The 72089-nt window shown below is 32.8% G+C and overlaps 2 protein-coding genes and 2 pseudogenes across 3 annotated transcripts; 2 read left to right on the forward strand and 2 right to left on the reverse strand.

Moving 5' to 3' along the window:
* The first annotated feature begins 28600 nt into the window (after window positions 1-28600).
* Window positions 28601-29862, forward strand: LOC125835562 (protein OBERON 3-like; annotated as a pseudogene).
* Window positions 29863-31847: 1985 nt separating this feature from the next.
* LOC125835563 (protein OBERON 3-like) lies at window positions 31848-33037 on the reverse strand (annotated as a pseudogene).
* Window positions 33038-41378: 8341 nt separating this feature from the next.
* LOC125835570 (uncharacterized) lies at window positions 41379-43967 on the reverse strand. Of its 2 annotated transcripts, XM_049514683.1 has the most exons (6): window positions 43678-43967; window positions 43300-43393; window positions 42081-42199; window positions 41768-41875; window positions 41528-41623; window positions 41379-41451 (listed from the first exon to the last, which is right to left on the reverse strand). In XM_049514683.1, the coding sequence occupies exons 1-6, from the start codon at window positions 43951-43953 to the stop codon at window positions 41395-41397; spliced, it is 750 nt and encodes a 249-aa protein (XP_049370640.1). In that variant the 5' UTR covers window positions 43954-43967; the 3' UTR covers window positions 41379-41394. The 2 variants fall into 2 exon arrangements, with proteins under 2 accessions (XP_049370640.1, XP_049370641.1); XM_049514684.1 differs by lacking the exon at window positions 41768-41875.
* Window positions 43968-45513: 1546 nt separating this feature from the next.
* LOC125835574 (DEAD-box ATP-dependent RNA helicase 17) lies at window positions 45514-52066 on the forward strand. Its single transcript, XM_049514689.1, has 10 exons — window positions 45514-45668; window positions 45776-45848; window positions 45955-46064; window positions 46454-46597; window positions 48567-48675; window positions 48761-49116; window positions 49227-49300; window positions 49428-49732; window positions 50471-50717; window positions 51480-52066. Exons 1-10 carry the CDS (start codon window positions 45539-45541, stop codon window positions 51723-51725), a joined length of 1794 nt encoding a protein of 597 aa, XP_049370646.1. The 5' UTR covers window positions 45514-45538; the 3' UTR covers window positions 51726-52066.
* The last annotated feature ends 20023 nt before the right edge of the window (window positions 52067-72089 follow it).

Below are 72089 nucleotides of genomic sequence, written 5' to 3' on the forward strand. Positions count from 1 at the left end.
TACAATAACAAAAACCCACAAAACTAACATAATCTAATAATACTAACTTAACACAAACAATAGCACCACACTACATCATCTTGGCAGCTACAAAACCAACAATAATAGCCCAAGAAATTGCAAGCAAACTTATCAATTGATGAACTTTCAACTCTAACTTCAAAATTTTATCATCCAAGCTAGATACTTTCTTTAGATTTGAACTCTCAATTTTATCCGGCAACTCCAAATTTGACATTTTTCCCTTCAAGGTAGAAACTTTCGTCAAATCAGAAATTTCATTTCCATTCATATCTTTTAACTCAGACATTTCGTCAGCAATCATATCCTTCAAGTAAGGATCTTCAATGCCACCCATATCCTCCACAATATTCTTCAAATGATTTCTTTCTTTCTGAAATGAATCTAATTCAACTTTTTGATTATGAATCATGGTTGACACATGACGTGGAAGTTTGTCATCAATCCAATTCCAATAACCACAAGAATTTGACCCAAGACGACGACATCGGTAGAATCGGCGTCCACCATTTTCAAGAGTTGTAGCAGTAAAATATCTTGCCATAAATCCGCACTTACATGTACGAGATTGAAGTTCTTCAGGGGAAGAAATCGAAGAAGAAGTTGACATTTATAACAAATTGAAGAAGAAGAATATTGATGTTCTAAACCCTCTGTAGATCGTGAAAAAATTGGAAGAAAATGAAGTGTTTATTTGGGTTTTAGGGTTCTCTTAATTAGATGGGTTTTTTTTGTATTGGGTAAGTAGGGGCGGGTTTGATAACATTTGGGGCGGGTTAAGTTAAAATGGGTGGGTAATGGATGGATTTAAAATTATATTAAATAATTAAATTACAACCAATGGTTGAGTGCCACGTAATTAAAAGTATTATTTAATTATTTTAAATTGTAATCTGTTAATGAAGGGGGTAAATTTGAACCCAAAGGTGGATGGAAAGGGTATTTGGGGGCCAATAGGTGGATGGGGGTAATTGTGTACCATTTCCAATACTTCGAGGGTATTTTAGGCCCTTTTCCGATTCTTGTAAATTATAAACTGTGGTATTCATGGTGTCGATTCCGCCAAATGACAAATAGTTTGCATTAGAAAAAAAGGCGGTTACGTGGTTTTCCACGACTGTCCTTCAGAAAAACACCTTTGAATTCTTTTGAAGTGATAAACGAATAGTTGGCTTGTAGTTATCCAACGTCGTTTATTATACTTCACCTCGTAGTTTGTCCAACTCGGATAACCAAATCTTGTCTCAAAACCAATTTTAGTCAACTAGCGTAGAGCGAAACCAAATCCCTTTAGTGCATTAAACTCAAATGACCCAACACCCAAGACGTGTTGGGCCCATTAGAGAGACTACCTTGAGTCCAAAACGGCCCTCGGCCTAAACGAACGTTCATACTTATGTGTTTAAATTTGAAGGTTGTGTACGTCGTTTGACACACCATTGTTCATTGGGGTTGGAAGTTTGACAGTTTATTTTAGTCGAAGAAGGAGCTATAATTGCTACTATTCCACCCAAAAGTGATGGACATCTGGAGATGGCGCGAAGAAATCAACAACGAATGACCTTCCATGGAGGCATAACCTAGGATTGTACCTCGTGCATGGAACTAATTATTTATATCCCATTTTTACTGTTATGTATCCCCATTCAGTTTATTTATAAAATTTGTATCGTTTGGGTTTTTAAGGGGCAATCGAATGTTTCAAATGATGTATACATCCCTTAAATTGTTAGGCCTACCCTTGGCATAAAAGGGTCACATATCTGTTTAGAACGCGCAATATATGTTTGTGTGCTACATGATTAACTGCTTGTGTGATTATGTTGCTTTATTTGAAGATTTCTAGTCTACTCTTTTTTGGAAATTTTCTAGAAACCCCTAAGCACAAATATCAAGTCACTGTCAAAACTGCGTCCAAATACTTTTCGAGTCTTTAGTTTCCCAACGAAATTCGAACTTCATTTTTCACATCTTACTTTCTCATTTCAGAAAAAAGGTTAACCCTTTATCTCAAATCAAAAAGGGATTCCTGAATTCTAGTTGTGAGATACGTATTAAAGGTTCGGTCCCATTTTTGAGAAATTCTATCTTTTTCAACTCTTACAAAGATATTAGAGTTACATCTCAATCAAAAATTAGAAGTACGACAATGAAAGATACAATCGACTTTGTCCTGACTCAAGTCAACATTTCTGATTCACTAAGCTCAAATTCAAATAGACAAATTCCTATCTATTGAGTCATTTCTCTATGAGTGTGAGCTAGTTTATCTTCAAATGAAGCAACTCTTATGTGTTTACAGTAATGGGTGTGATATTTTATATTATTTATCATCGACACGAACTAACACATTGTCTTTGAGTTGTTTTTCTTTGTAAGGTACTCAAAACTGATATGTGTTGAGAAAATGGTTGAACATCCATACTTCACAAGGTCCAAAGACCCCAAAGATTCCTTCTCCGACCAATGTTTGTCAAAAGGCAAAGAAAAAATGGTTGAAAATGTTGAGAATACTGATTTGAATGAATAAATTGTGAATAACCCCATCATTGCTGAACATAACAAGTTGATTGCACAATTGTTCCAACTGATTGCTGAAATGAGGGCTGAAATAGATAAGACCCGAGATTTGACGAATCTGGCTATTGCTACCAAAACTCTTACTCCAGATAACAGAAGGCCTTTACTCCATTTTCCTACTTCAGATCCAACATCCAAACTTTTTCCAAACAATTTATCCACCGCTACGAATCCAAAGCCTCATATGATTGACTTAACCACCCCTAACCTACATCATGCTAGCACCTCACACCAAAAGTTACCTACTCCTCAAAATCCAAATACCAATATTTTCTAGAATTTTCGTCCAGTCCATTAAACCCCTACTCAAATTGTCCAAAACTCACCTACTACTTAACCCATACCTCTAAAAACCGCATTTCATCTTCCAATGTCGCCATAATCATATCCTTCCTCTACTACACATTTTGAACTTGAGAAGACGGAGAATGTGTGGAAGGTCATGAAAGGAAAGGTTAAGCAAAGCATCAGAGAGAAAGTTTTGAACGCAATAAAGGACTTTCAATACACCACAGACATTGTGGGGCTGAATTATGAAGATTTGTGCATGTATCCACATTTGGAGCTTCCTTAAGTTAATAAAATGTACCAAAATTTGACACTTTTAGTGGAGTTGAAAATCCTTTGACTCATTTGAGGGCTTATTGTGATCAACTTATTGGAGTTGGGAAAGATAAGGCTTTGTTAATGCGACTCTTTAGTCGAAGTCTAAAATGAGAAGTTTTGGAATAATTTATCTCTAAAGAAATCAAGCAGTGGTTAAGCTGTAACGCTTTGGCTAAAGACTTCATCGAAAGGTTTGGTTACAATGTAGAATTCATCCCTGATCGATACTCTTTAGAGAGAATCAAACAGAATTCTACCGAAAGCTACCAAGAGTATGCCTACCGTTGGAGAAGAGAGGCTGCAAGGGTTAGGCCTCCCATGATCGAGAAAGAAATTATTGAAGTCTTTGTGCGCATTCAAGAGCCGGAGTACTACAATAGGATGTTACTCATTTTGGGAGGGAAGTTCAGTGAGATAGTCAAAATTGGTGAAGCTATTGAAGATGGTCTCCAGACTGGAAAAATCATCCGAATGACTTCCCAAGATGAATTCTCGGGACCATTGAGGAGCAAGAGGGAAGATGCTCCTCTATCTCATTTGAATCGAGCCAAAAATCAAAGAGGCATGCATGTCTCATTGTTCAAAAGTCTTTACCATCCAAAACCTACCCTTTAGCTCCACAAACCCATCCAACAAAATTACCAAGCTCCACCACCAAAATACCCAAATTACCAAGCTCCATTGCCAAATTATCCAAATGTTCAATCAAGTTAACAAGTCTCATTGTCAAATTACCAAAATGCCCTTCTTAGCTACCAAACACCACAATACTCAAATTTCCAAACATCAACACCAACTTGCCAAAACCCTCCAAATTATTGTCAAGTACCTCCGCAGTCGCGAAATAATTACAATCTTTCATGTAAGATGTTTTTGAAGAAACCTTGTCGAGTCTTTACTCCTTTGGTTGAAAGTCGAACTCGACGTTTTGAGAGGTTGAAAGCAACTTGTCTAATACAAACAATTGATCCAAAAAATGTGAATGTCAATTTCAAACTATACAGGTCTGATCTACATTGTGTTTACCATTCAGGAGGTGCTGGACATACCACTGACGATTACATTAACTTGAAGCATAAAATTCAGTACTTGATTAATCAAAGAATTGTCACTCTTCAAGCTATCACTTCCAATGCCAATGGTAATTCACTGTTGAATCATGGAGGATTCACTATTAGCATGATTAACCCAAAGTTTCAAGCACCTCCTCGCCAAAACTCCCAAAATTATCGTCAAATGCCTCTGCCTCAACACGGTCATTATGATCCTCCTCGTCCACACTTTGAGAACAAGCATGCTCGAAATTTTACTCCTCTCAATGAAAGTCAGATGAAGTTGTTTGAGCAATTGAGTGCGACATGTATTATTCATCTTGTAGGGCCTAAGCCTGTTGATACTAGCTCAAGATTTTACAGACCTGATCAAAGGTGTGCATATCGCTCCAATAGTGTTGGACATGATACTGAGGACTGTATCAATCTTAAGCACAAGATCCAGGACCTAATCAACCAAAAAGTGGTCAGGATCGTCACACCGAATGTCAACAGTAATCCTCTGCCGAACTATGGAAGCGCGACTATCAATATGATAGAGACGGAGGATGAGTGGTGCATGGTAAAAGTGATAGTTCCGGCTGGTCCTGACAACCTTGAGAAAGTTGTAGCTTCTCCAAGCATAATTGACAAACTCAATTTTACGATCGTGACACCCCATCAAGCTTTTGCTTTAGTGTCAAGAGAGGGTCAGAACAAGAAATGGATTAATCATTTTCCACCAAAGTCTTTGCCTCATTTATGCTAGTCCTTTCTGGTAGAAGAATATGCCAATGATGACAGTTTTGGAGAAGGAATTGGAGATATTTTTGAAGAAGGTGATGTTGCATCCAAGAAGATGATTAAGACACCAAGCATACGAGATGCCGAGCCAATAGAGCAAGTTCTTAATTGGACTTCCACTCCGCTCTTGATTCCTCGTTCATCTTGATAGACAAAGATGAATCTTATGCTATTTTAAAAATCGGAGGTAGTTCGAATGAGGCCCGGGACCTACCTTTTATGTTATTTTACCTAATTATGTTTTAATTTTCCTTGTAATGTTTTGAAAAGGCAAAATGGCTCATGATCATGGCCAAAGTTCGTATTTCCTTATTTTCAATGAAGGCTTCTTCTATTACAAAAATTTATTTTTCTTGCTTTAATTTTTCTATCTAACAGTGTTTGTTTTTGTTTCAATAATTTTTTTTAAAACTTGTCAATATCATGTCATATCACAAGTTGGATGAACAAAATGAGGTAGATGAAGATGAGTTTGAAGAGTATGATAAAGAGATCATGATATTCGAACGCCTTGTAAAAGATTTGAAACAGTTCGAGAATCAGAATAAGTCGAATCTGAATGAGAAGAAAACTGTAATTCTAGAAAAGGATGACTGTGTGAAGTAAGCCAGAATATAGGTCCATCTGAGAGAAGCTCAGAAAAGAAAACTCAACGGTTCACTTGAAAAATACATCGATGCATTTGTTTGACCATATGTCGTGGTTGAACATAGACATTCATCTCGAGTTGCCAATCGACTCTGATGCTATCAAGAGCTATTATATTTGAAGATTCAGAGTTTCTTTTATTTATTTCACTATAATCGTATCATTTGCTTGTAATCGTCCTATGTTTTATAGTTCAAAAATTATCTCTTGTTATGAACTACGTCTGACCTGAATTCTCAAGAATGAGATACGTAGGCGGCCTATGTCGGCTTCAGTCATCCCTTCATATTCTCAATATGTTCCTTTTGTACTTGAACTACGTTTGACCTTAATTCTCAAGAATGAGATACGTAGGCGGCCTGTGTCGGCCTCGATCATTTCCTTATCAAAATTTCCTATTTTTTGTTAATCCTTGAGTGGGGAACTACGTTTGACCTGATTCCTGCCTCAAAAGGATATGTAGGGGCCACAACGGCTCGATCATATCTCTCATAAGATTTCTATTTTTCTTTACAATAGAAACTGAGACAAAAATTTTGAGAGGGACTAAAAAATTCTCAAGAAGAGGATCTCTACAACAATTCAAGACTGAAGATACAGTAGGAATTGCAATTGGGATAGAATTTTTCAGATGGTCTAAAAAATTCTACAAATCATATATCAACAGTTTGAGATACCCCAAGATATCTAACTGGGACAAAAAAAAATTGAGGACGAGCTCAAAAATTCCTTCAAGCATCATTAGAAGTTTGTAGTAAATTTCAAATATTTCAAGCATATTAGAAGTTTTAAAGCTAACTTCAAATGATCTCTGACATCCTTAAAGTTCATAGTCAACTGCAACAATCTCCGACACATTTGGATTTCAGAGTTAACTGCAAAAAAATTTCAATTATAGTAGATTTCAGCAGGACCATGTCAGAGATTTTCAAAGCTTTAAGGATCATTTTGAAATCTCCAGAACAAGCTATCAGATACACCGAAGTTTCGAACCAAGGATGTTCATTTAACTTATGCATGACATGACATTCGACAATGACCTTTTCCAAGTTGATTTTTGAAAATCTTTTTTAGTCTTTTGATATGTCAAACATTTCGTATAATTTCATCTTATGTCTATCGAGAAGCAAGAGATCAGAGTGATTAGCCGAAGATAGCAAGACAAGAAGCAAGCGATTGAAGAACTCAACACATATCAATTTGTTTTAAAAACTAACAATTTTTCTGTGGATGCAGGTCTTTAAGTTTGTCTCAAGATCAGAATATTCCTCCATTCAATGAATATGGAGAAGTCAAAAGGGAGAGGAGTTCTCCAAAATTGACAACTTTTCTGTTGAAGCAGGAAAGTCATTGAAGCTCTTTAGAAGAAAAAAGAAACATTTCAGAATACAAGCAACAACACCTCGGTCAAATTCCCAGCAAAACATGAGTCACAATGAGTACAAATGTTCAAATATGAACAAGTGAAAACATCACTCTCAACATGTACAAGTGTCACGCCCCGAGCCTACACCCTGGGCGGGACCGGCACCCGGAGACCAGTTCTGGCCCCAAGCGAACCCTTGGCATGACTTTCTTAACTCAGCGGAAACCTAACTCAAAAGGATGGCTTAATGACATGCAACTTTACACAACAACTTAACTTATGAAAATCTGGCCACAAGGGCATCTCAAATCTCAAAATAGATATTTACATACATACATAGAAGAGAGACTCAAAACTAACTGACTAACTGTCTATGAAGCTTCTAATATACTGAGATGGATGTTGGGACAGGCCCCACAACATCCTAATAGAACAACACTAAGTACACAAAATAACTGAGTCCTCCGAAATGCAAGGAGGCTCACTACTGAATCTGGAGGGCTCAGCTGGATCAACGACGTGCAGGATGCTGATCCGGGGTACCTGTATATACATCATAATAAGATGCAGGCCAACTGGCATCAATACATGGAATGTACGAGTATGCGAGCTGGAAAGCTAAACCACGACTTAAGCTTGAAAGGAAAACAATAGAGAATACTTACCTTGACTTTGTTCGACTCATGAATAATCGAGCTCAAAAATAGAAAGCAATAAGGCACATGCAATATATATATTTAGCTTACAAAACAATGTAGACAACTTAGTTTGTTAAGGATAAAACGATAACAAACTCAACTTTACTTATATAAAAATAAGATAGCTTTTGTGGGAGGTTCTTTAACCGACAACCACCACTATGAGCCCTAGTGATGATACAACGTCTTACCTCACGTTGCCCGAGGACCATCCTATACCTTGCCGTGATATAGGACCTTACTTTTGCTTAGTGGATCCACTAGTCTAATCTTACATGATCATCTAAAAAGAATGATACGTCAAGTCCCATGTTGGCGCATGGTTCTTATGGAGAGTTAAGTTAGTATGAACTCGTGTCCCCAATTCGGTGCTCAATACTACTCCCAAAAATACTTTGGCTCATGCTTTTAAATTAACTTCTTTCTTTGATTGAGATAATTACTCAAAACTTAGCCCAAAGGCTCTTTTGGAAAACATGGTTCCTTCCTTACTTAAATGTAAAAACATTTATAAACTTTTTCGGGAATACTTAGTTCCCTAATAGCTTTTGAGAAAATGGACTCAACTTTAAACTCTTGACTTAACTTGAAATCCAACACTCTTACTCGACTTGAAACTTGAGACTCTTTTCTTGACTTGGAACTCAACACTCCTGCTTGATTTTTAAACTTGTAACGAAGTTAAAACGTTCAATAACGACTCTTGAAAAGCTTGGAGGACTTGCTTGAACTTACTTCTTAACACTCTTTGACTTGACTCTAACTTTACCTTAGCTTGATACTAACTCGCCTTGAATTGAATTATGAATCTAAGGTGTATGATCACACGTATTTAGATGAGTTCGGGATGTTTAGAAACACTTTGGGGTGTTGAAAACAACTAGGGAACGTAGGTATAACACCTAGGAACATGCATGAGAAAGCATGGAAAGAAAGAGGGAACATGTCGTCCTTGGCGCTCTACAAGGTGCGGAGCGCTAGCCCTTGCAGCTCAGAGGGCCAACTAAGGCGCTCTGCAGGGAGCGGCGCCCCAAGGGGTGAAGGTCAGAGCACTTCTTGGGGCGCTCTGCAAGGCGCGGCGCGCCACCCCTTTTCGCCGACAATTTTTGACTTTTCTCCCTCTTTACTCCAACTCTAAACCTTCTAAACTTCAAGGTTTCCAACCCCAAACATTTAGAATCATAAATCCCTCAATGTTCAACAGATTACAGCTCAAAAACCAACCGGAAACATGTCCCAAATCACAAGGGACTTCAACAACACAACTAATCCTCTTTCCCAATAATAAAATGAGTTGGGGGTGTGGGGGAAAGGATCAACCCACACTAAGAACTCACATGCCTTGATAGGGATCACCCCCGAAGAAAATCCACGATGATCTCGACGAATCTTGTTGATCTCCTCTTCTTCTCTTTCTTCTCTTCTTCTCTTCACTCAAGCCCTAGCTTCTCTCTTTTAAAATGGGATAAAATGATCCAAAGATCAGCCCTATACAATAATATAATCCCAAAAGAAATGGCTAAGGAAAAGACCAAAATGCCCTTAAAATTTCCGGACGGATTCCCTGCCAACAGCCCAACTTTCAATGGTCATAACTTGCTCATACGAACTCGAAATCGAGAAAACTCGGTGGCATTGGAAAGATCATTCCACAAGCTTCACAACCATAACTGGAACTATTCCTAAATCATTCTGAGCTAGGATTTATGACCGCTCAAAGTTGGCCAAAACTCACTTTTTCCTTACTTAGCCAAAATTTTCCAGATTTTCAAATTCTTTTTCAAAAAAATTAAAAAATTCCAATTCTAAGCCTCTTCTTAGTTATTTCAATTGCCGGATGTTCCAACAAGCATCTATAATGACATCAAATTACATTTTTCAGCATCAAGAACATTTGAGGAATATTCACAAATCGTGTAGATACCAGACGCAGTAATGTGAAACCCCTAAGAGGGACATTTCTATAATATTATCAAATGAGATAATATCACCCACGAGAGGGACATCATCTTCATTTTATCGATGGAGCATCAACATAATCCTACCAATGGATCTAAAGAATCATCATCCTATCAGTGTAGCATCAACGTCATCACCCATAGTGACATTAACATAATCCTACCAATGGATCATCAACGAAGAATCATCGTCCTATCAATGGAGTACCAACGTCATCACCCAGAGTGACATCAACATAATCCTACCAATGGATCATCAACGAAGAATCATCTTCTTATCAATGAAGCATCAACATAATCCTACCAATGGATCATCAACAAAGAATCATCGTCCTATTAATGGAGCATCAACATCAACCTACCTATATGGGGCAACATCATCCTAACATGTAGCAGCATTATCCTACCAATGGATCATTATAACCCTACCAATGGATCATCATCATCATCCTATCAATCAAGCATCGCCATCTACACCATATCAAGTCATCATCTTATTACAATTAATTTATAGAAAAGAACATGTGTTGACTATGGTAAAATATATCACTTCTCTATTTAAATTACAGTTTCTGCTAACAAGTTTATTTCATTCTTTGTAGAGAGCATCCAAGAGAATGAATTCTCAAATCAAACCACAAGTGCAGGCGACATCAGAAAAGATGTAGCACAACGTGGAATTTTTTATTAGCACGACCTGAGAAGTGAATATCATCGAGTCATCCACCTCGTTACAGTTGAACTATTATCGAGTCATCCTCCTCAATACAGTTGGATAATCATCGAGCCATCCACCTCGTTACAGTTGGATAATCATTGAGCCATCTAGATTATTGTAGAGATTACCATAGTTTGCCATGCAGAAAACAAGCAATGACATCTCCAAATCCTCAGCAAAATATGAGTTGTAATGGACATACTGTGTTCGAAAGCGGTATCCATTATCTTTTACTCTCAATAATTTTTTATTTTCTCATCTAGTTGAAAAAGACGTTTATGCTTATCCATTAAGATATACTTATTTGTTATATGAATGATATTTCTTTATGTTTTGACTCAAACCGCTAGCTAAAGCGGTACTATGTCTACTAATTATTTACTTTGAGTATGCAGAGATATACTGAACATACTTATATGACATCTTTCACATTAAGAGTAACTGAAAAACATCGTAAGAGATGCTATCACTTTTTCTAATTTACAGTTTCTACTAACAAATTTATTTAAGTCTTTGTCGACAGCATCCAAGAGGATGAATTCTCAGTCACAGGTGTGGACGACATCAACAAGGATGCAACACAATGTGGAACTTCTTCTTAGCAGTGAATTGGGACATAGTCGAAAGAGGAATGCCAAATTCTTAGGACGCGAGCAGAGGAACGACTTCCACCATAATCTAACCACACCCCTACTAGAAGGCATGTGGGTTTTATTCAGGTTTATCGGTTTCAGTATCGCATCCAAAAAAATTTGGGTTCACCGAAGGCATCTTTCAATCCAAATGACGATACATCAAGAGCTTTGGAAATTATGTCCGTGCAAGTTCTTAATTATAGGTGTGAAGCGCGCCACATTCATGGCTAAGAGGTTGCAAACCTATTTTTCATACTCGACTTATTTGTCACTCTTTCAGAACCAAGGGTTATCTAAAATAATATATTTCCTTTTCAACCGATCGAGTCGAACTACAAACAACTTAATTCCTTGAGTTGAGGGGTATGTAGGCGGTATTAGTGGTGAAAACTCGGCTGTATTCCAACATTCCCTTTTAAATCTTATTATCGAGCATTCTGGTCTTTTCATAATCCGATATCAGGATGACTTTTGAATTCTTTCATAATCGTGCGTCAAATCAAGTGTATCGAACTACAAGTGGTCTGAATTCTCATATAGCCTGAGATATGTAGGAAACCCAATACCGGGGTTTGGCCATAATTCCTAAAGTCCGTACCAAAAGCCATTTTTCTGAAAGATAAAGATGTGGTCGGTCAAAACTGGAATCGTCAATTTCATTTGCCTCGAATTTCTTTCATCGATCCAAGTCAAACGAGGGACAGTTGTTGGCACCCAATGTTGGACCTCCACAATATAGATTTATCATCGAGCTTCTTCAATTCTAAATGATTTAAAATAATTAGTTTTATAAAAAAAAAAATCAAAAATAGTTTGCAATTTATTTTAAATAGTATTGTCACTTTTTATAAAAAATAAAATAAAAATAATATAAATGTTTTATATAATTATGTGTATTTTATAAATATTGGAAAATCGTCTCAAAAAGATTTTAATTTTACTTAATTAGTTTGTTAATTGGTTTAATTAGTTAATACTTATATTTTTGAGTTATTAGTTTATAATTAAGTTAATTATTTTATTTCGTTAAGATTAAGAAACTCATTAATTAGTCTTATTTAAAATCTGGCCAAAGTTCTCCGATTTGTTTAAATTCTTAATTCAATTGGCTAAGTTTGCAATCTATTTGGTTATTTTTTCAAATTCAAATATAACCAATACTTTTACTCCTTACTGGACCAAAATTAACATCAAATTTGGGCCTTTTCTCAAATACCAATTACCATCAGCAAACCCGTTATCAGCCCAACAGCCTAAAGTTTCTCAATTTCAATTCCTCAAATACAATCAACAAACAGTATGCGACCCCACCCCTATACTCTTCATTCTTCTTCTTCCAACGAGAACCAGAGATGCGAAACCCAGCAGCAAGAGCCCAGAATCGAAGCGAAGCAGCCCAACAACATGACCTAAATTGCGAGCCAGCCCAGCGATGCGAGGATCACGTCGTTCTTCCCTCTCAATGTGTCCATCTTCGTACGAAAAATATTCTTGTTTGAGATAGGTGTTTGTATCTCAGTGCGTCCATCGTCCTTTGCTCAAAATCAACGATCCTCCATTCAAATCCGTTGAGAATTGTACTCATTCAAGCTGGCAACCTTATCTTTTAAGGAAAATTCAAATTTTAAATTTGAAAATTCTATCTGTTTCCCCCCTGAAATTTATCCCTAGTTTTTCCCTGTATAAACCCTCTCCTTCTTCATTGTTTGGGGTTAGAGAAAAATAGGGTTGTCACTCAGAAATTAAATACATTGTTATAGAGAAAATACAAATGTTTTTTAGGCTAAAATAGACCCAAAAATTGACAAGTAAGATAGAAGGTATTTAAGTTTCGGTTTCATTTTGAATTCGACGTTCTTGCTGTTTTCTCGTAGTCTCATTTTGGTGGTGGAATCTCCCTCGTAGCTATCTTGTTTCCATCTCGATTCGCTGCCCAGAAAAAGGTAATACCACCTCTCTTATTCACGTTCTATTTTAGATTCTAAATGCTATATGATGAGTCTGTTTCAGTTGAGTTTGCTTTGGCTTTGTTTCTGTTTCATTTTTTAAAATTATTTTATTTCAGTGCTTTTCATTGAGAGTTCTTCAGATTGAGTAGGTTTTTCAAATTATTTCCTTCACTATTCGAGTTTGTTTTATTGGAATATTGTTGACTTGTGTTTATTTACTTTACCTTGTTTTCAAGCATCAACATTTTTATTATTTGCTACTGTTTGTCAAGCGACTTGAATAGGTACATAATCGTAGATGATAATTGTCATTTGTTCGTTTTGAGTTTGGAAATCGGTTTTCTTTGAAGTATTTAGTTTCAGAATGTGATATTTACTTGTGGTTTTCTGGATTTAACTAGTTTTTGTTAGTTTTATTCTTTTGTTTCATCATGCTAGTCTGATAAGTCGTAAACTGCTATCCTGTCTTATCGCTTTTAAGATTCTGCCAGCTTTGATGTCTAGTTTTGAAGTATTTGGCATCAGTTGGGTCTGAAATATTTGGATAATTCAAACCTGTTAATGATCAAGAATAGCTACAATTTTAGTTTCCATTGATCTTTTCTTGTTTTGAGATTTCTTTTCACTGATCTTTTCATAGTTTCCATTATTGTTCACTTGTTTGGTTTTCTTTTCTTTAGTAAGTGATAGGTTCTTGTTATAGTGCTAAAATGTATGTGTGCTTAAGCACTTTGCTGGAACCTCTATGATTTGATTATGTGATAGCATTTAGGATTGTTTGTTATGCATTTATTATTAACAAGTTGCTTTAGCCTTTCTAGTTTATACATGATACATAGGTTTTCTTGTTGGGTCTTGTTTACTTAATTTTCCTTATAGAATAGTGTTTGCTACCAACCTTTGGAAATTGATTTATGATTAATTTGATCGATGTAAGGCTGAGCTTGCTAAATTATCTACTCCTTGTGATGGGTTCTACTGAAAAAAATGTGTTGTATTAATCTTATTTAAGTGTTTTTAATCAAAATTCTGATCTTAGATGCTTAATATTTTGAATATTTGTGTTTCCTAGAATAGGTTCCAAAAGGGATAAAGATAAGAAATCTTTTTTTTTTACTTTTGTCTTGAATATATTAAATTGATGGTTTGCTCCCTTTCCCGTGAGTCCTTGGTTTTAAGGGTGAGATTAGTTTTATCCATTCATTACATGATTTGATTTTATAATACGGACCTGCACTAATACTTACTCTTGTTTTTCTATGTGTGAAATCTGTCCGAGTTCGCATGACTCCCATCTCATCTCCTTGCATTTTCTCGTTGGGCTACGGAGGCCAAGTTTACCTTTATCGAGTCAACCCCCATTTCCGAGTTAAAGATGTTGATGAATAGGTTCTCGAAAGCTAAACAAGGCTGAAAATTGAAATTTGCAGGTGTTCGGAGCAAGTTAAAGGTCCCGATATGCATAATGTACAACGATATACATCAATCGTATACGTTGTTTATTGCATTGAAAATGGGCCAAAAGAGCCCTAAATTTTCAGCTTTGTAATTTGTTATTATTAGGCCTAAGCCCTTTTATTTGGAGTGTTACTATCCTGTTAGATTTTAGGACAAGTGAAATTAGGCCAAAGTCCCAAAACGAAATTAGGCCCAAGTACTGGTCCAGGCGGACAGATAACCAGACTTGGGTCCAAAACTCTCTTTCTCTTTATTTTATCTATTTTGTATTTGTTTAATTGTCTATTTGTTAGTCGATTTTAAGGTTGTCCTATTTCGATTTCCCCAAAAAAAGATAGTCGTTTCTAGATTTTCTAAAGACTAAATAATTATACTTATTTTACTACTTAAGTTACTTTGTAAAATATTTTATTTAAGTATATCCTTTATACTATCTCCCTTTCCCTTAAAAAATAATTCAAGTTTTAAGTTGTTTATTTTTAAGTTTTAAGATAGTTAGTTTTCTCAATTTTAGTCAAGTTGCTTATTTTCTTAAAATATTTAGCCAAATAGTTAATTACTGGATAACCGCATGTTAGCGGACATTTCGGGTGCTTTCAAACCCTTCCCAAAATTTTAATATGAACCTCGAACCCCCTTTAAATATTTTCATTAGATTTACTGTTTTAATCTTTTGAAAAAATAGTTTTCTTGATTTTTGTTTAAAAATTAAGTGGCGACTCTAAAACCTATCGTTGTTTTTTCTTTTAAAATAAAACAATCACTTGCTATGATATTTGAAAGGTACTATGAATTGGTGTTTGCATTTTAATAAATTTCCTACCCTTTTAAAAGATTTTTGTGATGCAAACTGGGTAACTGACAATGATGAAATTAGCTCTCCAGTGGCTATTTGTTTACTTTGGGTGCATGTGCTGTTTCGTGGAAGTCTTCCAACAGACTTGTATAGCATGTTCTACAATGGAATCATAATTCATTGCTCACGAGTTGGCAGGGCAAGAAGCTAAGTGGCTGAGAAATCTTTTGGCAGATGTGCCATTGTGGTGAAGACAAGCTTCAATTTTAATTGCCAAAAATAGCGTGTACAATGAAAAAAAGAGACATATTCGTATCAGACATAGTGCGGTTAAACAGTTGTTGAAACTGGGTGTTATTTCCCTGAAATATTTATGGTCCGAAAGAAATTTGGCGGATCCTATGACCAAGGGCTTGACAAGGAAAATAATCCTTGAAACGTCAGGGGGGATGGGGCTAAAGCCCATTGATTGAGGTAATGTGGTGGACCTGTTAGGCCTCAATATACACTACATTTTCTATCCCTATGGCGTGAGGCAGTGTTTTATAAGGTTGAACTTATTTTGCTCTTAATGATTCTATAGTCTTAAGGTGGTCTATTGATGGAATTACCTACGTGAGTGTAAATGTGTGGTCGCCTTTTATGAAAGACTTAGGTCATCTTTCTAGAGCACTCATAAGACCCAAGGTGCGTGTGCATGACCATAAAAGCATTTTTTTTGTATCACGGAGGTTCTTAAAATTTAAGGATATAGTATGTGTTATGAGGGTCTCAATTCATATCCATTCAGTTCAAGAGTACTTCACTTTGTGGATATTAAGTTGTTGTCTCATTTCACTATGTGTTAATTCAAATCGAAAGATATTGACACTTAAGTACATGTTCCTTCCTTTTGTCCAAATTTTGTTCTTGCTCTTTATCTTTGGATTAGCGGGGGATTGTGAAATTAATTACACCTTTATTCATTCTGTGTAATGCAAAGAAAAATATTTCCGTTCTTTGTAAAATACGTTACTAAGAGAATAATATTTCCGTTCCAAAACAAAATGGAGAGTTTTTGTATAATGTGGTATAATGGCCTTTAATGCCATAAACATTCACAATACGTTTTATAAATTTAACTCTTCACTTTGAAACTCCTGTTTGCAAATCCTATATAAGCATGGCCTTTTGTGAACAAGAAGAGAACACACCAACACAAACAAAAGGAAGAGAAAAACTTTTTCCTCTTTTTTTCTTATCTTATTCTTAGAATATTTTTTGGGCAATTGGTTTTTGGGAAACCTCTAAACTTTCAGCCACGAGTGCACATGTTTGAGAGTAACTATGGCACCTTGGGGAGTGACCGGCTACAACGATTTGCACCGGAGTCGAGCCGAAATCGCTTTCAAGGCAGTGGCTTGCCACGACACAATGTTTGTGAATAGTTATTTATTACTTTATAATTCCAATCTAATATCAATATTGTAGTATTTTTCTCAATACTTTTAACAAATATTTGTCAAACACAATTTGCTTATGAAAAACACTTTTCAAATGAATTAGCCAAACACAAATTACTTTTTTTAAAAGTTATCTTATATAAGTACTTCTGAAAATAAATAGTTATTAGCAGTAATACCAAACAAGCTCTTAATGGGTTACACGTAAGTTCAAGTCCGCTTTAGTGTGTTGTGTGTGTGTCAATTCAGAGATATAATCTATTTTTTCTATTTTAAATATATAATGTCAAATTGGTTGCAATACATTTCAATGATTTTTTTTACATGTACACAAACATTTAAAAATGAAAATAATAAAAAATAGTATTAAACAATATAATAAAATTCATAAAAGAATTATTATACTTATAATGTTAATGAACTTAAATAATACTCCTAATTTATAAATATCTAAAATAAAAGATAAAATATTATATATTACTATATATTATAAGTGTGAATGTTGAGGAGCCAAGGGTCAGCGAGTCAACTAATCAATTGGCCGGTTTTCCCTTCTTCTCAACTTCCTCTATTTATATTTCATATTTTATCCGTTTTAATTTATTTTTATTTTAATATTTTTTTATATGTTATGTATTTACAAAAATAGTATGAAAAATCAACATAAAATATTATAAATTTTGTTAATTCTCAAAATTAGTACTGCATAATTGGGACTGAGGGAGTAACATATATTATTTGAAAATTACATTAAGAGTACCATAAATCACAATAATTAACAACTTAAAATATTTGAAAAACATGTAAAAATGTGAATAACTCTCAAAATGTCACACGTGCCATATAAATTGGGACAAATGGAGTAACATAGATCATTTGAAAATTACATTAAGAGTACTATTAATGACAACTTAAAGTAGTTAAAAACATATTAAAAATTTGATCAACTCTCAAAATTTAACATGTGCAACATAAATTGGGATCGGCGAAATAACATATATTATTTAAAAATGATGTACTTAAGCTATATATATATATATATATATATATATATATATATATATATATATATATATATATATATATATTTATTTATTAACTCTCAAAATTTCTCAAGTACCACATAAATCACAAAAATTAATAACTTAAAATATTTTTAAAAATATATTAAAAATTAATTAACTCTCAAAATATCACATATGTGTCATGACCCAAAAATAGACGTGATGGCACTCGTCTCATCACACCAAGATAAGTCAGCCTAAAACTCAACCATTACAAATAAATGCGGAAATTTTTATAATAAACTCAAAAATACCCCCAAAATCTGGTTGTCACGTGTACAAGTCTCTAATGTGTTATAACAAAGTTGAAAGAAAATACAAGTTTCAAATGACATTGTTTCTGGAATAGAACAAGATCATAATTAAGGGGAAAGAATGTCCGCTGAAATGACAAGCAAGGGGTGAGTACCAAACCACACGGTACTCTGCAAGTAAACTTCTAAACACAAGCTAAGGGGATAAAATATGGGTACTCCTTACACACCAACCAAACCTCCACAACTACAACCTGCATAAAACCAGCCCAACCTAACAGTTCACCGTTACATAGCAGCCAACTCAACAACAATCACTTTAACAAATTACATATCCTCAACAACAAACTCAACATTCATCAATCACAACTTCCACAAAAAGGCACTCACAAATATCAGCAAGATACAAGATCAAGTTCATCAAATAGAGGTAATAAAATATCAAGTACTTTTCAACCAGAAATAAAACACATAATCATCAAAAATGAAGAATGACATGAGATGCAATGAATATGACACCATGAAATGATATGCCTCAAAATACCAAGTACTCTCTCAACCGTATATACATGATACTCATCGGAAATACATCGAGAGTTCATGACCCATGGGGGACTCGCGAGATCCATATATTGACACGGACGATCTCCACGTTTCTGTGCGGACGATCTCAACGCACTATCATAAAATCAAACAATCCCCAGCACGGACGATCTCCACGTGCCCAACTTATAATCATAATCAATTCCTCGCACGGACAATCTCCACGTGCCCAAATTATAATCATATTCAATCTCAACACGAACGATCTCCACGTGTTAGACCTTTACTCATACCCAATCTTATGTCAATGCATGTGCACAATATGATATCAATTGAAGGGGATAATGCAACATCTCAATAAATCAAATGTCGCAATGACATATAATCACCTCAATTATCACAATTATACGGTTCAGTAAAGAACACAATCACACATAATAAATCAAGTCAATAATATATCAGCTACTGCCCCATATGCTTTGGCATTCTCGGATTACAATCCTCATTCTATAGTAATAAACTTTCCCTTTAACACCAGTACTCGTACCATTCTCAACACATCACACACAAACAATTAATCACATTGTCTTTTATTACCCCTTTTCATCATTAGAATTGATCAAGGTGGACAAGTCAACCCATCACCAAGTCTCATTACCACCAAACACATATTACAAGGAAATACACGAATTTCATACACTTAACAAGGGTTTAGAAATCCACTTACCTCAAATAACCGAACAATCACTCCGAGACTTGAGCCTTCCCTTTTCACTAAGCTTCCAAATCAATTGAATCTATTCAAGTACATAATAACAATAAGATTTCGAAACTAACAACACCCATATTACCATAGGTTTAGCCTAGACCCAAAAACTCACCCCAAACCTCAAATCAAGTTCTTAAGTTTCAAGCCTAGGGTTAAGTCTAATTTCCTCCAAATATCATAAATCTAATGGTATTCATATTATACAATAGTACACCTATTATTCAATTACATTCACCCCATCTATAAAAATCGAGAACTAGATCATACCTATAAAAAATATCTCTACAATGAACTTAACCCATCAAATAGTAACAACTACGTAGAATTTACACCCATACACCTTTCCTGTAATCACTTTAGTTTGACCAAGGATTACCAATGATTAGTTGCACTCACCGTCCAACAATTACTCCAAAACTATTGATCATTGATGCCATATTGATATTCCACTGAAATAGGCATACTGCCAAAGGATGAATTAACATTAACTTCTCCAAAGCTAACTAATAACATATCACGTAATCACTATATAATTATTAACTAATCATTATTCAATCACTTATAACCCTACAAATTATTTTTTTTAAATCACGAACAACATATATGATTTGAATTCAACATTGAGGCTACACTTTATCCCTCCAATAATAATAAAAAAAAATACTACTATAACCCTCCGTTAATTAGGAATTAGCTAATCATCTACAACATATATCAATTTGAAAATGATTACCTCAAGGTATTGCTCCTATGCGACGACGCCAGAGTATTCCCCCCTTTTTTTTTTCAGCTTCTTGTTTTTAGTCACACGTTTAGGTCAGTTTTCTTCCACCTCTTTCTTTTCTTTTTTTAAATTAATTGTGTATTAAAAGTAATAATTCCTACTAATCTATTTAAATATTTCAGACTTGGCCCATTATTATTAATATTAAATAAATTACCCGCAATTTAATTAACTATAGTTAAATGACTATTCAAAATTATAAAAAGAAAGACATTTCGGGTCCGGGTCATTACAATATGTATGCCACAAATATTATTTGAAAAGTACAAAAAATATAATAGAAATAATTAACAACAAAAATATTTAAAAATTTAATTGAATCTTCTAATTTTATCTGTATAACATTAATTAAAATCACTAAACTAATATATATTGGTCCCGAACTTGCCCGGACTTTTGTATCTAATAATATAAGAAATGTCAAAAATAAAATACACATAAATATCATTCAAAGTTGAGGAGAGTTTGATTTTTAATCCAAAATTGAGGGATATAAAGTAATTCAAGTGAGAACAACTGCAACAATAAATCTGATGAAAAAATGTAAAGAATATAGGCAGTCAAGAAAAGGGTATTAATTTTCTTGAGAAATTTGTTGGGTATTTGGATACATAAGAATTAGGGCGTTATGTGGAAGCCTACAATTGCAAATCAAGATGGTGATAAATTAGGTGACAAAAACTTACAATAAAAATATAATATTATTATATAGTTTAGCCAACCAACATACATATGAAAAACTAATAAAAAAGAAAATGTTAAAACTTTTGAGAGAAAAATCTCCCATAAACAAAACTCTTAAATGTCTACATTGTGGATGCTCTTGTGTTCTTGGTATGAGAAGAGGAGTCTTCAGTTAATAGAGTTCCAAACTTTTCTTCTAAGGAAAGAATAACCAAATATGAAAGATAATTATATTTTCTTTTCAGGAAAAGTAAAAATATTTATGATAATATTGGAGACGTTTTCTCTTATGGTGACGAGGATCTTGAATTCAAGCTTGTCATATAGTGTGGACAGATAAATGATTGGCCAAGTAAAATGCATAATTCAAGTATATTTTGTTTCACTTAGAAAAATGATGTCTTTGGATTGATAGTCCATAAATCAAGGTATAATGTCAGTGCGATACAAATAAACTATTATGCGATAGTATAATCATAAGATATAAAGTATGGCTTGTGCCTTGGGGCATAAAGGTTTGTCGCAAAAATTATGACATTTATTGGAGACGTTTTCTCCTATGGTGGATGCAGTGAGATTTGTTTTGATCTGCAATATATAAAAACTTGAATGCATATAATGAATAATTATCATGTCTAACTAAACAATATTAAAGGTTATATAAAAAAACCTTGAAGCAATCAAGGCGTCTGAAACATATAAAAGTTTGAAAGAAACTTTTTCAATAAAGCTTCAAGAATTCTTATATGGATTGAAATAATCAAGGAAGAAAGGGTATAGAAAAAATAACCCTAATTGTCCTTGCATTTTTATGAAAATGCCAGTATCTGAATTTGTTGTCTATGCTGATAACTTGAACATTATTAGCACTCTTAAAGAGCTTTCAAAAGCTATTGAGTGTTTGAGAAGGGAATCTAAAATGAATAGATTCTGGAAAGACAAAATTTTGTCTTGACCTGCAGATTGAGAATTTGACAAATGAAATATTTGTTCATCAATCAACATACACAGAAAAGTTTTGATGCAATTTTATATGGATAAATCACATTTATTGAGTATCCCAATGATTATGAGATCGCTTGACATAAATAAAGATTCATTTTTATCTCAAGAGAAGGATAAATAGCTTCTTGATGATGAAACTCCATGTATCAGTCAATTGGAGGCACTAATGAACCTTGCTATATATGATCAAATATTTTGCAGTGAGTTTATTGACAAGATTGTGCTCCTCCCCAACAAGAAGACGTTGAAATGACATCAAGGACATTTATTTGAAGTTATTCTACAAGATAATCAACTGCAAATGAAAGTGTCCACAAGATGATTGTTGCTATGAACAAGTTGAATGAGCAATATACTTCAATAACGAGGTCTCGAATAAAGTGATTTTCAAGAATGTATTCGGCTAAACTCAAAGCCTCATCATATTCATGAAATCAGAAAATGATATATCAAGATGAGTTCAATCATACAACATCTCCGTGAATGTGATTTGATCACAAAGACACTGTCAATATTTGAGAAGTTGATATATAAGATTAGATATCATCACAAGAAATTAAGTGATGTTTTAATCAGGGGGAGAATAATACGCGTTGCACTCTTTTTTTCTTGATCGAGGTTTTGTCCCACTGGGTTTTCTTGGCAAGGTTTTTAATGAGGCATCAAATAATGCATATCAAAAGATACGTATACTCTATTTCCTCCACTATAATTTTTTTCCCACAGGGTTTTTCCTAGTAAGGTTTTAACGAGACACATTATGTATGGACATTCAAGGGGGAGTGTTATAAATTCATTGAATAGTGGATTGTCCATTTTGTTTATTCATGAACTACCAATTTCATGTATGTATATTTCCTAGATGATATGAACCCCCCTTTTTGGATGAAAATGTGGATAACAATGTATCTACTAGTTTGAGCATTGAACATGGTGAACTTTGGAGTGATATCTCAACCTATAAATAGAAATATCATTCACCATTGTATGACACACTTGAATAAGAAGAAAGTCATCTTCTTCATCTTCATATCTTTTCTTCTTCTCTTTGTATTATATTGTTCTGAGCTTATATTTTATAACATTATTGTACTTATAATGTTAATGAACTTAAATAATACTCCTAATTTATAAATATCTAAAATAAAATAAAATCTATATTACTATATATTATAAGTGTGAATGTTGAGGAGCTAAGGGTCAGCGGGTCAACTAATCAATTGACCCTTTTTCCCTTCTTCTCAACTTCCTCTATTTATATTTCATATTTTATCCGTTTTAATTTATTTTTATTTTAATATTTTTCTTTTTATATGTTATGTATTTACAAAAATTGTATGAAAAATAAACTTAAAATATTATAAATTTGTTTAATTCTCGAAATTAGTACTGCATAATTGGGACTGAGGGAGTAGCATATATTATTTGAAAATTACATTAAGAGTACCATAAATCACAATAATTAACAACTTAAAATATTTGAAAAATATATTAAAATGTGATTAACTCTCAAAATTTCACACGTGCCACATAAATTGGGACAAATGGAGTAACATATATCATTTGAAAATTACATTAAGAGTACTATTAATGATAACTTAAAGTATTTAAAACTTAAAAACATATTAAAAATTTGATTAACTCTCAAAATTTAACATGTGCCACATAAATTGGGATAGGGAAAATAACATATATTATTTAAAATTATGTACTTAAAAAATAAATAAATAAATATATATATATTAAAAAATTGATTAACTCTCAAAATTTCACATGTACCACATAAATCACAATAATTAATGACTTAAAATATTTTTAAAAATATATTAAAAATTAATTAACTCTCAAAATATCATATATGTATGCCACAAATATTATTTGAAAAGTACGAAAAATATAATAGAAATAATTAACAACAAAAATATTTAAAAATTTAATTGAATCTTCTAATTTTATCTGTATAACATTAATTAAAATCACTAAACTAATATATATTGGTCCCGAACTTGCCCGGACTTTTGTATCTAATAATATAAGAAATGTCAAAAATAAAATACACATAAATATCATTCAAAGTTGAGGAGAGTTTGATTTTTAATCCAAAATTGAGGGATATAAAGTAATTAAAGTGAAAACAACTGCAACAATAAATCTGATGAAAAAATGTAAAGAATATAGGCAGTCAAGAAAAGGGTATTAATTTTCTTGAGAAATTTGTTGGGTATTTGGATACATAAGAATTAGGGCGTTATGTGGAAGCCTACAATTGCAAATCAAGACGGTGATAAATTAGGTGACAAAAACTTATAATAAAAACATAATATTATTATATAGTTTAGCCAACCATCATACATATGAAAATCTAATAAAAAAAATGTTAAAATTGTTGAGAGAAAAATCTCCCATAAACAAAACTCTTAAATATCTATATTGTAGATGTTCTTGTATTCTTGGTATAAGAAGAGGAGTCTTCAGTTTATAGAGTTTAAAACTTTTTCTCTAAAGAAAGAATAACCAAATATGAAATATAATTATATTTTATTTTCAGGAAAAGTAAAATCATTTATGGTAATGCTTTGAGTTTCCTTCCAAGGAAGATTAAGACAGATTTGGATTGTCTTAAAAGTTGGTCAAACATACTTTTAAAGTAGTTTTTAACTTCTGGAAGTATTTGACAACTATAAAAATAATTTAAAATAAGCAAAAAATAACTTAAAATAAGTTATGAAGTGTTTGATAATGTTACAAATAAGTTAAAAAATTACTTAAAATAAGTCAAAAACCAAAAGTAGGTCTCTTCTTACTTTTTTATTTTTAATTTAAATGTTATTTAAGTTTGACTTTTATTTTTTACTTAAAATCTACTTTTTTTTAAGTCAATCCAAACGAGCTATAAAACTTGAATATGGTAAAAAAATCAGGGCAAAAATCCTAACAAAATCAACATAGAAATGGAAAAGATTGAGACTTTAGGCCATCTTTGTGAAAATTCCAAATTGGGTTTTCAAGAAAAGGATAATCTTGGGAAGGATTTGTTTAGAAAGTGAATATTTGTCTAAAAGAGAGGCTGAAAATGAGGTTTTCAAGAAAACAAAAATTGAACCTTGTCTGATGTTTCAAGTATTGCTCTTCTTTAACCTCTATGAATTAAGAAGAATTAGAGGTTGATTAATTTTCAAGTATTGCTCTCTTATTCTCAAACCCTCATTTTATGACATAAGCTCTTCAAGCGAATGAAAAGATACGAGGCTTTGTTGATCCATGTCCAATTGATGTTAACACTTTTTTCACTGCTAGCAAAATGATTGAAGATGAATGGTTAGTGAAACGATCGAAGAAAAAAGAGGTCGATTTTCTATGGATCAAAGAAGCAGAAAATGTTTATGAAAACTCTCCAAGCTGTACTGCTTGGAAGAGCTTAAGATCTTGGAGAATGTTCATTCCAAAAAGCTATGGGTATAACCTAATCTCTTAGTTGCTTATTTCTCAAGTAATTATGACAGTTACTTTGTTTTCTTGTTGCAACTTTTTATATAGTAAATGGTTGGTGAATGATTACAAGTCTTTGGAATACCTTCAAGTTATAATGTTTGATTTGATTTATTTTTTCCATATTAAACTTAATATTATTCAATTCAATGTTTGGTTTGATTTATTGTTTCCATATATATAAAACTTAACATTATTCAATGTTTGGTTTGATTTATTTTTTCCATATAAAACTTAACATTATTCAATACAATGTTGGTTCCCGTTTTCTTTTTCCGCATAACTAATACCAATATAAGGTACGCTGGAATCTATACATTATTTTACACGGGCTAGTGTATGGAATAAGAATGTGAGGATTAGTAATAACAAATAGCCCTTCATGACTAATCCGTGCGTTATCAATCCCTGCATAACTAGCTTCTAAACCAAGTGATCCTTTAAATAGTTGACTATTTGTGGCTTATTGTTATGAAATTTGTGTTGTCCTATTAAGAATGCCATGGATAGCCTTTGAAGTTTTGTGTCAAACCTGTCTTTGCAACTACTATTGCCATGAAGAAGGTGGTGATCCCAATTAGGGCATACCATGGAGCCACCTCAACTTTGTCTACGTTCGCGCCCTGGGGAATAAGATGGTCAAAAAGGACAATATATAGCCACTAGCAAACATAAAAAGGTCGTCATGGTAATAACAATTAGTGAAATGATAGAGCAGTTACATATATTGCTTATTAATTAAGAAGTAGATCTTTCAATGAAGCTTTCACTCATCAACTTTGAATTCTGAATCTAACTTTATACGTTGTAATAGAACTTATGGATGGGGAAGTAAACAACAATATTCCTTATTTCCTGTGCCCTAGTCTTGAAGGGTCGCTATCCATGTTCAAGCCGGTATTTAATAAATATGCATTAAGTAATTAAGTGAGAAGTGGTGAATTGACCTGGAGGCATAAAGTTTATTTCAAGTACTTAATAAAAACAGTTTTATAAGATAAAGTTGAAAAAAATACCCTTTATGTTTGTGATTGTCTTATATATATCATTTGTTTACATTTCAGCTTGTTAGAAACCCCATCAATATCATTTGTATCAAATATACCCCACCCACTAACCGTTTTCCACCATGGAAGAATTGGTGTAGGAGTATAGTTGGACCTTTTCATCAGTTGTTGGATATAATTTCTTCATGGGAGAATGATTCAAATTATTACTTGAGTAAATTTGAATCTTTGTTGTCGTACATAGCTACATCTCAAATTATCTGTCGTGTTTTTCTTTTACACGCCTCTTAAGGAAAACATTAATTAAGAAGTGATTTTGACTATTTTCCCCGCATTTATGTCTTATGATATAATCTCTCTTCATTAAATATTTTTTGGTGTTGATAGTCTTCAAGAAACCTATAGTCTCTGGGCAAGTTTATTAAATTGTTCATGGTGTTTGTACTTGTTAGAATGATTTATATCCTAGTTGCACTTTTCATATATTTTCTATTTTCCTACTTATATGCCTGTTGAATGTTTTTCATTCTCAAGAATTGCATTTCTTACAGCTTCCACTCGTTCTTGTTTCATTGACACAAGTATATCAATTATCTTACTAATTTTTTTGATCTTCTGTGATTATCAGGCAGCAATGGCTTGTCGACCTTTCTTCCTGTTAATTATCCTTCTATGATGTGAGCTCTTCAAGTGGACGAAAAGATACGAGGCCTGCTTATCATTTTCCAAATGATGTTAACGTTTCTTTCACACCTACCAAAATTGAAGATGAATGGTCCTGAAACCATCAAAGAAAGATGATGTAGATGTCCTGGAAAACATTGTGAGGATCAAAGAAGCAGAGGCACGAACGATTCAGAATCATGCAAATGATGCACTAGGATCGGTAGGGAGTTTGAGGCATCTGGCTAGGCCGAAGAGATAGACACTGGAGGAAGAATATTCTGAATGACCCTGCAAAATGTGCTTGCTGGAAACTGAGAAAAGGAGTTGGAAGAGCTCAAGAGGTTGGAGAATTTACATTGCGATTACAGCGAATAAAAATGCAATTGCATATGGAAATTTCAGGCTTGTTTAGTAGAAAGGAAGCAGCCAAACAGCTACTGGTATAACCTAATCTCTTCTTTGACTATTTCTCAAGTAACTGTGACAACTACTTAATTTTTTTTGTTGCAAGTCTTTTTTTTTTTTTTACTTAATTTCATTGATTTAAGTAAATGGTCGATGAACTATTATAGGTCTTTGGAATACCTTTAAGTTCTTTTATTGATGCAATGTTTAGCTCTAGTTTTCTTTTCCGCATAACTTATACCTAAATAAGGTATGCTGGAATTTATATAGTATTTTATGCTGGATAGAGTATGAAATAAGAATGTGGGGTTTAGTAATTCATTGAGTAAACCATGCATTAATATTCCATCCATCAATAATCTTTGCATAACTAATCACTTCATAACTTGCTTATAAGCCAAGTGATCCTTCAAATAGTTGACTAGTTTGATTTTAGCTAAGTGGCTTATTCTTATGAAATTTGTGTTGATGTTCACCTTTGACTTTGGAAAACCATATTCTATATATATAATTAATACAACCATGGATAGCCATTGGCACAGATCGAGTCTTGATGTTCAGCCACGGATCACCTTTTGCTAAAGAGGCAGATCCAAAATTTGAGGTTTATGAGTTCTAGAGTTTATTGTGCATACATATTTAGGGAACTTCTCAGAAAATATGTAGGGTTCAGATGGAAGATATTGGGTTTTTCAAGCCCGTACTTCCCGAGCTAGCTTTGACCTTGACTCGGATGGAGTTTGAAAGAAAGAAATACTTTTAAAATTTGTGGTCTAAAACAAACCATAGTTTTTATGTGACTTTAATATTGACCACCTATGTTGGTACTAGTTTGAAGAGAAATGCATGTTTTGTTTGTCCGAGCTCAGAACTTGATTATGTTATAATTTACTTATACCCTCTATGGTTTCCTGAAGTACCTAATAAATATTTTCTTATGCTTATTCTTTGAACTTCAGTCAGGCTTAGTGTGTGATTTGAGCATGTACATATCACTTTTCCTGTTTAATCATGGTAAAATGTAGTGACTTGATAATCTCACAAAGAGATTGATGAGAATTTATACATCCTTGTCTAGTAAAGGGGATAATCACCTATGAGAGAGATAGGATTTTGCTTTTAAGCTTTTTAGAGAAAATTCAGAGGACAAATTTCTGAAGTTCTTCCTTCCAATATGTAAGTTCTTTAATCTCTCTACAAATTTTATTCTTCTAGATATAATGGTTAGTGGTCAGTCTGGTGATTCGAGGGAAAGAGGCTCGGGATATTTGAATTTTTTGGAGAATAGGGATGGAGGAAATGCACATACGCTTACTAGGCAAGAAAATTGCGGAAAAGGAACTATTCGATCAGTTCATAGCAGGTTTAGGCCAATTGGTGACGGTGGTGTTGCATTGTCAAACCATGTTGGTCGAACTTTTAATCTTGACAGTCGAGTGGTCAATAAGGAAACATCTAGTGATCGTTATTCATAGGACTACAATCTCGGATAACAATTCATCTTTGATCCTATCCGACTTGCCTGCTAGACCTAGAATTGTTGATGGTCAGTCAAGTGATTCGAGGTAAAGAGGCTTAGGATATTTGAAACGTTTGGAGAAAAGGAATGGAGGAAGAACATATAACCTTTCTAGGCAACAAAAAATAGCCTATTCCTGTTATGGCTCAGATTGTGCAACAGCTTGGTGATTAAACAGTTGAATCAACAAAAGAATACTTGAGAAACCTAATTACAATGCCGGAAAGGAAAGGATATACGAGTTTTTTAGCTTTTAGAACTGACTTGATGAAAGATCTTATCTTACCAATTAGACTCACTTGAACTGTCAGTAAGATCCAACTAGAATTTTTGGTTGCAATAAGAACAGGTCTTGGAAGGTTCTTATCGGAAAACACCCGCCTTTTAACATCGGAATTGGTTGGAGTTTTCTTACTTGAAAGGTGTCAGAAACATTAATTGCAGGAGGATTTTTCTTGTTGAGGATTGCATCTGCAAGATTTGTTCAATAAAGAAGGGATTCTGCAGCGAATGCATGTGTCTTGTGTGTCTGAACTTCGACTGTGCCAATAATACTTGCAGTTGGGTAATCTGTGATGCATGCTTGCATTGGTGTCATGCTGTTTGTGGTATTCATCGAAATCCTTTAAAGCCAGGTCCAAGTCTCAAAGGCCCTTCCGGGACAACCAAGATGCAATTTTACAGTCTGGGTGTGGTCATGCCTCAGAAATGTTTGGCTTCGCTAAGTACAGGTTCATGTCTTGTGCAAAGGAATGGGGTGAGGAAACCCTGATGAAAGAGCTTGATTATGTTTGGAAAATTTTCCAAGGGAGTGAAGATCTTAAAGGCAAGGAGTTACATGTTAAGGCTAATGTCTTGCATACAAAGTTAGTTACAAAGATGATTTCACCTTCAGACGCCTGCGATTTCATATTTCAGTTTTTCAGCGATAAGTATACAAACCAATTCATTTTATCTTATTAGCATAAGAACAAGTCTCTAGTTTACAATGTTCTGGTTTTCCTTATGTTATACTCATTCCTATTTTTGATTTTTGGTGCACAAACCACGAAAGGGAATATGAAGTTAGAAATAGTAGCTACCTAAATTGTTATATTACTTCCGTTTGAAATGGTTGTGTTGGGTTAAATACAATTAATCATGCATTTAGATAATCACAATTGACAACAGTGGCGGTGAGATGTCCATCAGATATCGTTCTCTACCTTTCCTTTTTTGTATTCTTGGATCTTGCAAATTACTAGAGTAATAAGAATTGGACGAAGAATGAAAATCGATATAACATTTGTCAATTTGAACACTACTGAATACCCTTGTAGCTTGCCTACAATTTCTAGAAACCTATGGTCTATGGTGATAATAAATGGACTTTCGCTAGCCTAACCCTAAAAGCTAGCTAGTTCATGAGGTCAGAATTATCTGATATCACATAAGAAGACCGATTCCACGTCACATAATCGATGTGGGACACATATCTTCCCCATAACCTACCAACTGGAGCGTGGACAACATAACAGGGGACCCGGTAAACCAAGAGTTAGGGATGAGCTTCACTCTAATGCCATGATAAGGAAATATGGATCTTGGGCAAAACTCAACCCTGAAAGCTAGCTTATGAGTTGAGGACTGTACAAGACCATATAAGGAAACCAAGTCCACATCCCACAACCGGTGTGGTACACTAGCAATGGGCAAGTTTATTAAATTGTACTTAAAGAATGATTTATTTCCTAGTAGCAATTTGTGATTAATGTTTTCTTTTCCTACTTATCAGCGTATTGAATTTTTCTCAATTTTCAAGTATTGCTCTTCTTTAACCTCTATGAATTAAAAAGAACTAGAGAGTATCTGGAACCACTTTTCCCATTCCAACTTAGTTCCTCAGCGTCCACTTCATATTTCATCGACACAAAAACATATCATTTCTTTACTAATTTATACTTTCTTTAATTAATAGGTAGCAACGAATTGTCAGACTTTAGTAATCTAGCTAGTCTAGGAAAACATGACTTTACTAATCTATCTAGTTTTAAGTATGATTGCTACTAGGAAATAAATCAGAGGTTAAAGAAGAGCAATACTTGGAAATTGAAAAAAAATTAATACGCTTATAAGTAGGAAAGTAGAACATTAATCACAAATTGCTACTAGCAAATAAATTATTCTTTAAGTAGAATTTTAGAAACTTGCCCATTGCTAAGTGTCCCACACCGGTTGTGGGATGTGGACTTGGTTTCCTTATATGGTCTTGTAAAATCCTCAACTCATTAGCTAGCTTTCAGGGTTGAGTTTTGCCCAAGATCCATATTTCCTAATCATGGCATTGGAGTCAAGTTCATCCCAAACTCTTGGTTTACCCGGTGTACTTGGGTCCCCTATTACGTTGTCCACGCTCCTATTGGCAGGTTATGGGGCAGATATGTGTCCCACATCGATTATGTGACGTGGAATTGGTCTTCTTATATGATATCAGATAATTTTGACCTTATGAACTAGCTTTTAGAGTTAGGCTAGGCGAAAGTCCATTTATTATCACCCATAGACTATAGGTTGTAGGCGAGCTACAAGGGGATTCAGTAATGTTCAATTTGACAAATGCTATATCAATTTTCGGCCTTCATCCAATTCTTATTACTCCAGTAATTTGCAAGATCCAAGAATATAAAAAAGGAAAGGCAGAGAATGATATCTGATGGACATCTCACTGTCACTGTTGTCAATTGTGATGATCTAATGCATGGTTAATTGTATTTATTCCAACAACCATTTCAAACGGAAGTAATATAACGAATTAGGTAGCTACTATTTCTAACTTCATATTCTTTTTCGTGGTTTGTGCACCAAAAATCAAAAATAGGAATGAGTATAACATAAGGAAAACTAGAACACTGTATACTAGAGACTTGTTCTTATGCTAATTATAAGATAAAATGAATTGGTTTGTATAATTACCGCTGATATATGAAATCGCAAGCGTCTGAAGGTGAAATCATCTTTGTAACTAGCTTTGTATGCAAGACATCAGCTTTAAGATGTAGCTCCTTGCCTTTAAGATCTTCACCCCCTTGGAAGATTTTCCGAACATAATCAAGCTCTTTCATCAGGGTTTCCTCATCCCATTCCTTCGCACAAGACATGAACACGTCCTTAACGAAGCCAAACATTTCCGAGGCATGACCAAATCCCAGACAGTAAAATTGCATCTCGGTTGTCCTGGAAGGGCCTTTGAGACTTGGACCTGGCTTTATAAGATTTCGACGAATACCACAAACAATATGACCAATGGAAGTATGCATCACAGCCTACCCAACTGCAAGTATTATTGGCACAGTCGAAGTTCAGACACACAAGATACGTGCATTCACTGCAGAATCCCTTTTCGTTGAACAAATCTTGCAGACACAATCCTCAACAGGAAAAAGCCTCCTGCAATTTATGTTACGACACCTTTCAAGTAAGAAAACTTCAACCAATTCCGAAAGCTTCCAAGACCTGTTCTAATTGCAACCAAAAATTCTAGTTGGATCTTATGGCAGTTCAAGATAGTCTGATTGGTAAGATCAGATCTCTCATCAAGTCTGTTCTGAAGGCTAAAAAACTCATATTTCCTTTCTGGCATTGTAATTAGGTTCCTCAAGTATTCTTTTGTTGATTCAACTATTTCATCACCAAGTTATTGCACAATCTGAGCCATAACAGGAATAGGCTCTGACACTATTCTTCTAAGTGTTTTATGTTGCCTAGAAAGCTCATATGCTCTTCCTCCATCCCTTTTCTCCAAACATTTCAAGTATCCCGAGCCTCTTTGCCTCGAATCACTTGACTGACCATCAACAGTTCTAGGTCTCGAAGGCAAGTCGGATAGAAAAAATGAATTGTTATCCGAGCTTGTAGTCCTATGAATACGATCACTACATGTTTCCTTATTGACCACTCAATTGTCAAGATTAAAAGTTCCACCAACATGGTTTGACAATGCAACACCACCATCACGAATTGGCCTAAACCTGATATGAATTGATCGAATAGTTCCTTTTCTGCAATTCTCTTGCCTAGTAAGATTATGTGCATTTCCTCCATAACGTTTCAAATATCCTGAGCCTCTTCCCCTCGAATCATCTGACTGACCACTAACCATTATATTTAGAAGAATAAAATTTGCAGAGAGATTAAAACTTACAAATTGGAAGGAAGAACTTCTGAATTTTCTCTCTGAGTAAAAATATTTTCTCACCTTTTTTATAATAAAGCATAAAAATCAAAATCCTATCTGTCTTTACAGGTAGACATTAGCAAAATGACAAAAATGGTTTGTTGTGTCTGAGGATAATTTCAAAGTAGTTTGTAAATGTAATCTGATAGTGATTATTGTCTCCAGAGATTTTTTATTTTGAGTATCTACTTTTTTGTTCATATTTTTACTCTATTTTTCTTCAAAATCTCATGCAAAATACTCTTAAAAATCAGTAATATGTTTAGTGCGTTGAAGTCCAGAAAACTTAAATTATCAATGGGTTTTAAATAAAATCGCACATATCAGCACATTAATATGTGCTACAGCTCAATGAGAAGTCTCATTTTTATCGATTCATTGGCATTTTAATTCTAGTCTCACATATACTAGTAGTAGTCTCTGAACAATGGTGATCTTGTTCCATGTAGTCTTGACATAAAGTACTCACAAATGAAACAATTGTACAATTTAATTAAGATTGTCTCTCATGTCAATAATTCAAAATTATGTCAATTTGTTTAGATTGGACACTGTAAAATTACTATTGTCAAATGAGAAAAGAAGAAAATTGCTAACCTTAATATCATGGACGAGTTGATGATTTGCATATATGAGGTAAGTATTGTATAGCTACTATGCTGAAACCGATTATTCCACCAACGTGGGACTAATATGACAGTGGCATCGAGAATGTGATGTTGCTTAACAGTTCCATTGCTTCTCTTAATGTATCTCTTGATCAGATAGCTTCCACACGTTTCGACCCACCATTTGTTTTTTCCATATAAAACTTAGTATTGTTCAATACACTGGTTACATGTATAAGATATGCTAAATTCTATATATTATGTGGAGTAGTGTTTGAAATAAGAATGAGAGAAATAGTTATAACCCATTGTGACTAATCCATGTGTTACCAATTCCGCATAACTTGCTTTTAAACAAAGTGATCCTTCAAATAGTTGACTAATCCATGTGTTACCAATTCCTCATCCTTGGCACAGTGGAATCTTGATATTCAGAAGTATTGAACATACCATATATAACACTGCCACATTTGTACAAGTTTTTAGTGTAACATGTTAGTTTTCCCAAAGTATTACTTTCTCCGTCCCAATCTATGTAATGCACTTTAACTGAGATCAAAGATGGATTCAAAATTTGAGGTTTGTGCGTTCTAGAGTTTATTATATACACATATTTAGTGAATTTTTCAACAAATATATAAGGTTTGGACCGAAGCTATTTAGTTTTGTCGAACCCATACTTCCCATGCTAGCTCTGATCTTAACTCTAATGGAGTTTGAGTAAGAAAGAAATACTTTTGAAATTTGTAATTTAAAACAAACCGTAGATGTTTGTCTGACTATAAATTTTTTCAGTAAGAATAAAATAGGAAGTTCAAAGTTAAAGTTTTTTTAAATTAAAAAAAAAATTGTTCTTTTGATACGTCCGAACTAAAAGAGAAAATATATCACATTAAGAAGCTTAGATATTCTGATTCTGATCAACATATTTGTGCATTAGATGCATATATATATATATTAATGATTACATTTTATGTGAAATATATATGCTTCTACAAGTGCATTAGATTCAAATGAAAATGGGTTCATCTAATTTAAGGGGGTGACAAGTGTCAGTAGCCTCAAAATATGCCCATTAAACATTGACACCTGTCCAAATCATATTTTTAATCCATCTCTAATCTCATTTAAAATGCATTACATAAATTGGGACGGAGAAAGTAATATTTTGGGAAAACTTACATGTAACACTAAAAACTCCTAAAAAATGTGGCAGTGCCATATATATGGTATGTTCAATAGTACTTCTGTACATCAAGACTCCAACTGCCAAAAATGAGATTTAGCCAAAGGCTATCCATGCCTGTCTTAATATAGCAAATTTCATAACAATTAGTAAGTGAGCTAAAACGAAATTAGTCAACTATTTAAAGTATCACTTCGTTTAGAAGCAAGTTATGTGGGGATTGATAACCCACAAGTTATTACTAATCCTCTCCTTCCTATTTCATACACTATCCTGTATAAAATATTATTATATAGATTCCAACATACCTTATACAAATATTAGTAATGCGAAAAAGAAAACTAAACCAAACATTGTATTGAATAATATAATGCTAAGTTTTATATGGAAAATTTAAATGAACCAAACATTGTAACTTGAAGGTATTTCAAAGACTTACAATAGTTCACCAATCATTTACTATTAAAAAACTTGCAACAAGCTAAACTAATAAGTAATTGTGACGATTACTGAAGAAATTGGCAAGGAAGAGACTAAGCTACACTAGTAATTTTTTGTCTGTTTCCATTCTGTTTAATAAGCCAGCAATCTCCATATCCATTCTCATAATAATCGGAATTAAGCTTTTCCAATTTTTTCCTCCTCCATTTCTTGCAAGCATAATTTGGAGAGTTTTTTTATACTGTAATACGTTTCATTCAGTTTCTTACTCTCCCTCCAAGCTAACGGCCACCTTAAACTCATTGTCTCTCCTCGAACGTGCATCATCTGCACGACTCTGAAACATTTGTGTCTTTGATGCGTACAATGCTTAATTCCCAAGCTATATATCAACCTCATCTTTCTTCTATCGTTTCACTGAGCGAATATTCACCTTCAATCATTTTGATAGCTGTAAAGAAACGTGTAAACATCATTTGGACAAGGATCAACAAGCCTCATATCTTTTTGTGCGCTTGGAAAGATCATTAAGATTTGGGAATAAAGGAAGTAGAGGTAGTAACTGCATTTTTTCTAAGCCTAGCTAGATTACTAAAGTCAGACAATCTGTTAATTAGTGAAAATATAAATTAGTAAAGAAATGACAAGTTTTGTGTCAATGAAACATGAAGTGCATGCTGAGGAACTAAGGCGGACTTGGAAAACAGTTTCTGTTTATAATCTCTAATTCTTCTAAATTAATAAAGGTTAAAGAAGAGCATTACTTGAAAATTGAAAAAAATCAATACGCTTATAACTGGGAAAATAGAACATTCATCACAAATTGCATCTAGGAAATAAATCATTCTTTAAGTACAATTTAATAAACTTGTCTATTACTAAGTGTCCCACACCGGTTGTGGGATGTGGAATTGGTGGTTTCTTATAGGGTCTTGCACAATCTTCGCCTCATCAACTAGTTTTTGGGGTTGAGTTTTGCCCAAGATCCATTTTTTCTTACAAATGGATATATTTTACTAAAATGTCAAATCTTGTTTCCTATTAAGGGGTAATTTGTATAATACTTTTCATACTTCCTCGGTCTCAAATTATCTGTGGTGTTTTTCTTTTGCATGCCCCGTTAAAAAACATTAATTAAGAAGGGTTTTTTTTTTTAATATTTTACCCACATTTATGTCTTAAGATATATTCTCTCTTAATTTATAAAATATTTATTCGGGTGTTTATAGTCTTCAAGAGACCAATAATTTATGGGCAAGTTTATTAAATTTTTCATGGTGTTTGTATTTGTTAGAATGATTTATATATATCCTACTTATAAGCCTGTCGAGTGTTTTTCATTTTATTGGATTCATACTTCATTAAACTCTTGAACGAAGAGGGGACATATGCATTGTGCAAGGGATTTGGAACACTGAGAGAAGTGTCGCAATTGTCATTTGTCAGTATTGTTGGCGTATAAATGTTGAGGAGGTTCTGCGTATGGGTAGAACGATCAGGCAAGACGAGATCCCAGTGGAGTTTTGGAAGAGCACAAGCATGGTGTAGCTGTCTAAGTTGTTTTCAAGACGGCGAGGATGCCCCAAGTATGAAGATGGAGTACAATGATTATTTTGTACAAGAACCAAGGTGACATATAGAATTTTGACAACTATAGGGGCATCAAGCTGTTAAACCACACTATGAAGGTGTGGAAGAGGGTGGTGGAGATGAGGGTGAGGAAGGGTGTGGCTATTTCTGAGAACCAGTTAGGATTCATGCCGGGGAGTGCTCAAGATATATTCTTTTGGAAATTGGTTTTGTGCTTCAAGGATATATATATCAATAACTGAGATAATCTGTCAGGAAAGAGTTTGTATAGACAAATTACATAGTTATATATTAGAAAAGTCACATTCCTGAGATGCCTACAGAAGTAATCAACTTGCTCTAGGTATTCTTCTTTTATAATAGCTTACATGTGACCTTAGGAACCAGCACAATGGTTAATGGTTATAGCTGCTTGTTTAAGTTTCTTGATTTCTCTCCTCCTCAATCTTATATAAGATATTTACATGTCTTCCATTGTGGTGTCTAGCTAGGAAGTCCAAATTTTTATTCAACAGATCGAGAGCAAATAGCTTTAAATTGTTCCTATTTTAGCAGGATTTTGAATGAGGGAAAAGCTTAGAAGGATCAATCCTGTCTAACATTGAATTTGGCAAAGCAGTGAAAAAGTTCTCACCATATATATGAGGTGCTCATTTGTTCTCTACTTAATTTCAAAGAAAGTTTACTTGACGATCAAAAGGTTCTTTTTCATCAGCAAAAATGCTACATAGCAGGAGTGCATTGTCTTGGTGCCCTTACTACTTACTAGTAGTTAGAGTGTTATGCTTGTAGTTTCTTGTTCTTTGATTTTTTATTGATATTTGTTGTTTCGTGTAGTTCTGTGGTAGTATTATTTGGTTGTAGTACTATTATGCTACTTTTTGTTGTTTTATTTACTACTCGTTGTCTCTTGTACTTCCATTACATGTTTTTGTTTGGAGACAAGGGTCTACATCTATCGGAAACAACCTCTCTACCTCACCTCTGAGGTAGAAGTAAGGTATGCATATACTCTACCTTCCCTGGACCCCACTCTGTGGAAGTACACTGGGTATGTTGTTGTTATTTATAGCAGTAGTTTGAAATAGTGAACACATTTGCCTAACCTTAGATATCACAATATTGGATCAGTGCCAGCAGGGGACGGGCCATCACCACCTTTAGAAGTTGGAATCCTACTGTTGTTGCATAGAGCATATATAATGGATATATAGAATTTGGCAGTGATTTGTAGTTATCCTCTATTGAATAACACCTTTTAATTCTTAATTTCTGTATTAAAAGGCACTCAATATTCAAGCAAGTGTTGTAGTATGTGGCGAGATGCCTGGAACCAAAGTTAATGGCTTTCATTTCTTCCTTGCTTGGGTTTGCTACTTGCATCGCAATGGAAGAATCCTCGAAGCAAATAGATTGTTGTTGCAGCCATGCCATTGTTATGAATGGTCTCAGTTTCACCATTCAACCTAGCATTTACATCAAGCTTTTTTAAAGAGTCTAGAGCCAAAAGGGCAAAAAAAATGTCAAAAGGGCAAAATTGCTCCTGAGTTCTGACAAAATTGACGCTGTTACTTCGCATAAAATCGCTGCCCAGCAGCGATTTCGTCAAAAAAAAAAAATCTTTATTCTTTAAAATCGCTGCTGTGGCAGCGATTTTGTCAAAAAAATTATTATTTTTAATTGTAATAGCTGCTATAGCAGTAATTTTCTTTAAAAAGATTTAAAAAAAAATTAATTAAATAATCTGCCGGACAGCGATTTCATTAAATTCCAAAATCAATAGAAAAATATTTTAAAAAATTAAGTCGAAACCAAGCATGTGCAATCACTATTAATCATTTAAGCAAATGGCAGTACAAAACACTTCAAGGCAGCAATATATTTAAAATGCAAAAATTGAATGAAATCGCTGCCTTGCAAGAGATTTAAAAAAAAAAGAAACTAACTTTTTTAAGAAAATTGCTATAGCAGTGATTTCAATTTTGAAAAGTTATTTTTTTAGAAAAACGCTGCAGGAGCAGCGATGTTAAAAAAATGACAGAATCACTGCCGGGGAAGCGATTTTTATGTTTTTAACGAAGTAACGGCGTCAATTTTGTCAGAAGGAAATCGCTCCGTCAAAAGCGATTTTGCCCTTTTGGTTAAAAAAAAATTGATGTGCCCTTTTGAAATTGTTGGCAATTTTTAAAGCTTCTTTTACTTTTATATTTATCAAATCTATTTTGAAAAATATTTATTTTGATTCATTGGAAAATTATACAAAACCAAACCACCCATACAAGGACCAAGTAATCCATTATAGAAAAAAAATATTTAGCATATTTTTCATGAGAACAGTGACACCAACTGAAATTCCAAAGAGGAGGATCAAAAGCCCAATGAAATTAACTATACAGGTCCTTCTCATATTTAGCATTTGTGACAAAACTCTGCCTTTTCAGATGACGATGAAATATATCATCAATCTAAGAAAAACATAGATTTTCAATCAAAGGAAATACATAGATACATCCAAAAGCAATATATATGGAAGAAGCTTGTTAGTCGTATCTGATAGAATTGATGCAGACATGGATCAGGAGAATTTCAGACAAACTAATTTTAACTTGGGAAGGCAGTAGTTGTGCCATCAAAAGATGCCGCTCATCCTAATACCTAGTATATGGAACTCTATAAACTGGTAGAACCTAAAAGATTGAGAGGGACCTGTAATGAGCAAAGGTTGTTTCAAGTATCCTCTCATTCCAAATAAGTAATCTCCTGTTCAACCTGTCTCTATTCAGATGATTGAGATACCAAAACTCGACTTCTTCTAGCAGAAGCAAAATGCTCCACATTTTATTGCTATTGTTACCGTTCATCAGCAACTCCCGACAATAGTTTCTCACAGACTCCCTCTTTTGTCTTCTATGATGATGGGATTGGCTCTCAGTGGAAGTCTGGTTGAATTTCACGTTAACAATCTTGCTCTGGAGCTGACCTCAAAAGAATGATAACATGAGAAGTTTCAGCAGTGACTTGGAGGGACTTTGGCATTTTGCTGTTTCCGTACATGTATTTCTAAGTTGAAGAAGCAATCATAATTCAGTTTTTTTTCCCTAAACAACAACAACCACAAGATTAACCCGGTGTGATAAAAAATGAGGAATGGATTCCATCACATGGGCAAGGGACAAATGTGAGTAAAGAATTAAGTTCTACCACATTGGCACCTGGTGTGGTGCAAGATAGGAAAATGTTCTTGCATCTTAATGGATGGAATAAGGGTAAAGAACCTAGTCCAAGAGAGTCAGACTGAATAGACAGTTTGAACATAAGCTCGTCGATAGGGAATTCAATAGAATTAATGGATGCTTTGGAAAGAGGAGAGCTAATATTGCTGCCTACAGAAAAATAGTTGGACAGTAGAAAAAGATAGATATATTGGCAACACAAGTTATAAAATATTGTATTATGGATAGATAAGGATAGGAACAGAGTAGGAAGCACTGTAGAACCATGACATAGGACAAAGTTGTAGAAGTAAAGTTTATTGGCGATAAAATTATCTCGTCAAGACTAGTGTAGGAAAGGAGACAACCAGTATCATCAGTGCCTGTAATTGGATGTAGCTGGACGACCAAGCATGTTGGAACAGGATTGTTTAAAGCCTTGAAAGTAGTGGATTACCTTGATGCGCAAACAATTGGATGGATTCTAGAGTAGTTCACAACTGTTTTGTTTTGTTTTTCACTGAATAGTTCACAACTGTTGATATAATGCCGGAATATGGATAAGCACCAAAGCCAACTAGATGCAACATCAAAATCCTCAGAATTTCTGACAGATTCACGATGTGACAACTAATTAGAATGTCTGTTACTAATGGTCTTCATAAGGGCAGGTGCTCTTCATCAATAAGTTAACTTGTTGAGGAAGAAGATGAATGAAAGAAAGAAAGAAGGAGATAGAGAGACAAATCTTGTGTAGCTCAAAGCAAAAGGGCCGCTTAGAAAAAGCAGAACCCCAGATTAGCATAAGAGTAATTCAACCAAATAGGTTTACCTCAACGAACAACTTTACAGTGATAACAAGATGATCATCAAAATATGAAAGAGATAAAATTTATTGCAGCAGATATTTCCACAATAAACACTGCAACGATTTATCAAAACTCTAGATGAGACGGTCAATGGAATGAGCAAGACCACTACCTATGTTGACTAGAAACTATTAACAGGGCATTCTTGTTCCAGAGAAGCCATGTTTAACAACCATACTTGATATGAAATGAGGAAGCAAACCCCATTTAATGAGAAGCGACTGAAATTGCAACTTTTGCAGTTAAACATCCAACTCATTTTGCCTAGTATCTGAAATGAACAAATGCACCTGTACAGCTAAAAGAAAAGTGATATAATCATTGAAAGTAATGAACACAGTTGGCCGCTGAAGTATATGTTTCCTGTATGCTTACCTTAAGCCGCAAGTTCTGATGTTTGGAGGTGGTGTTCTTCAATCAGATTTTGAACCCTCTGTATAAATTCTCATACATTACTAGATAGCAGAAGATATACTCAAAGTTGATTTAGGGAAAGTCATTTTTTTTACCTTCACGGAACTTCCAACTTCTTCCAGCTTCTGTAATACTGCAGCATCTCCAGAATGAGATAATGAATCATGCTTGATGGATCTCGATGGCGACATCTGCCAATCACAAAATTAGTAGATAGAAGCTGACACTTAAGGGAAGGAGTCTTTGCTGACAATGATGATATTTTCTATTGAAAATGCATAAAAGAAACCAAGGAATATCACGAATACAGAAATCTTGATCTAGTGACAACATACCGAAGTAGTACAGGAATGACTAATTTGCAAATTCGAAGTATCATCAACAGCTGAAGCTTGTCTAGAGAATGCTTTACTTCTAAGATTTGATAGTTGCATCAGAACAGCCTAGAGAATGTACATAGATTCACAAGTCAACACATCTTAGATTCATGGCATGATATTTAAACATATAGTAAGATTACTTAAAGAGGAATTATTAGTATCTCTCTAAGAGAAATAATCTTAACAATATTACTTAAAGAGGAATTATTAGTATCTCTCTAAGAGAAAATAATCTTAACAATAAGTTATAACTAGAGGTAAAACCTACCTTCCTGAAATCAAGAGCATCCGCAATTCCTTGGACTTGGAGATCATCACTCGGAGATCTTCTCACACCAACATTTTCAATTCTTATCGAATAGACCCCACACAGGGACTGTAGGTAACCTGACAATTACATCAGTTCAGAAGTCTCAAATGTCGAGATTGTACCAAGCCTAACAACTGAAAGGAATCATAGAAGTAGACTTCTGAGTGTCCATTCTCTGGCTTTGCAAACTTTTGATATAGTAATCCACAGGAAGTCATCTAAAAAGTATTGCCTCTGAGCAGTGGAGTTTTCCATGCACCCGATGAAGTGTTGGTTGACCAAATCATGTCAAAAGATTATTGTGAAACTTAAACCAAAATAGGACCTGACATGCCCTTCTTGTTTGTACTCGTTTTCCATTCTTTCTTTTTTCTCGAAAAGAGAAGCATCCCATTTGGTCAGATACTTGTACTTCTGATCCTAAGTTTCTTATCACCCCCATAAGAGATTTAGCAAAATATTGTAAATTCAATTCTAAACAATATTGAATGTCACAACTTAAAGAATGTCGTAAGGGTTCTTCTTTTTGCAGTTCTTTCAGGTACCACATTGTAGGTGGAGACAAAAACTCCAGCCAGTTAAAATATGCACTGGCACTGGCAGGATTAAAATTCCCTTGTAACATCTAATCACTAGATTAACATCCAGGAGCATTTAAAATGCCACGTCGTACTACCTACTATGATTTTTTTATGAGAGTCATATGCATTTGGGATAATTCATGTGGCAAGGAACTAAAATGAACTTCAATGAACCCATGAAAAGAGACCCTGATGTGTTTTTCCTCTCCTTTTTTTTTTTTTTTTTTTTGATGACAAGGGAAACCCGCAGCCGCTACCCTTTGGGTGAGCACAGGGTAAAGCTCCCGCTCCTATGCAATAGCTCGCAAACCACACAGGAGAGATAACCCGCACTAGGCAAGCCTGGTGCGACGAGCTCGACCCAGAAGGCAAACCCCTTGCTTTCGCAAGCAAGGGGTTTCCTCTCCTTTTTCATGCACGAGTAACTCGCAAAATACTATTGGGCTAGACATACCAGTTATCAATAAAATGTAAACATTATATCCAAGTTCATTGACATCATCTCAACTAGAAAAGTTAAAAAAAAAAAGATGTCAACTTGGCAACTGACCACATATCCCAACAGCAAAAAGAAGATAGTAGAAAATCACATTTACCTTGTTCAACTACAATATCAGCAACTGATGGCAATAGAACATACTTCTCCTTCTTCAAATCCCCAAAACATGGAAATGGAACTGGTCTTGTTACCTAGACCATAAAATCAAACTCTAAGAAAAGGCTTGACAACATGTTCAGAAAATCTTTACCTGCAATTCAAGTAAAGGTCACATTTGCAACATACATACTCTGTCCGTTTCATTTTACTTATCCATTTTAACAAATCAACAGAGTTTTATCACTTTTTATTTACATACTACCCTCAGTATTAAATAACTACATAAACTAGTTACATTCAGAGTTCCTAATAAGATTAGTTTAGTAAAATACACGGAGATCACATAAAGTTTGTGAAAAAAGAAGTAATACTCTACTTTGTAAACAATGGCGTTGGGAGTGAGATAAAGTTTCCTGGAGCGGATGTCTTTGCGTAAAATATACCTCCGAATGGGTAAATAAATCAACATGATTAGCCCTATTCCCCAAGCCAATAATAGCAACAGTGAATACAATACCCATCGAACTGTTTGATACTTGACGAAATTCTCTTCAAACGACGCCGTATAGATAACTGGTTCTTCTTCAGATTCTTCATGTTCGACCAACAAACCCCTCTCTAACCGGTCAATTTCTCCATCATTCGATTCCATATCTGAGGATTCAATTCAACGGAACAAATAAAAACAGAATGATAAATATTGGTAGACATGAAAAAGAAGCGAATTCGAATAGAATTACCGGCAACTGATGATCGATGGAACGAGTTCCTATTTCCTAATTACAAATTTATATTCTCTTATGTGTCTTAATTGATTTATTAGAATTGATTTTTAAGAATAGATACTGTTAAATTGATATTTAAACCTCACTAATTTAATACTTGGTAAATTAATAATTATAATTTATTTTTTTCGGTCCCAATTTGGGCCAATGGAAAAAATCGTCCATTTCGATAAGACTATATATTTTCAAAAAACTATTATATAAATATATGGTCCCAACAATATTATAAATTAATAATTTTTAAAAAGTATAAATATATCTAAGACAATTTAGTGAAATGTATCTAACTTTTCTTATTACATCAAAAAGTTATGGTGTTGTCTTTTAGAACTTCACCCTAAAATTGTGAAAAGTTGTAGATGTGATAAGTGTTTTCTTACGCGTAACTGATTGCAGATGTATTGTATCATCTTTAAATTCATCATCAACATTATTTTTTTCGATGGTATCTACATTTTTTTCTAAATAATGGACATCTCAACATATATTACTTTATGGATAATCTAAAAAGTTATTGACATCAAAAAAAAATTCGGTAATCGGGAATATTTATCATGGCCTCAAGTTCAAAAATGACGTTGTCACAAAACACTCTTTAAATTAATAAATATTAATTTATCAATTAAATAATACATCAACAAAATAATAATATTTCATGATCCACCTATATTAATTTAGTGAAGTTTTTCCGTAGTCAAATAAGAAAAAGAGATTATGACCCATAAAATGAACCCACACAACTCGTTCAAAACCTTCCAAACACAAATTAATAGTACAAATTGATCATAACATTTCAGACCTATTGGGATCGTCAAATTATCAAAGATGGGTCATCTTGACCGAGTGTTGACCAAGGCCAACTTGAGTCTACTATTTAAAATAAATATATGACCTCTAATTTGAAACTTCTTTGGATCAATTGTTCATATCAATTTTTTAATTTTATTTGTACATTTTATACGTTTCTAGCTCGCTCTTCAAAGAATACACATGTGTTAAACTAATATATATTTAATGAGCAAATCACACAAATGATTATTTATATAGATTCAAAATAATTCCTTCAATATGCATTGAATACTTTTTAGTTTTTATCCTTTAAATTTGTCAAAAGTATAATCATAAATATATAAAAAAATTACTAAATCATAAAATATGTAACATATAAATGTACCACAAAAAATGCAATGCATAAAAAGTTGCATTAATTGGATTACAAAAAATTATACAAACTCAAAGAATAAATCCAAAATAACATAAATTATAAAAATATACCCCTATATGTAAGCTCTCACTTTTTTTTTTTTTTCTCATAGTCCCCATTCCGGGATTATGTTTAATTCATACTCAAACTGAGGGACTATTTTTGCGAATTTGACAGTTCCTTTTTCAGTTGAATACTAAAACCCTACTCCCAATTGACAGCCATTGTGAAGTTGAAGGGAAGAAACAATGGAGCTAAACCTTAACAAGAAGAAAAAGCAAAAGACTGAGAACAGCTCAACCGGCAACTCTGAGGTTTTCGCTTCTTGCTCTTTCGAAAGTCTCGGTCTTCACACTACCTTATGCGAACAGCTCAAAGGTTTTCTCTTACACAACCTGCAATTTTTCTAATAATTTCATGTCAAGTTTGAGAAGAAAAGATCTTAACTAGTTTAGGATTTAATTTTAATGTAAATTTGATAACAGAGAGGCTTGGATTCGAGGCTCCAACTCTTGTTCAGGCTCAAGCAATTCCTGTTATACTCTCTGGTCGACATGTGTAATTTCTCTACCCTTTGATGATATGTATTTATGTTCGATTTCAAGTTTTGTGTTTGTTAATATCTGAATTGATTTTTTGGATTATTGATAATGAATGGTGATAGGCTAGTGAATGCGGCTACCGGAACGGGGAAAACTGTGGCTTATTTGGCTCCAGTTATTCATCAGTTGCAGAAGTGTGATCCCAGGATTCAGCGGTCTGATGGTACTTTTGGTACGTGACATATTTGCTTGCTATCCGTTTCCTTAGATTTTTTATGTTTCAGAATCCCTGTTGAGGAAAGGCTTCTATCTAATAATGTACTCTCCATGGTTGTTACCTGAAGTATAATCATCTCGTGGTATTTTTCTATAACTGAAAGTGTTCCCGACAAGTCACCGGAGATATAATTCCAATTATGAGGTTAAAAAGACAAATAAAAACTAGTTCTTTATCGAATTTGAAAATGAAAATATGGTTGTCAATTGTCATTATTAGAATAGTTGTGATGGTATTTAGGCTAAAGGAAGTGTTTGTCTTGATAATAGGTGTAAGAAAATCAGCTACTTAGGTTTTATTTCTCTTGGGTGATTTAATTCGGGTAACTGATATATTTGGGATAGCGTTGGTTCTTGTGCCAACGCATGAATTATGCATGCAGGTGTATGAGATCTTGCAAAAGTTGTTGCATCGTTTTCACTGGATTGTTCCTGGATATATTATGGGAGGGGAAAGCAGGAACAAAGAGAAAGCTAGATTGCGAAAAGGTAGGTGCATGTTGTTCCCTTTTATTTCTTGTCCTTGTAAATGAAAGTAGGTTCTGTTTTTCTACTGAATGTCTCCTTGTCTGTTGCTAACTTGCTAGTGCTAGGGCACTACAGCTTTTCAACCTCCTGTTGGTCCCTTCATTCCCTCAGCCTTACACGAACTTATAAGAGAACATAAGGTGGATTAGTGGTGTATATTTTCAGAAGGGATTTTATTTGCCTTAGCTTTTGAACAGCTAACAACTAAGCCACTAAATAATACAACTAATAGAATAAAGTTGGTCACTTTGTCCAAATTAGATTCTATACATATGTTAGATTTGGTAATGGTGGGTTTCTCCACATTTTCAATGCTTTGTATAGCGTTGGCAGTACATTGCATTCTTACCTCTGCTCTTGAGATGCTAAATGCTGGTTGTTTTGGTTCATCGGAGTTACTTTTATAACTTAAAAGGCAGATTGCTTGCTATAGTAGCAAGCTATTTTATGTTGCGTATGTTCTAGCCATTTTCTAAATATGCTGAAAATGGTGCTAAGATTTCCTTTTTGATCAGCGCCAGATTGCACACCTTTTATTCTTTTTGAGATGTATATTTTTGCATATCAATTGCATAAGGATTTCAGATGGATTTACAATGGTCCTAAACTGCTTTAGTCATCTCTTTTAAGTTTTAGGTTGGATATTTAAATTCTTTCATATGGTACTTGGTTGTGCCAAATTTTACAATTCTATTTTCTCACTTGTAAATCTAGTGAGCTACTCTCTTGGATCTAGGGCCACCCTTCATCCTATGAGTTACTTCCTCTGCTCCGAGCCAAATGCTATCTACTCTTGCTGCTCTATGCACTCTACATCAAATACTTAGCCTGTCGAGCCACTATGTTTCTTCCACCTCACATTTTAGCTTGTTAGCTGCTTTAGGCACCTCAAAAACTAATTGAGTATACAAAAGATGGGATGGAAAATAGAAAAAGTTTCAGCTCACTTGTAAACCGTAGGTTAGGACCTTAGGTTGCGTGTAAAGGCACTCACGGATGTTAGATATATGCAATGTACTACAATTGTTTAGGAATTTTGAAGTTGGTTATAATGGTTCAAGCATGACATTCAGTTTTGGATTGAACATTCAGAAGCACCGCATGGTTCTCTCTTCTCCTTACTATGCTCTCCCGTCTTCCTTTCTATCATGGTTTTATGGTAGCTTTCTTTGTTGTTTCGAACGGGTCTTGTTCAGAACTAATTGCGTGTATTTCACTCTAAAACTGATATTTTGGAAGCACAAGTGGCTTGATGAATGTGACTTCAATGCATTTGATGCCTCTCAGGAATTTTTTTAGCAAATAAACCATAGGGGAGATGGAATTTGCTGGTGTACAGACTATGACTCATGAAGGTCAAAGATGTGAAAAACATGTCCTTTATTTCCTTACCCCTAAATCTTTAACAAAAGGAATGGGAATGGTGGATGACTAGTCATTATTAGCACCCCCACAAAGCTTCTGATTCCAGAAATTCCAGTGCTACTGCACTCAGAAGCTTCACTCGGGATTGTATCATGTATAGTCTCCAGGTTAATTTGGACAAGAGTGGAATAGTCCAAGTCCATTATAAATCCTTTTGAAAACAGTTTACAAGGTATTTGGGGCATCATGTATCTCAAGCATTCCTTTTTGCGAACTGGTGGTTTTAATTATCTGACCCTCATATATAGATGTATTTTCTCTATCCTATTTCTTTTACTTTTGTTCCATACATCCTATGCTATTCTCTTTTGCTTTTGTGGATCGAACAGTCTCATTCATCTCCTTCCTCATGCAAGTCACTTGAGCTTTTCTGTTGTGTGCCTTTGGTGGTCTTGCTGTATGGTGTTTAATATTGATCAAAGTTGTCTGTCTTAATACTCCTGGAGAGTTTTCCTCTTCTGTGTTTGGAAGCATTTCAAAAGCCTCATCATAGTGCTCATTCTAGGTATATCTATTCTTGTTGCAACTCCGGGACGTCTTTTGGATCACCTAAAAAACACATCATCATTCTCGTACACAAACCTGCGCTGGATAATTTTTGATGAAGCAGACAGGTATATTTATATTTTATCTCTCAATGGACATGCTCTTTGACTAAATTCATGTCTTAAACCCTCAATTTGCATATATGCTTTATAGAATTCTGGAGCTTGGATATGGTAAAGAGATTGAAGACATACTTAATATTCTGGGCTCAAAACAACAAAAATCTGTTGGCAAGGGTAACACAACTTCACAGATTTCTGAGGTTCAGAGGCAAAATGTGTTGTTATCTGCTACATTAAATGAGAAAGTAAATCATCTCGCGGAAATTAGTTTAGATAACCCAGTGATGGTTGGGCTTGACAAGAAAATAGAGCTACAATTAACTCATCAAGATGCCAAACCAATGGAATTTAATGGGAATGATATATTAGAAAAAGATGGCAAACCACTGAGCTCTTCAACTGAAGAATATAAACTTCCAGCTCAGTTACTTCAGAGATATATTAAAGGTATGATTAGGAAGTATACATTCACAAATTATTAAAAAAACTATTTATTCACGTATCACCCTGATCACTTGCTGTATGATCATAATATTCTTATGGTATCTTATTTGCAGTCCCCTGTGGTTCACGGCTTGTAGTGCTTCTTGCAATTCTAAAACATCTGTTTGAGAAGGAACCTTCCCAGAAGGTAAAGCAATTCTGCCAAACAAGCAATTTTGATTTGTAAAAATGGTAGATTAATCGTTCACTGCCATCAAAGCTTTTTATCATCAGAAGTTGAGCATATTACCAATGTACATTTTTACACGGTACAGGTTGTGGTGTTCTTTTCAACATGTGATGCTGTAGATTTTCACTATTCATTGGTGAGTGGATTTCAGTGGCTCTCTCGTCAGCAATCAGATACAGATGTTAAACAACTGTTTCTGAAATGCAACACACTTCGGTTACATGGGAATATGAATCACGAAGACAGAAGAACTACATTCCATGCTTTTAAAACAGAAAAATCAGCACTTCTGCTATCCACTGATGTTGCTGCTAGGGGCTTGGACTTTCCAAAAGTTAGGTGTATTATACAGTATGATCCTCCAGGAGAGGCAACTGAATATGTGCATCGGTAAACTCTCTCTCTGCCCTCCCCATTTGAAATTTTTGATTCAAAAAATATTGGTCAGTAAATCGTGTTCAGTCCCGAATTTTCTTCCCTATACTTTTACTTAAATGGTGACAGTTTGTTTCCTTCATGTTGTGGTTGCACATATTTCTTCCACCCTCTTCCCCAGGGACCCTAAATTTCCAAGTTCCATCAAGGAGATCAAATTTCCATGAGCCAGAAGCACTACTAAGGGTGTGCTTGGTATGGAAGAAAATATTTTTAGAAAATGTTTTTCAATTTTCCCATGTTTGGTTGGTTGGAAAATATTTTGTCTAGGAAAACAAGTTCCTTAAAAATGAGAAAATGACTTCCTTAAGCAAAGTAGGGAAAACAAGTTACATAAGTGACATTGCAAGTTCATTATCTCTTCTTCATCCACCCAACACCTCCACCCCCTCCCCATGACCATCCCAACCCCGCCCCCCGAAAGCCCCACTCCTCACCACATCCCACCCCCATAGTGTTTTGCTAGATTATATATAAATACTTTTGAGATAATAATATTTTGCTTACCTACCTAACATTAGAAAATAAGTAAAAAATTCACTTGCTTTCCAAGAAAACATTTTTCTCCATAGCAAACACACCCCAAGTCTGGAGTGATTGAACACAAATCAACATCTCAATAGTTAGTTTTCCAAATCTGAGTAGTGTGCTTGCCTGGATTTGTGGAATGATGTTAGTTACATCCTAATGCAGGGTAGGAAGAACCGCTCGTATCGGTGAAAAGGGAGATTCTTTATTGTTCCTACAGCCAGTTGAAACTGATTACTTGCCTGGCTTAGAGAAACACGGGGTGATGCTAACAGAGTATCCCCTTCAGAAACTTTTGGATAGCTTTCCGTTGTTTGGTATGAGGTACCACCCGAAGAATTTTGTTTCAGTAGACACACATCCCTGGGTTGTTTCTCTGCAGAAAGCATTGGAATCCTTTACTTCATCAGAGGTATTAGAACTGATCATATTTATGTTCACATGCCGAGTTTCCTTTTATGCTTCATGCTTTGTTGTAAATTTTAACAGCATGTACAACATAGCTTACAATTCATTTCATTTTGGCATACCTATCTGCAGTTGGAAGTCAAGTTTCTTATTTTCCATTAGTTATAAAAACCAAGGCCTCTTAATTTCTATTATTTTCATCTTTCAGATTGCTCCTTTGTCTATGCTATGCTATTGCTAATTGACATTACTACAAGTTAACATAAGGAGGTCCCAAGGTTGAAATTTGGCATAAATGATCTCTAGTAACTTATTCTCTGTAGGGTGAAGCAAGGGTTAGGCATACATAATATGTTATATTCTCCTATGCAGGTCTCTGCTTCTCTTTTCGTTGTTTGTGCAAATGATCTGGTTTCTATAAATAGTTACACTGAAATAGGCTTCCTTTGGTTGAAGATTTAGAGCTGTATTTGAATTTTTATATGCTTCAATTATCTTCACTTAGCTTAGTATGATTCTAGTTTTAAAATAAATTTGTGAGAATTTCTGATGGGTATGCAGCACTTTTGGATTTGTCAACATGCCCACCAGTCCACCACTAATGTAATACTACTAGTAATGCCTTTTTATGCTTATAAAGCTGATATTGGTCGATTGTATTAAAATTTGTTTTAGTCAAGTAGATACACCTCAACAATAATACTTAAATAGGACGGAATGAATTTCATATTCTTCAAATGATGGATTGACTCGTTGATGTTGTCAGTTAAAGATGAAGAAAATGGCGCAGAATGCATTTTGCTCATGGGTTCGTGCTTACACTGCCCATCGTGGTGAACTTAAAGGAATTTTTATGGTGAAGAAACTTCACTTGGGGCATGTGGCAAGAAGTTTTGCATTGAAGGAGCAGCCATCTTTGGTTAATAAATCCCTCCAAAAACAAACAAAGAAAAGGATGAGAGACCAGAAACAGAAAAATGTATCAAAAAAGAGGAAAGTCGGAAAAAGATGATGTGAAACATTTGTTGTCAGATGAGCTTGTCAAATTGGATACGACGATATGTACACAAGACATTTCTGTCTAGCATGTCCAATTGTCCTGCGTCTCTACCAATGGTGCAAGTAGTCTGATGAGCTTTTATATAATCAGTCAGTTTTCGCGAAGGAATTAAAGGCATTGAGATTGTGCTAGCAGCTTGCAAACATATGCCCCATCTGGTGAGAATGTATCAGTTCTAACTATAAGCAGGGGGCATATTATTAGCATTTTAATTATGCCACCAAAAGTTTTGTATACTCTAGGAAGCCTTGTTCCCAAAATATTCAATATCTTCTAAAGTACATTTTAAGCAGTTATATGTTATCTGTATTTACTAGGTGTATGCATGGTTTGTGTCCCTTTGTTGCCTAAAACCACAATGAGACCAAGAAATGACACGCCAATTTAGCTTACCGAGGACATGAAGTAGAGTAGGAGGGTTTGGAGGTCATGAATTAGAGAAGGTTAGTAGTAGTTGAATTTTGACTCACTTTTCGGTGGGTTTAGGCTTGGTGGGAGTTGTGTCTGTAGTAGTATTAGTCATATACATGTATTGTATTTTCAGTTACCGCATTATTTTATTGTGTTCTTTTCTCTGGATTTTTCGTATTGCTTTCCAACCTCCTTATTAATTGACATGTTTTCCCTTTTCTCGTAAATATTTTGATTTGTTGCACTTGAGAAGTTGGCTGTCTTTTGAAAACATCTCTACATCCCTCAAGGTAGGGATAAGGTTTGTCAGTGTACACTCTACCCTTCCTAGATCCATTTATGGGATTACATTGAGTATGTTGTATATTTTAGGAAAATATATTGAGACAGAAATTTATCAAAACTGATTTCGGAAAAAAGCTAATATGTCTTGGAAATTGGAAATCATTAGCTGTTTATGAATATGTAGTTAATATCCTATTTCTTCTACCATGAAAATAGTCTTAATTGAAAAGTAGGACCATATTTTATTTCAAAGAAAAGCACTTGTAAATGTAGTTAATACTCTAGATTTGCTTATTATTTTTTTGTGGGGTTTATTATTTAGTTGAATACTTGTTTAGTATGATATAGTTTTTGAAACTTTTATTTTCTGGGGTCAAAAAAATAAGTAGATATTTATATACAAAAAAAGTCCATTTGATTAGTCCTACATCAAGAAACCCTACTTATCCCTTGTCCTTTAATAGTTGAAATTTATGAGTTGGTTGTTTCGAGTTATGACAAATAAGTGGGCCTTAATCCTTTTAACCCAATGCCCATTGGGCCCTATCAAGTGCAATGAGGTGTGCACACGCCCACGTCACGTGAATGTTGAGCGATCTCACTCATGGGCCCAGTAAAGTGATGGTGGGCCTTTGACCATTAATTAGCAGGCCGTGCACTCGGCCCACTTCATGTTTGTTTGGCTACTTTTCTATTACATCTCATTTTATAACTCCAACTTCAACTTCAACTACGAGTCAGTCACTGCTGGGTTTCTTTCATTTGACCAAATATGCAAACAATAGACAATGACATCTACCTAATCAAACTTTTTTTTTCTGTGTGTTCATTCCTTTAACAGAAATCCCATCTACCCCCTAAGTCGATTTTTCCTTTTTTTTTTTTTTTTTTTTTACCTATAGTGTTGTTACATATGTGTTTCACAATTTTAATTTGAACACATGTAAATCACCAGTCATTTTCTTCGTGTTGGTTATATATTTGGTTAATATGGTTGAAGCTAACTAGAGGGGTATGACGCAATTTGAACTCCCCTCTACAGACTCCACTTATAGGATTTTTATCGAATACGTTGTATTTGCCATTCAAGTCTGCTGCATAAAATTAACGTACGTTGAGTTTGATTCTGTTTCAGTTCTTGTCCCCCAATAAAAAAGATTAATAAGTAGTAATAATGTAGAGCTTGCTTTGGGTACAATGAATTGGATTTTCCCATCCCCCACCCCCCACGTGGAGGGAAGTATATACTAATATGAAGAAATTATGAGGAAGCGTAAGTTTTTCGCTCGATGTCTGAGTATCTATATTAGAGCCTGGCGGGAAGTTTCACGTCAAGTTCCTACGATTTCTTGTTCAGAGAAATTCGAACTTGAAAGCTTTGATTAAACATGAAGGAGTACTAATTGCTTCACGACAACATTTATTGGTACTACAATTTCCTAATTAGGTGGTGTCGGTGTTAAATGAGAATTTTAACATATATAATTAAGCAAGCAAAACAAGACAGCCGATTCCTTCCCTTCTCCTGGCCGGCCATAATCTTGTTTATTGCCGTTAATTCCGTCTTGTGTTTCACCACTACTTTCACATATTCTGTCCCCTTGAATATTAAAGAATATTGCTCCACTACTATTTTACACATTAATTTATACAATTGCATGTATGCTTTCTTCTTAAATATATGAAACTAGAATTTAACTTATATTATGTCCAATAATGGTATATAAGTACTATATATACTTTTAACTTTTTATTATTAGATATAAGTTACTTACGACAATATCCAACAGGCAACTCTTTCATATCAAGTCTGATATAATCCTTTGAAAAATAGAATAGGGAGTTGCTACAATTAATTAAATTGTATTGATAGAGTAGAATATATCTCTTACTATCTTAGCATATTCGATACGTGTAACTAATTAAACGTATTGATATACTCTACCTATCAAGTACCATTGGCAAATTCATTCATTATTTATGTCACTGAAATTGGAGAAGAAATATAGGAGAATGAGATACAAAGATAACAAATGTTAGGTATTATTCTGATTTTCTTATCATATTTAAATATTACTACTTTTTTCTTGAAATAAAGTTAAAGCATTAGTATATTTGTTTTGACTATGTCAAAAAGGAAAAATATAATCTATATGTTGAATATCCTTTTTCGCATACCACAACACAATAACATCCACAATATTGTAGTAGTCATTAATTAAGAGTCGTGTTTAGGGGAAGATTATTCTTTCAATATTTTTAAATATATAGGTTACTTGACCAAATAATATTAATATATTATACCTTTTCATATAGGTTTTTTTATCATCCGATTTATCAATGATATATATAATTTATAATTGTAGACTTCTGTCTAACGTCCTGATTATTTCGATCCCATTCACAAATAGCCAAGGCAAAAAAGATTTGACTAAAAACTACTTTAGGAGTTGGAAAGAGAGTGTGATGGTAAGCTAGGGCACCTTATAATGGTTGCAATAAAAGTGGGAGCCCACAGACCTATGCAAACATAATAGAGTAATGTTTCTTTTCTTCCTTGGCGGATGACACACCACTACTTTCCTTTCACTTCCCAGCTAAGAGATATGCTTCAATCACCTGGATCCTTCATTCATCCATCCATCTTCACCCTCACCCTGACCCACCCTAACCTAAAATAAGAAAAAGATAGGAGAACAATCCCATTTCCTTTGTCCTTTCACTTGGCCCCATTGGTATGACCAACTCCTTACCCTACCAATGGTGAATGCTTTTACTTAAGTCGGCAATCGAAGGTTTATTAGAAATATTCGCTCTATTGCATACACAACATCCTTCTCTTATACTAGATATGTTGTTATTGGATCCTACATATATTGTTTTTACGTATGAAATATATTTTTTAAAATATAAATAGAGAATTTGAACTGAAGTTATTAAGTTTTGCCACATTCATAACTAAAGAATAGGCGTTGATCTTGATAGTGGATCCTATTAATATGAATTCAAGTTCAATAGAGTTTAATTCAAAATTCACAAATTTATATTTTGAATTGTGACGGACACCCCCACTGCCTATTATAAACCATGGAGTGCTATATTTGTATGAGGACTATATTTGTATATTAGATTTTATAAGATGTATATATAGAGTATTAAAATGGTGGAGTTGGATTATTAATCCTTGTTGGTCAATCACACTTGATAACCGTACTGGATAAATAAGGGAGAATAATTATAAATATCCAAAGTCATGTAATAAATTTAAACATATAGTTGAAAATCCCAAGAATTAAATGGATGAATACGAGATGTGTCAGTGTGTCACTATATATTCTATCAATTTATTGTAATTAAGCTTTCAATGGATCGAGTAGCTAGCTTTTATATGCCGGAGAAATAACTTATGAAAAATTTTCAAAAAAATCGTATTGAGTAATTAGCATCTATACTAGCGTGTTATATGAAATTTCCTTATTAAAAAAATTCACCTAGCAAGCATTTATGGAGATGTATGTCTAGAGTTTGTCTATGAACAAGTGAACATAATTAATTCAAAAAATTCCAACTCTGTCAAATTGTTTTAGGTAGTTAACAAGGGAATAATCTCATCATTAACCTTTTAATTAGTGTACATTATAAAGGTACATCATTTGAAAAGATGTCCAAATTAATGATTACATATGTATATATATTTGCTTTTCTATTACTATTAATAATATAATATGAATGGGAAGCTAGCATGTGCATTACCTAACGTGTGTAATCATTCGAATGGCATGTCAAAGTTCCTCCATTCTAATGTTTTATTAATCCACAAAATCACTCACCTCATCAACTAATTATTATTGCCCTTAATGACTCTACGATCAGAAACACATTTAAAATTTAAATTTTGTGAATTCAATATTCAAGTATTTTACCATTAAATTTCAGTATATATTTAAAGTTATGATTTTATCTATTATTTGTTATTTATGTTTCGTATTAAATGTATTGAGTTCAGATGAATTCAAAAGACTATGTCTATCATTGTCAACCAAAAACAATTTTGAAGCGAAAGATTATTTTATTTGTTAAAAAATGGTATGAGAATCTTGCAATTGTTATCCTTGATTCTCTGGCTAGCGCATGCATTAATTTTAATTATCGTGTCAATTATATAAAACATTTAATTTAAAGTAAAGAAATAATTTCTATTTTCTTTTCTTGTTTTTCAATGTATGTATGAAAAGAGTAACATGGGATCATGGGAGACAACTCCAGATTCAATTCATTGGGGGTACAACATTTATGAAGAAAAAAACTGTCTAATTTTACAGGATGAAAAAGCAATATTTATAATCTATTTATTTAGCATATATTCATAATTAAGGATAAGTCTAGCTAGGTTTAGAATTATCCAATCATTGCTGATTTATTCTTACAATTAAACACGTAAGTTCTATTTCAGTTTATTGGGGATCGGAGTAATATTATTATATTTACATGTTAGAGACATAGTAGTAAATAAAATAGAATTCTATATTACATTTCAACTCAGGGGGTGGGGAGACAAATAAGAAGGAGAGGAAGAAAGTGTTGAAGGACGATGGTAAAGGTAGTGGCGGGAAGGAAGAAAAGAACAACAAAAAGTTAAAAACTCAAAATTAAGAGATAGAGTCAAATTTATTCTCCAACTATATATGTGAAAGAGGGTCAAATATATTTACCATTAAACCATGCAAAAATTCAAATTTATCCTCCATTTAATTTAAAAATAAGAGCAAAATTATTCCTTTTTATTTAGTTTACAGGAAAATTTGATATACTAACTAATAACGACCATAACATTTTAACTCCAATTATTAATGGAGAATAAATATATTTCATTTCACATAATTATGAAGTAAATTTGATTACCTTATTTCAATTTTTTTTCTAACCAAAGGGGCAAAATTGTTGGTGGAGTAGCGATTTTGATTTGACACCGTTAATAAATCAAAATCGCTGCCCTATCAGCGATTTTGTCCAACTTTTTTTTTTCAGAAAATTGGTGCCTGTGCAGCGTTTTTGCGATTTTTTTTTAAAAAAATAATTAAAATCACTGCTATGGCAACGTTTTTATAAAAACGAGTTTTTGTTATTTTTTTTTTTGGAAATAATGTTTTTTTTTAAATCGCTGCTGTTTGCAACATTATTATAAATTTTGTGGAAATTTTTTATTTTTTTTTAGAAATTGCTGCCTTTGCAGCGATTTTAGTGGAATTTTTTTAAAAAAAATAAAAATCGCTGCCAAGATTTTTTTTTTAAAAAAAGTTCCACCAAAATCGCTGCCATGGAGCGATTTCTAAAAAAAAAACATTTCCACAAAATTTATAATAACGCTGCAACAACAGCAATTAAAAAAAAAACATTAACGAAAATCGCTGCCAAGGCAGCTATTTCCTAAAAAAAAAAAAAAAATCGTTTTTATAAAAACGCTGCCATAGCAGCAATTTTAATTTTTTTTAAAAAAAAATCGCAAAAACGCTGCACGGGCAGCGATTTTCTGAAAAAAAACAAAAAAAAAGTTGGACAAAATCGCTGATAGGGCAGCGATTTTGATCTATTAACGGCGTCAAATCAAAATCGTTACCCCACCAGCGATTTTACCCCTTTGGTTAGAAAAAAATTTGATGTGCCCTTTTGGAATTTTTGTCAATTTTTTTTACCCTTTAGGCTCCGGACTCCATTTTATGACCTCAAACTAGTGAATAAATTTGCACTTCATAGTTCATACGGTATATTAGTGAATTTTGGAATTTATTTTTTTATTACATATTTAATCAAAATAGAAAAGAATTTATATTTATATAAAGTCATGATAAGAATTACAATGGCATAAGATATATTGCATTTTTCATTATGATTTTTTCTTTTAGAAGTTAATTTTTTTCAAGGAAAATGAAGACATATATGTGTAGGTTTAATATTCATTATAACTCCGGATAGTATGTTCAGCCATAAAAATTTTAAAAATTGCGAAATTCAAATTCAATTTCAGAGTTTTCAAAAATTTGAGATTGCACCTATCAAAAACACAAAATTATATCAAAATAAAAACACAATAAAATAAATAAAAGAGATTGCACCACACAATGTACATTACAAAATACAATTTATGAAAATTCTTACTTAATTTAGCAACTTTCACGGTCTAAAAAAATGGCAAGCATTATTGAGTGAGGAGAGAATAGAGAGCGATAAATGAAAAAGAAAAAAAGAAAAAGAAAATTATGCATGAATAAAATATTCTTTAATATTTATGATTTTTATTTTTATTTTTATTTCATGGTCTAAAAAAAAAAGTTCAGCATAGTATCGAATGAGGATAGAAAAGGAACGTGGAACGATAAATGGAAAAAAAAAATGTCATGCGATGAACAAAATGTGCTTTAGAATTTATATGTATTTTATGAGATTTTTATTAATTTATTACGTACTTAAATAATTAATAGATCATGTATTAAAATGAAGAAAAAAATTCAAAAATAAATAATAAATATGCTAGTGATAGAGGAATGTTAAATCATTTCGTCTATACCTAACTTTGTTATTAGGCCAAACACATATGCAGATCCTTAAACTTATTCTTAAATTTCATTTTGACACTCCAACTCAACTTTGTTCCATTTTAACCCTTCAACTCCAATTTTTATGTTCCATTTTGGCACTTCTAAGTGATGTGGCAGAGAGTGTGCATCACACATTCTCTAAGAGAGTGAAAGACAGAAAAAAAGTATTTTTTAAAAAAATAATAAAAGATTACCCTTCAACTCTATTTCTTTTATGTACCATTTAACAAAAAATACTAATTTTATGATTTCTTTATTTCTATATATGTTATTCAACTGCAATTTTACATTTTAAAAATCGACGATCATCCGTTAATTATTATAAAAAATTAAAATTGATGGATTATCATTGTTTTTTTAATAAAAAAAGTAACAATTTCTTTTTAAGAGTTTTCCTATATTTTTGCGTGAAAAATAACCGATGAAAGTGCGTCGATTTCTTTCTTAAAAAAATCAATGACAACCCAACGAAGTCTATCAAGTTTCAACATTTTTTGGTAGTGTTATTAATTAGCAATGAACATGAGTTTTTTTTCACTCGTATTTAATTAGTTAAATGAAAAATTAGAAAGCTGATATTTGAGTTAGTCCAAGTACACTAGATATGAAAAAAAATATATGTCATGTTATTTAAATTAACTAATTGTTTTAAAAAAAACCCAACACACTTTCGCAGATTATTTTTTCACACAATAAAGTACAGAAACTCTAAAAAAATAATATTTTTAAAAAAAACAATGTTCATCCATTATTTTTTAACACAATAATGGCATGTGAAGTACACACATCTCACTTTGTTGGTTCTTTGGAAAGAAGTGCCAAAATGGAACATAAAAATTGGAGTTGAAGGGTTAAAATGGAACAAGGTTGAGTTTAAGTGCCAAAATGAAATTTAGGGACAAGTTTAAGGGTCTGCATATGTGTTTGGCCTTGTTATTATTTATATAGATAGAGAGATATTCTTTGTCAATATCATTTTTCAAAAAAGAAATATCTTTTCACATAAATCTATATAATATTATCTTATAAAACCCACGATATGATAATATATACTTTCCATACAATTTGTCATTTTGATCGTTAGACGCAAAATGCCAGCAATTTTGCTCCTAGAATTTGCAATGAAGCATAACCTTTTTTTTTTTTTGGGGGGGCGGGGGGGGGGGGGGGGGAAGGGGGTATCAAATACAATGAATTAGATATCTCCATGCATCTTATTTTCTTAATTTACTTATTTATTTATTTTGATTAAATTAGACGTCTCCATCTGATTAGAATAAGAATCACAGATTAATTAGCTTAAGTTAACCTACAAAGCCAGAATAACCGGAACTGTTCCACATGACATTAACTATATAAAAGTAATTTATAATCCTACTTACGGAATAGAGCTAGCATACTTAATTGTTCGTGTCACAGGATCAATATATATAATTTTATTTGTTTTAGTTTATGTGATAAAGATGAAATCTAGATAATCAATTAAATTTTTTATATGATTTTAAAATATTTTATGTTACTAATTATTGGGATTTATGATATATATTTTTAAATATAATTGTTAGATAATATATACTACTCCCTTTGTTTCAATTTATGTGGCACCTATAGAATTTTGAAAATCAACCAAATTTTCTCTATGTCCTTTAAATATTTAAGTTGTTAATTATTGTGATTTATAATATATTTGATATCATTTCAAATAATATATATTACTCTCTCTATCTCAATTTATGTGGTGCCACTACAAAAAAATGCTCAATTTATGGTGGTCATTTTGTCAATTTGTGGCATTTTTGGGACCCCACAAATTAAATTGTGACGGTTTTTTAAAACGCTACAATTACTCTTGCCACGAGCATATTTGTAGCGGTTTTAGTAAACCTCCACGACGCCCCCCCACAAAATGACTAATAAATTTGTGGAGGTTTTATAGTATCAATTTGTGACGATTTAGAACCTTCACAATATCCTCTCAATATTTTAAATTTTTTATTTTTGTAGATTTAAAGGTACTCATTCTTTCCTATGTGATTTATAATTCAAATAAAATAAGTTATTAGCACAATATGATATAATGGTATAAATATTAATTGTGTATTTAACTTAAATTTTATTATTACATGAAATCATGGTTATCTCCTTAATTATTCGTATAATTCTTTAAGGTAGATCTTGTTAAGTGCCCCCATATTGATCGAGAGAAATATTATTACGTACTTATATTTTTATATAATCTTAGATAATTCTCATTTTGTTAATTAATTTTTAAAATTGAATTATTTAAAGTTCTAACTCTTTTTTTTTTTTCAGTTATTCAACGTCGCCGTACTTTTTTTTTGTCTTTTTTTAAAATTGTATACGTTGTGGTTTTTTTTTTTTTTTTTTTTACCGTGGTTTCCGTGCGTCGCTTTGCGAACCCGACTAGCTATACCCACCGGGTCCCGCTGTTTCAAGGCGGGTCCACCACGGTTAGTTCCACGGGGCCCTGGAGACACGGCCGGTTATACGTTGTGGTTGTTATTTAACAAATAACATACGTTAATTAATAATTAAAAAAATAAAAAAAATATCATTCTTATACAAGATACCTGGAACAACTTTTGAACCAATTATATAAATTATATGTAAGACATGAGCCTCACCCTTGAAATGTGCATACCTTTTTCTGGTTTCCCGGGAATATATTTTGTTGGTGTTATTTTAATATAAAAAAATCAATTAAAATATTAAATGTATGATAATTAGTAGGCATATAAAGTATAAAAAGTGGTGTGATAATTCTTTATAACTCATTTATTTATATTGATATGTTTTTTATTATCTCCTACTAATTGCCTCAGTATCAAATTAATGAAAAAAAATGGTTGAGCAATATTATATTGAGTTTATATTTTGAGGTTAGTATAGTGAAAGAAAAAATTGAAACAAAAAAATATATTCTAAATTTTCAACTTTTTGAGAGAATAATTTTATGTTGAAGGAATGTGTTTCTTTTAGAATATATGGTGTTACATTGTTGGATTGTTATATTTTAGAGAAGACAGACCAAGTTATTATACTATTGAATTGATAAACTAAAAATTATATCACAATGCATTTGAATCTCTTTTATAAAAAGTGAGATATCCATACTTCAAGCTATATATTATTTATTTTTTTATTTTATTTTATTTTCAACTATGATATGTGGTATATTCACCCACATATTCGTTTATAGAAAAGTGATATTTCTATTCACAAGAGAATGTAAAATTCTTGGCCTTTTTCTTCTTCTATTCTATGCAATTTTTTATACGAGGGAAAAATAAAAACTTCCAAAGAAATGATCAATTTAGTAGTAGTAATAAAAAATGAAAGAGCTTAATTCAGCTTGTGAGCTTAATTTATTTATATTTTAGTTTGAGGAAAAAACCCATGTGATGGAGTGCAGGCTTTTGTCTGTTCAACAACTTCCCAACTCCGACCAGAATGTGCCCAACTCTTTTCTTCACCGTATTACTCTCCGTTTAAATAAGAATGACCTAATTTAATTTAACACAAAATTTAAAAATATAAATAAAAAAATTTGATCTTGTAATTTTAAATTAAAGTTATATCAGATATATCAAAATGTATCTTAATCTTATGATCTTTAACATACCATATATAAAACTGAAATTGCAAAGAAAAAGAACCATTCTTTCTGAAACATACTAAAAAAAAGTCATTCTTTTTTAGACGAAGAAAGTACTATATACTCCTCCAATACATTTTCTATTTCTCTTTTTTAATTAATTAAATATATATATATTCTACTACTCTCTCTGTATATGTATATATTGTCACTTCTATTTTTGAAGAAAATGAAATTGTGGTGGAGTTGTAGTACTGGTGATGAAAAGCATAGTACTATTTTGAAATCTCAAAGTATAAGTATATGATTGTTATGACTCATTGCAAGTACGGACTTATATAGATTAGTTTCTTTCTCCTCACAAACATTGCACGAGGCTTATTGTCTTTTCAATTTTTGTACAATTACTCATTCATGCCACAACTCTACTTTTGATTATTTGTCGTGATTTATTTTTAAAAATACTCATTAGTAAAAGGTTTTGATTATTTTATTTTCATAATTATTAACATATTTATTTATTAGTTTTTAAAAACGTAATAATTATACTTGATAAGAAATAGATTTTGAACTTAACTCAACTACGACAGAAACTAGCTCATATAAAGGAAAATTGCCCAAGCTATATTAAAGAGGCTATCTATGATTTAAATCATCAATGTGGAATTCTTCACCCCACCCCACCCCCACACACTCCCAAAGCTAGTGCATGCACAAAGAAATGAATTTTGAGTCTAACTCAATCTCAAAAGTTAGTTTATGAAAAAAAATTGTCTAAACCATGTTACAAAGTTGATCACAACCCTCCTACCATATTAAAAAGACCCCACTCCACTGAAACCATCGATGTGAAACTCTTTGCATCAGTAATGAAGTTAAAATTCTCACTAAGAAAATTTAAAATATTAAAAAAATAAATACACATTACGATATACATTTTTTTTTAAAAAAAGAAGGTAATCTGATCATATATAAACTATATATTTACTTTTAGACACAAGTCGAGGAAGTATATTATAGTAGTTACTTTTTAATGTAAGAGATGCAGCACTGCAACGCTGACTGCTATATGTCTAAAAAAGTTTGAATTTACGATACATCTAAAGCAGCAGCTGATCAAATCAAATGAAATTAAATTCAATTCAGTAAAGATTCCTCCTTTTAAGCATTGATCAGAACATGTATGTATGCCTTACGTAATTATATATTCCTCAATTAACTTTTCATTAGTTTTTTTCGGCATTAGAGCCTTAATTAAATTTGAATTACGCACTGCAAGACATATTTAAAGATTACGCCCCTAACAATATTTTCTTCATAATCAAAGCTCAAACCAGAGACATCTAATTAAGAATAAAAAAAATCTCATCACTATCTCACAACTCGTATCCGTAACTTTTCACTTGTAGGTAAAGCCAATTAATTTCTTGGGTGGAAGGGAAAAAAAGACAGACACCCATCAATCATAATCGTGTATTATGTACATTAGAGATATTTTAAATGATAGGTTATTTATGTTTTCGGATTTAAAATTTATGAGTCCAAGGATTCGTAGATTATTTAAATTATTGGAGAAAAATTATATATATATAATACTAATAATAAAAATAAAAAAAATGTATAAAAATTAACATTTGAAATATTTTAAATTATTAAGTTTGACATTAAATTTGTATATTTTTGTGTGAGGTGTTCAACAGACACGCTACTGATCACAACATATCTCCGATAAGAAGTGTAGCTCAATATGTAAATTAAAAATTATTCATTCCGTTCATTTTTATTTGTCCTCTATATTAAAAAAAAAATGTTTGTGTAATTTTATTTGTTCAGTTTAAAAAATCAAGAAATAATTTATCACTTAGTTCCTAATTTAACCTTATTTTGAAATATATCTATTTCCCCAAATATTAAATATATTATATCCAAAAAGATGATATAGTAGACATATATATCATTTTATTTTTATTAATTATTTCTTATGGTATGTGCCAACTGCCAAGTAAACATGGACAATTAAAAAATAGACGGAGGATGTACTATATTTATAATTTTAAAAGTTCAATGTGTTCAAAAGTAAGAATTAAAGGTTGAACCAGTTAAATTTTGGGGAATTTTCGCAAATAGCCACTATAATAAACTTAATTATGCTTCATAGTTGTACTTAGCATATTTACGGGTTGTAGCTACAGTTTAAGCTATCTTGTTTTGTATAATTCGTTGGTTTGTATAGTTCACGGGTTTGTATAATTCGCGTGTGAGTTTGTATAATTTGCAGGTATATAATTGAGCTATTTTTGTATAAACCCGAAATACGAATTTATACAAATACAAACATATGAACTTTAAATAGTTATGCAAAATTATATTATACAAAATTACATTATATAAAAGTTATACAAATTCAAAATTATACAAATGTTTGAATTATATAAACTCGAAACCCCAACACATAATTATCAATGAATATTGGACGCGAGTGGTAATTAACTAAAACTACAACTATGATGATTAATTAACTAGTATATATTTGCTTAACGATGTATTTTTTTCCTTAAATTTATATCCCGAATCAACCTTTTTGTAATAATGCACTCATCTTATTAAAATTTTGGATTCTCCAATCATTACATCTCTCGTTTGTGAATCCATGTAAATAGTATTGGAGGTTTGAATCTTAGGTATAAGGTTCTTGTATATATCTATTCCAATTTACTTATTAGATTTTTCTCCATCACTATATGTAGTTAAGTTAAAGGTACCATGAATATATACACATACTTAGCTTGGTGAATCTTTGGTAATTAATCTCGTACAAATGAAAGTTGGAGTTAATTAATTAGAAGGCCTTGGCTAACGTCAAATATACAGCCTACAATTAAAGCCTTTCAATATCAATCAAATTAGGTATATATATATAAATTGGTGTCCACCATGAGTGATTCAATGCCACCACAACTACCAAAGATACTGTATTTACTATGCAAGGAGCATCACATTGTTTCATGCATTTAAATTGAAGAACCAAATCAAAACAAGATTTTTGAATATTTTCATTTGATATATCATATTTATACATGGACCAACTGGTTAGGTATATATTTTAAAGAGGAATATATATATGTGATGGCCAATGATGAGATATTATTACTATGATGGTAATGAAATTTATTTATTTTTTGAGAAAGCGATTAGTAGGTATATGCAATAGATGTTTTCGCCATCAAAATTTAAAATTTAGGTGTTCGAAGAATATTGTCACGGATAACAACAATTAATACGAAAATGAAAGGTTATTGGTTTCACAAGGCTGTTGACAACTCTCTATTACCATAACATATCTTCAATTATTCATAGAAAAAAAATCATGGTAGTCTATATATATAATATGTTCTTGTGGTTCACATTATCTCTTGACAAAATATTAGGCAGTCTAAAACAATTGAGATGTATGTACGTACGTAATAATTCAATTTGTATGTCTTGACAAAAGATCGTGCAATATGTCACTTTCTAAGCTCATATTTCCACCATACTTTGTAATTTTTTACTTTATGCCTCACACTACTTGCAAAAAATATGTGACAATTCCGGCACAAGTGATACTATTGTGACCCAAAATCTTACATTATTAAAAAAAAATTGGTCCTACAAATTCCAATTTTCATAGGCAAAAGTTTTTTTTCAAAAAAACACGAGATAATTATTAGTCTCCAATATACGGCAATTTATCCTAGCAGTATGTTAATTTTAATTAGTTGAATTAATAAATTTTGAATATTTTAAAAAAATAAAAGTGAGCACTTGCTAAAATTTGAATACTAATATGATGAAAAACAATGTATCGACAAATTAGTTTGGGAATGTACGTCATGTATGTTGTTGTGATTAAGCAGAACATGATTCTCTTTATTTCAATTTATGTGATATAATTTAATTGAATTTATAATATCATTTTTACTTTTAAAAAATGAAATTTATGGTCATAAGCATATTATAAATGTTTCTATGTTTATAAAAAAATGTAATTAATGATAAAAAACAATTTATTATTGAATATAAAAATGTCATTATTTTTAAAGTCTTTATTTTATTTTTTGTGATAGAAAGGGAGAACACAATGGAGCAGACAAGACATAAGTAATTGGTTAGTCAGAGATACGTTTGCCATTGTCTACTGCAGAACATGACTATTACCCATTTTATGCTTAATCAAGAAAAGAAAAAGAATTAACAAATGGAGTGCTTGACGATTCTTTGAAATAATAACATCATGTAGAGATATAATATATGTATTTTCAATAAATGAGTGGTACTTTTCGAAAGTCAAATTATATAATATTTTAATTAACATTTATTATATACTTTTTCATCCTAATAATATGAAAGTATTTTTCATAATTCTCAAACATCTACTATATTTTAAATTTTAAGTATTGAATGAATTTAATTTGATTTTGCTTCAAGAATGAATTAAATTGATCACTTTCCCCCTCTAACATTGAAATTGTGGATTCGAGTGATCATCAATAGAGAAAAAAAAAGATGAAAACTCCTCAGAGAGAGCTAAAAGAAAATTGACTCTCATGAAGCTGAGAAGTAAAAGTGAACTAGGGATAACTTAAATAAAGATGTGAGTTTTTCAGTTACTAATTACATGAACAAGTTATCTAAAATAATGAATGGGTAAATACTTATTGTAACGGGTATTTTTAAGCCAATAAATGTTAGATATGTATATTAATTCACATGCATATCTTAGAGTATATTTTTATTTTTTAAATATATTTTTTTATGCAACATGTTTTGATACTATGTTGAAGTGTGTAATTGTAAAAACTGTGAGCTTGTAAGCTCACGAATTCATTGATGAATTTAAGCAGAAACTGGAAATGGAAGAAGAGAGAGAATTTATTCATATCAGCATATTCAACATACAAAGTGTAAACATCGATCAATGCTTTATAGCCAGAAGATGAGGTAACTGACTAACTAACTCTGCCTACTCACAATTGAGTAACAAATTTACTAATCAAGACTAATCAATTAAATACTAATTAACCAACTAAAGATCAATGTAATAGTAACTAACTAACATTTGAACACACCCCCTCAAACTGGAGGGTGCATGACACTAAGCACACCAAGCTTTCTTAAACGATGCAAATGTTGAGCTTGACTCAGCTTTGTCAATAAGTCTGTAACCTGATGTTGAGTGGACAGTTTCAATCACCCATGTTGATAGTCAATATCTATATGCTTAATCCTTTCATGAAAACTAGATTAGTTGCTAATTGAATGACTGATCTACAGTCACTTAGAAAGGTCACATAAACCTGAATAGGCACCCCTAACTCAGTAAACAAGCCCAACAACAAAGTGAGTTCAGACACAGATGAAGTTATGCTTCTATACCTAGCTTTAGCTACGCTCTTGGAGATAGTGTATTGCTTCTAGACTTTGAAGACACCAAGGACTCGCCAAATTTTACCACATATTCTGTGATGGATCTTCCGGTGTTAGGACAAGCAACCCAAGCAGAATCACATCAACAAGTTAACATAGTTGTAGGCTTATACTATAGCCAAACCCCTTTCCCTACTGTGCCTTTTAAGTATCTAACTACTCTGTAGATGCCTCCCAATGTGACTTCTTAAGGGACTGCATAAATGGCTGAGAGTTTGTATGGCATAACTAATATTTGGTTTGGTAATGTTGGCATAAAGAAGCTCACCAACCAGTCTTTGATAAAAAGTAATGTCATGGAGAATCTCATCTCCAGTTGAGTCATTCACTAAATCATGTTCCAATGAGGTAAGTCTCAAGACGAATTCAAGAGGAGTGGGGATAGACTTAGCACCAGTGAGACCTACATCATCAATGAGCTCTAAAATATATTTCCTCTGATTTAATGTATAACCTTTTGAGGATCTCAATACTTCAATACCCAAAAAATGTTTGAGTTTACCTAGATCTTTCAACTTGAACAACTAATCATGTAAATTGTCCTTAGCTCTAGTGATCTTTGTTCATTATTACCTGTGATCAGTAAGTTATCAACATAGACTAGGACAATAACTAGGTTTTTATCTCTCTTTAAGGTAAAACGAGAATAATCATGTGCACTTTGAGTGAAGCCAGTAGCTAGCAAAACATTAGTGAGCTTCAAGTTCCATTGTCTGGAGGCTTGCTTATGGCCATACAAGGACTTGAGTAGCTTGCACACTTTGGTTTCCTTTGTTCTTTTGAAACCTTCAGGCATTTCCATGTACACCTCCTCATCTAGATCACCTTAAAGAAACACATTATATACATTCATTTGATATGGGTTTCATCCCTTAGATACAACTAAAATAATCACACATTTCACTGTCAACATCTTAGCAACTGGAGGAAAAATGTCATGATAGTTCAATCCTTCTTGTTGGCTATAACCTTTAGCTACCAGCCCGACTTTGATCATTTCCACCTCACCATTTTTTTTCTTTACATTTTAACTTGTATACCTATTTGGATCCCACTGTATGCATTCATTTTGGTAGATCAACTACCATCCAAGTGTTGTTATCCTTAAAATCCTAAACCTCTTATTTCATAGCTTATATCCACCTATCATTCTTGGCTGCTTTTCTGAAGTGTTTGGGCTCCACATAATCAGACATCTTACCCAAATAGCTTATATATGAAAGAACCAACTTGTCATAACATAGAGAATTGACCAAAGGATGTCTAGTACTACTTTGTTTTTTTACTAGCAGTAGTATAGTCCTTCATTCAAGTAGGCTCTCTGGTGCTTCTTGAAGTCCTTTCAATAAGAGGGTCTGCAGGTATAAGAGGGACTAGAGAAGGTAATGGTGATCACATAATCTCATATGAAGGTTGCAATGGTGAATTCTCACAAAGAACTTCTTCTTGAGCCTCATTAACAGCCTGAGAACCCTCATTATCTAAGACAACAATGTCTTCAATATGAGGTTCTCTAGTAGCATCATTATGAATAAACTCATTATCCCTATCAAATTAATTAATCAACTCTAGAGGAAAATCAAAAACAGTGATTGAGGGTTGTGTATGTGGCACCACCTTAGTAAATGGGAAAACATCTTCATGAAAAACACATTCATGTGCACAGAGATCTAATTAGATTTGATGTCCAGTAAAGCAATATTGACGATGCTCACACTTTGTAGGTTGAATATTACTCATATCAATAAAATTCTCTCTTCTTCTATTTCAAATTCATCAATGAACAAACTCACTATTTTTATATGGTATCAGAGTCAGGTTCATCCCAATTTGTTGTTCACCAATGTTGGCCCCCCAATTTATAAGTGTTCACGCTCCAGTTGAGGGGTCTGGGTGTGCGGAGAGTGTTAAGAAGTCCCATATCGATAGAGGGATGAGAAATTGATCTCATTATATGGACTTGGACAAACCTCTCCTCATGAACTAGCTTTGGGGTTGAGTTAGGTTCATATGTCCTTTATAGTAACCATCTTATTTAATAGTTTAAACGGATAGAAATAACACATTGTTATCATTTAATTGTATTTTCAATTGATAATTAATAACTCTAAGTTAATAAATTATAATCAATATATTGATAATTAGTTACTTTCAGCATCATACTTAAAACATTTGAAATAAATATACCACAATATTTTTTTCATTTCTGACTCTTATTACTACTACTAAGGTTGGGCACCGGACCGGGTTGTACCGGGATCGGCCCGGTACCGTTTCGGTACCATTTCAGTTCGTTCCGGTCCGGTAGTCTTCGGGACGGAATGGGACATCATGAATCGGTTCTCGGAATGGAACGGAATCACAATTTGATACCGATACCGATTTATCCCAATTTATTCCGGTTCCGTTCCGGTCTGATCCGTTTCCGGTTAATTATTTTTTATTAATTAATTTATATATAGGCATATTTTCAAAATAAAAAATAAAAAATTTGAATTGGATTGATATTTTTTTAATTTGCGTCATTGTTTTATCCTTATTTTTATTTAATTTTTTAAAATTACAAACTTAAGTTATTTAAATTACAAGTTATAAGTATAACTTATAACATATTAATAAGTAATAACTTATAAACTTCAAAAGATTCAAAATTTCAAATCTTGAAAATTTAAGCTCAAAAACTTTAAAACAAAAAAACTTTATTAAACTTAAACTTGCAAATTTAATAAGTATAAATTAAAAGAAATATCTTTAAAATAAACTTAAGTAAAATCTATATATAATATAAAGCTGAATGTGAAAGCGGTGATGTGGCACCTCTTAAAAGTCAGAATTCCTATTTATCTATTTTCACAATTTTTTAAATATTTTTCCGCACACTAAATACAATATGATTTATTATATTACATTCAATATATTAAGCATTAATAGCATAGCAAGAATGGAAATAAAATCACTATTTATGAACAATAAAGGTTTAATTACAATTTTATTATATTTAAGAAAAGAAAAAGATATTATTTCAATATTCTATAATCACATTCAATATTTATTCAATATTTTAAGCATTAATTGGTATAGTTGGAAATGGTCAATATTTTAAGCATTAATTGGTATAGTTGGAAATGGAAAGAATATCCGTTTCAAAAAAATATTTTTCTAATATTCTAATCCAAAACTTTTCTTTTTTCTATTCACCATTTAATATCATTAATCACTTTTTTTAAAATATCTTTTTCTATTCCTTCATAAAGATATTACTAAATTACAATTAAGACATTTAATACCAATATATATAACTTACAATTTTATGATTACTATATTACTCTTTTAATTTATATTATTCAATAAAGTTATAAATTTATTGATTACTATAAATACTAGAGCATATCATCTTCACCAATTGCAAGAATTTCTTCTTCTTTTTTCTTTCTTCATTATATTTATATTAAAGTACATCGCTTTGTTTATGGCTAATTTTATAATATATGAATTATTTGTGACTAACTTTTATTGTTTACCGTGTGGACGATACGATGCATATGACAATTTTGAAATTCCAACTGCAATTCAAATTCAATCTTTATGAGTACAATAAATAAATTTTAGTTTGTTTGATGTCTCTTATTTATAGTGTTTTTTCTTATCTATTTTTTTCCGTTTGTGTTGCTTTTTTCCTCATTATTGGTTATTTTATTATACTTTTCACTTCCTCACTATTTTTATGTTTGTACTATTATGAAAATCTATTTTTTTTCATTTTCATTTAAATTATATAATCAACAAAAAAATTGATGATTATATTGTATATAACAATAAAATTTTGAGGCATCATTCATACTGTTAAATAATTGTTCCAGTAAATTGAGATTTACATTTTTTGGAATTGTTTGGCTATTCTATATTTGAGAATTTGTAAAGGGGTTCATAATATGAATATTT

The sequence above is a fragment of the Solanum verrucosum genome, unplaced genomic scaffold (genome assembly GCF_900185275.1).
Source record: "Solanum verrucosum unplaced genomic scaffold, falcon-dt-bn FXZP01000040.1, whole genome shotgun sequence".
In the NCBI taxonomy this organism is placed as follows: domain Eukaryota; kingdom Viridiplantae; phylum Streptophyta; class Magnoliopsida; order Solanales; family Solanaceae; genus Solanum; species Solanum verrucosum.

Coding starts and splice junctions, on each gene's coding strand:
- LOC125835574 (XM_049514689.1), top strand. CDS start 45,539: ATGGAGCTAAACCTTAACAAGAAGAAAAAGCAAAAGACTGAGAACAGC. Junction 45,669..45,775: donor CTTATGCGAACAGCTCAAAG/GTTTTCTCTTAC, acceptor ATTTGATAACAG/AGAGGCTTGGATTCGAGGCT. Junction 50,718..51,479: donor AATCCTTTACTTCATCAGAG/GTATTAGAACTG, acceptor TGATGTTGTCAG/TTAAAGATGAAGAAAATGGC.
- LOC125835570 (XM_049514683.1), bottom strand. CDS start 43,953: ATGGAATCGAATGATGGAGAAATTGACCGGTTAGAGAGGGGTTTGTTG. Junction 43,394..43,677: donor CCAACGCCATTGTTTACAAA/GTAGAGTATTAC, acceptor TTTATGGTCTAG/GTAACAAGACCAGTTCCATT. Junction 42,200..43,299: donor TGATATTGTAGTTGAACAAG/GTAAATGTGATT, acceptor TGTAATTGTCAG/GTTACCTACAGTCCCTGTGT.